General features: G+C 58.6%; 2 protein-coding genes across 6 annotated transcripts; both read left to right on the forward strand.

Moving 5' to 3' along the window:
• Window positions 1-685: 685 nt before the first annotated feature.
• On the forward strand, window positions 686-24,682 carry Ing5 (inhibitor of growth family member 5). Of its 2 annotated transcripts, none has more exons than XM_042699673.1 (8): window positions 686-788; window positions 2,283-2,354; window positions 7,182-7,348; window positions 10,987-11,098; window positions 11,237-11,330; window positions 17,925-18,060; window positions 18,161-18,222; window positions 22,158-24,682. In XM_042699673.1, the coding sequence occupies exons 1-8, from the start codon at window positions 752-754 to the stop codon at window positions 22,198-22,200; spliced, it is 723 nt and encodes a 240-aa protein (XP_042555607.1). In that variant the 5' UTR covers window positions 686-751; the 3' UTR covers window positions 22,201-24,682. The 2 variants fall into 2 exon arrangements, with proteins under 2 accessions (XP_042555607.1, XP_042555608.1); XM_042699674.1 differs by lacking the exon at window positions 686-788 and adding an exon at window positions 1,203-1,368.
• A 3,803-nt stretch (window positions 24,683-28,485) lies between these two features.
• D2hgdh (D-2-hydroxyglutarate dehydrogenase) lies at window positions 28,486-43,199 on the forward strand. 4 transcript variants are annotated; one of them, XM_042699665.1, is made up of 9 exons: window positions 28,546-28,783; window positions 32,117-32,174; window positions 33,784-33,923; window positions 34,650-34,843; window positions 35,851-36,019; window positions 37,021-37,164; window positions 38,322-38,464; window positions 41,490-41,655; window positions 42,337-43,199. In XM_042699665.1, the coding sequence occupies exons 3-9, from the start codon at window positions 33,836-33,838 to the stop codon at window positions 42,594-42,596; spliced, it is 1,164 nt and encodes a 387-aa protein (XP_042555599.1). In that variant the 5' UTR covers window positions 28,546-28,783; window positions 32,117-32,174; window positions 33,784-33,835; the 3' UTR covers window positions 42,597-43,199. The 4 variants fall into 4 exon arrangements, with proteins under 4 accessions (XP_042555603.1, XP_042555601.1, XP_042555599.1 ...); XM_042699666.1 differs by having other exon boundaries at window positions 28,560-28,775; window positions 32,109-32,174; XM_042699667.1 differs by lacking the exon at window positions 41,490-41,655 and having other exon boundaries at window positions 28,493-28,783; window positions 42,337-42,458.
• Window positions 43,200-67,387: the final 24,188 nt, after the last annotated feature.

Below are 67,387 nucleotides of genomic sequence, written 5' to 3' on the forward strand. Positions count from 1 at the left end.
CCCATCCTCGGCTCCCTGGGCCGCCGGGAGCCCGGAGCGAGGCGGGCGCAGGGTCCGGCCCGCGGTGGGGTGCGGGGCCCGGGGCGGGGCGGGCGCGGGGCCCGGGGCCGGGGTGGGGCGGGCGCGGGGTGGGGCGGGCGCGGGGCGGGACGAGGCGGGCGCGGGGCCCGGGGCGAGGCGGGCGCGGCGCGGCGCGGGGCGCGGCGGGCGCGGCGCGGGGCCCGGGGCGGGCGCGGGGCGCGGCGGGCGCGGGGCCCGGGGCGGGACGCGGCGGGCGCGGGACGAGGCGGGCGCGGGGCCCCCGCTGGCCGGCAGAGGCGGCGTGCCGACGCGGGGATCGGGCTGCGCCGCCCCCGGGAGAGCACCCGGCGGCCGCGGGCCAGGGCGGCGGCGGCTCCCGGCCACAGGCGGGGGAGCGCGGCGGGGCCGCACCGGGAGTCGCGCTCCCGGCCCAGGGTGAGCCCACGCCCGCCGAGGTGGCACGCGGGCGCGGACGGGGCCTCCACAGGGCCGCGCCGGGGGGATCCTCGCGCCGGCCCGCTCCCGCCCCGGCGCCGAGTCCGCGCTCTCACGCCCGGCAACGCCTCTCGCGGCGAGCCGGCCGGAAGTGTGGGGGCGGGGCCAGACTCGCCCCGCCCCCGCGACGTCCAATCGGCGCGCGCGGCTCATGAATAGTGAGCGCGCGGCGCCACCCCGCCCCCGTCCCGCGGCACCGCCGCCCGCGCAGACCCTGAGCGCTGCCGCGGTGAAGATGGCGACCGCTATGTACTTGGAGCACTACCTGGACAGTAAGCGCCCTGCACGCGCCGCCGCCCGTGCGGGCCTGCCCGCCGCAGACCCCGCGCGCCACGGCCCGCGCGCGAGCCCGGGGGCGTGGGTGGGGACGGGGGTTAGGACGGCCGGCGAGCCGGGCGGGCGGGCGGGCGGGGCCGGGCCGCGGGACGGCGGGCGGGCGGGCGGGCGCGTGGCGCGGGGTCCTCCGCCGCGGCCGCGCCAATTCCGAGTGCGTCACCGGGGGGTGGTGCTCCGGGCGCGGGGCGTGGCCCGCCCGGCCCCGCCCGCCGAGGCCCCGCCCCTGGCCCCGCCCCTGCCGCGGCCGCGCCGCCGGGGAGCGGGGTCTGGGGCGCGGCGGGGCCGCTGCGGCCTCGGCGTCCAGGCTGGGAGGCCCCTCCGCAGGAGGCCAGGCGCCGGCGGCCGGCGCGGAGGCCGCTGACCGGCTCTGGGTGGCCGGTGGACCCCGCCGTGCAGCGGGACAGCCGGGGCTTCCGGGACAGCGCGGTGCGGCGAGCCTGGCGCGGGCCGGAGCGCACTTCCCGCGAGCCTCCCCGTGGAGGGCTTGAAAGTCACAGAAGAAAGTTCCAGAATGCCGTAGGTTCCCCGGTGTCCCGCGTGGGGAGGCCGCGCCAGGGTCCGAGTGACATCCGGTGGGGGCCTGAGGACCGCGGGGCCGGGGCCGAGGCCCCTCCGGGAGGTGTCCAGAAAGCAGCGCCTGGAGGGTCAGCCTGGCGCACGGAAGCTGGGCGGTGCCCAGCCCCGCGTTCCAGCCCGGGCGCACACAGCCTGCACGCTGCGGGGAGCCGCCCAGCCCCGCGTTCCAGCCCGGGCGCACACAGCCTGCACGCTGCGGGGAGCGGAGGGCCCCCGCCCGGCGGCGGGAGGGCGGAGGGCGGCTCCGAGGCCGCCTCCCAGGGCCTGCGGGGCTGCGGGGCGGCGGGAGGGCGGAGGGCGGCTCCGAGGCCGCCTCCCAGGTCCTGCGGGGCTGCGGGGAGCGGGAGGGCGGAGGGCGGCTCCGAGGCCGCCTCCCAGGGCCTGCGGGGCTGCGGGGAGCGGGAGGGCGGAGGGCGGCTCCGAGGTGATGGTGGCCCCGGTTGGGTGGGCCTGTGGCTCTGTCGGTGGTGTGGAGGGAACTGGTTTACCCTTGGGTCACGCTTCCGTGCCTGTGGCCTGCAGCGCCCCGGGCTCGAGAATTCGGGGCAAAGGCAGAGATTCTGGCAGACTCGAGCCTTGGAGCTCGCAGTTCGTTGAGAGAAGCCATCCAGCCCTGGCTGTCTCCCCTCCCTCGGCTAGCAGCTGTTTCCTGCATTCCAGACTAACTTTGCTTGCTTCTAGAGGCTTCTGAAGCTTGTGAGCTTCTGTCAACACTGTGCTGCATCCTAAAAAGAAGTCAGTTCTTTTACTCCCCAAACCCAGAGATAGAAGACAAATTGGGCTGGCTGCTAAGACTTGTGGGTAAGGCTTGGGAGGCCCACCCGTCTTCCTGAGAGCTTTCATACCCCTTCCAGGCATTGAGAACCTGCCCTGCGAACTTCAGAGGAACTTCCAGTTGATGCGTGAGCTAGACCAGAGGACAGAAGGTGGGTCCGTCCAGAGCTGACCAGGGAGATGCAGGGTGGCAGAGAGCCGTAGCCCAGCTCAGGGCATGGTACAGTGTCCTCCAAGGAGTGCTGGTGTTTTTGTTCATAGTAGTTATTATTTGTTTTTTGAGATAGGCTGTCTCTTGTAGCCCAGGTTGGCCCAGAACTCTAGATCCCCCTTCCCCAGCCTCCTGAGTAGGAATGGGAAGAATGGAACACTGGCACTTTTCTTTTTCTGGCACCTGGATTTGAGCACTGGGCTTACTTGCCCATAGCTAGTGCTCTGCCACTTGAGCCACACGTCTAGCCCTGCTTTTTTAAGAGAGAGTTTCTCAGACTTTTCTGCTGGGTGCCTTTGAACCATGACCCTCCTGTGCAGTTAGGGGTATGAATGTGAGTCACTGGCAAGCAATGCTTCTGTGTGTGTGTGTGCGTGTGCGTGTGTGTGTGTGTGCAGACACCGGGGCTAGAACTATATTCTTTAGCTTTTTATTTACTTACTTTGTGTTGGTCCGAGGGCTTGGACTCAGGGTTTGGGCACTGTCCCTGAGCTTTTTTGTTCAAGACTAGCGCTCTGCCACTTGACTCACAGCTTCGCCTCTGGCTTTTGGGTGGTTAATTGGAGATGAGAGTCTCACTGACTTTCCTCCTAGGGCTGGTTTCGAACTTCAAGCCTCAGGTCTCAGCATCCTGAGTAGCTAGGATTACAGGCGTGAGCCCTGGTGTCCTGTGTTCTTTTAGCTTTTTTTGTTCACTTGCTTGGCTGGCTTGGGTGACATGCTACCGTTTGAGCCACAGCTCTACTTCTGGCTTTTTGCTGTATAATTGTAAATAAAAGATTCATGGAGCCAGGTGCTGGTGGCTCACACCTGTAACCCTAGCTTTTCAGGAGACTGAGATCTGAGGGTCGCCGTTCAAAGACAGCCTGGGCAGGAAAAAGTCCAGGAGACTCTTTATTTCCAATTAACCACTAGAAATCCAGAAGTGGCGCTGTGGCTCAAGTGGTAGAGCGCTTGCCTTGAGCTGAAGAGCTGAGGGACAGTGCCCAGGCTTAGAGTTCAAGCCCCACAACAACAACAACATAAAAAAGACTCATGGAGGGGTTGGGAAGGTGGCTCAGTGGTAGAGTGCTGGCCTAGCACGCATGAAGCACTGGCCTTGATTCCTCAGTACCGCATAGACAGAAAAAGCCAGAAGTGGCCCTGTGGCTCAAATGATACAATGCTAGCATTGAGCAAAAAACAAGCTCAGGGACAGTGCCCAGGCCCTGAGTTCAAGCTCCAGGACTGGGCAGAAAAAGAAAAGGACTTTCCTGTCCAAGCTGGGTTTGATCTGAGATTCTCAGAGCTCAGCCTGCTGAGTAGGTTTACATGCATGAGTCACTGGTACCCAGCTTAGCACTGGTACTTGTTAAAGTCAGGTGTAAGCTGGGTGCCAGTGGCTCCATGCCTGTAATCCTATCTACTCAGCCTGGGCAGGAAAGTCTGTGAGACTCTTATCTATCTCCAGTAAACCACCAGAAAACCGAAGGTAGTGCAGTGGCTCAAGTGGTAAAGGGACAGCACCCAGGCCCAGAGTTGAAGCCCCATGGCCAGGAAAAAAAAAAGATTATTTTTGTTCCCTTAGTATTTAATTCTTGTTCCTAAACCACATATTCTTTTTTTTTTGTCAGTCTTGGGGCCTGAACTCTGGGCCTGGGCACTGTCCCTCAGCTCTTCAGCTCAAGGCTGGTGCTCTACCACTTGAGCCACAGCGCCACTTTGGCTTTTTCTGCTTATGTGGTGCTGAGGAATGGAACCCAGGGCCTCAGGCATGTGAGGTGAGCACTCTACCACTGAGCCACCTTCCCAGCCCCTAAACCACATGTTCTTGTTGTCCTTTCTCATTTCCAGTAAGTTTCAGACTTGGTTTAGTTCATTGCAGTTGAAGAACTCCTCTGCACGCCCTTCCATCTGTGGCAGTCTTGTCGTTAGCAGATAGTTAAAACTGCTACCCAGTTGTGTGTTTACCTGACACTTTCTGAATAACTAGGTTTCTTGGAGTTGCTGCTTTATCTGACCTCCAGGATCCAGCAGATCTGCAGCTCCCTTTCCCAGGCTCTTCTTGCCTGGCTCCAGCCTTCTGTGTATTTGTTGCCCTGAAGTTCTTCCAGGATTTCCTTACCCCACTTTTTTTTTTTTTTTTTTGTCTTTTGTGCCATTACTGAAACTTGAACTCAGGGCCTTGAGCTCTCGCTCACCTTTCATGTTCTAGAGCCATACCTCCACTTCACTCTTTAGGATATTAATTGGAGATAAGAGTCTCATAGATGTGTCTGTCTGGGTTGGCTTTGAGCTGTGGTGCTCAGCTAGGATTATAGGCATAAGCTGCTTTATCCTCTTTTGGGTGTGTGTGTGTGTGTGTGTGTGTGTGTGTGTGTGTGTGTGTGTGTGTGTGTGTGTGTGTGTGTGTGTGTGTGTGTGTGTGTGTGTGTGTGTGTGTGTGTGTGTGTGTGTGTGTGTGTGTGTGTGTGTGTGTGTGTGTACCAGTTCTCCAGTCCTAGGGCTTGAACCTCAAGGTCTAGGTTCTGTTCCTGAGCTTTTGTGCTCAAAGCTACCATTCTACCCCTTCAGCCACAGCTCCGCTTGCAGCTTTTTTTGATGGTTACTTTTTTCACAGGCTTTGCTGCCTGGACACGCTTCAAACTATAATCCTCATGTCTCAGCCTCCTGAGTAGTGAAGGATTACAGGCATGAGCCACCAGTTCCTGTCCTGGCTAATTTTGTTTGTTGTTCTTGTTGACAGTCCTGGGGCTTGAACTCTGTGCCTGGGCTCTGTCCCTGAGCTTTCTTTTTCTAAAGGCAAGCACTCTACCACTTGAGCTACAGTGGAACTGAAGAATTGAACTCAGGCCTTCATGAATGCCAGGCAAAGACTACCACCAAGCCATATTCTCAGCCCCCGGCTAATATTTAAAATGAGATTTTATTGTTGTTATTAGATGTTGTGTAGAGGAGTTACATTTCAGAATTGAGGGAATGTGTGCATTTTTTTTCTGGGCAGTGTCGCCCCTTGCTTGGCTTTCCAGTTTTGGTTGTTGTTTTTCTGTGGTGGCTCTGGGGCTTGAACTCAAGGCCTCACCGCTCGCTGCTGGCACGCTACCACTTGAGTCCTACCTCTAGTTTCACCTTTTTGCGGTTAACTGGAAATAAGAGTCTGGAGGATTTGCCTGCTTCTGTTGGCTTTAAACTTTGATCCTTAGACCTCAACCTCTTGAATAGCTAGGATTATAGGTATGAACCACCAGGATTTGACTTGGCTTACCTTTTATAAAAGTTTTTTTGTGTGCCAGGCCTAGGGCTTGACTCAGAGTCTGGGCTCTGTCGCTGAGCTTTTTTTTTTTTTTGGTCGGTTGTGGGGCTTGAACTCAGGGCCTGGATATTGTCCCTGAGCTCTTCAGCTCAAGGCTAGTGCTCTACCCCTTGAGCCAAATCACCACTTCCTGTCCTTGAGCTCTTTTGCTCAGTACTAGGGCTCTATCACTTGAGCCATAGCTCCAGTTCTGGCATTTTGGTTGTTAGTTAGAGTTAAGCGTCTCGTGGACTTTCCTGTCTGGCCTTGATTCTCAGATCTTGCCTCCTGAATAGCTCCGATTACAGGCCTGAGTCCCCAGCCAGTGTGTCTGTTAACATACTCCTCAGGCACACAGCTCACATTGCGGCTGACACACTCACCCTTACGCTAGTTGTCTTCCCTGTGTGACACTTGGCTATTTGATCCTTTATATATGTGATTTCTTGTTCTTTCCTATTATGAAACTCTTGATGTGTTCTCTTTATTTCCAGTTTTAAGTTTCATGGTAACATGCTGTGGTGTGGGAGAATGCTTTATATATTGGGCCTTTGCCAGATTGGAAACTCTGTTGTTTGTAGTTTGTTGGTGCAGTGTCTTGGGAAAGGGGAAACCTGTGAAATAAGGCATCCATTCAGAAACCAGCATCCAGCATTTACAGATGGGTTAGCAGATGCCTTTAAGTGAAACTTCTGTTCCACCTATCAGATGGAGATATTGTGTCCTGTGCCTGGAGGCCCATGAGTCCTTTCTAGTCCCTCATGTCCTTGCTGCTCTTTGGTGGCAAATCCCCACCTACAACTGTACTTGTCCCTCCTCAACAAGAAGCTGAGTTGGGTCTGTCTCTGATGGTGTTAATCTGAGCATGCAGCATGCTTTCCCGGGCTTGTGTTTTCATCCATTGTCACCTTTTATGGGATTGCACACATGGATGTGTGTGTGGCTGAATGTATCTGTGCTCTTATTGTGGATTAGATGTGTAGTTGTCTCCTGGTACCTGAGAGCCTATGTCTTTGGGGCACATGACCAAGGGTGGTGTGCCAGATCCTAGGCAAGATGATCATACAGCGAATCATCCAAGAGGGCAGTGAGCACTTGCTAACAACTCCAGTGGGACCTGCTCTGGGAAAGCTACCAGGCATAAGGCACACTCCACCGCTTGGCTGGTGTTGGTCCACCTTTTTTTTTCTTGCCAGTCCTGGGGCTTGAAATCGGCCTGGGCACTATCTCTAAGCTTGTTTTGCTCAAGGCTCACACTCTACCACTTGAGCCACAGTGCCACTTCCAGTTTAGTGGTACTGAGGTACTGAGGAATGTGGTACTGTGAAATTGAACCCAGGGCTTCATGCACGCTAGCCAAGCACTCTACCACTGAGCCACAGTCCCAGCCCATGGTCCACCTTTTGTTCAGCACTTAGGTGATGTCAGATTTGCTGTCAGTCTGGTGATATGCAGTGCACCTTGGTACAGGGCTAGTTTCTCACCCATTTCCACCAGATAAGAAAGCAGAGATTGACATCTTGGCTGCAGAGTACATCTCCACAGTGAAGACCCTTTCTTCTGATCAGCGAGTAGAGCACCTGCAGAAGATTCAGAGTGCATACAACAAGTGCAAAGAGTACAGTGATGACAAGGTTCAGCTGGCCATGCAGACCTACGAGATGGTGAGGAGGGGCCGGGAGGTCAGGGGGTCCTGTCTGAGATGGTGGGGTCAGGGAGCAGGGGGTCCTGTCTGAGATGGTGAGGAGGGGTCAGGGGTCCTGTCTGAGATGGTGAGGAGGGGTCAGGGGTCCTGTCTGAGATGGTGAGGAGGGGTCAGGGATTCTGTCTGAGATGGTGAGGAGGGGTCAGGGGTCCTGTCTGAGATGGAGGGGTCAGGGGTCCTGTCTGAGATGGTGAGGAGGGGTCAGGGATTCTGTCTGAGATGGTGAGGAGGGGTCAGGGATTCTGTCTGAGATGGTGAGGAGGGGTCAGGGATTCTGTCTGAGATGGTGAGGAGGGGTCAGGGATTCTGTCTGAGATGGTGAGGAGGGGTCATGGGTTCTGTCTGAGATGGAGGGGTCAGGGGTCCTGTCTGAGATGGTGAGGAGGGGTCAGGGGTCCTGTCTGAGATGGAGGGGTCAGGGGTCCTGTCTGAGATGGAGGGGTCAGGGGTCCTGTCTGAGATGGTGAGGAGGGGTCAGGGGTCCTGTCTGAGATGGTGAGGAGGGGTCAGGGGTCCTGTCTGAGATGGTGAGGAGGGGTCAGGGGTCCTGTCTGAGATGGTGAGGAGGGGTCAGGGGTCCTGTCTGAGATGGTGAGGAGGGGTCAGGGATTCTGTCTGAGATGGTGAGGAGGGGTCAGGGGTCCTGTCTGAGATGGAGGGGTCAGGGGTCCTGTCTGAGATGGAGGGGTCAGGGGTCCTGTCTGAGATGGTGAGGAGGGGTCAGGGGTCCTGTCTGAGATGGTGAGGAGGGGTCAGGGGTCCTGTCTGAGATGGTGAGGAGGGGTCAGGGGTCCTGTCTGAGATGGTGAGGAGGGGTCAGGGGTCCTGTCTGAGATGGTGAGGAGGGGTCGGGGTCCTGTCTGAGATGGTGAGGAGGGGTCAGGGGTCCTGTCTGAGATGGTGAGGAGGGGTCAGGGGTCCTGTCTGAGATGGTGAGGAGGGGTCAGGGGTCCTGTCTGAGATGGTGAGGAGGGGTCAGGGGTCCTGTCTGAGATGGTGAGGGGGGGTCAGGGATTCTGTCTGAGATGGTGATGGGGGGTCAGGGGTCCTGTCTGAGATGGAGGGGTCAGGGGTTCTGTCTGAGATGGTGAGGAGGGGTCAGGGGTCCTGTCTGAGATGGAGGGGTCAGGGATTCTGTCTGAGATGGTGAGGAGGGGTCAGGGGTCCTGTCTGAGATGGAGGGGTCAGGGGTCCTGTCTGAGATGGAGGGGTCAGGGGTCCTGTCTGAGATGGTGAGGAGGGGTCAGGGGTCCTGTCTGAGATGGTGAGGAGGGGTCAGGGATTCTGTCTGAGATGGTGAGGAGGGGTCAGGGATTCTGTCTGAGATGGAGGGGTCAGGGATTCTGTCTGAGATGGTGAGGAGGGGTCAGGGGTCCTGTCTGAGATGGAGGGGTCAGGGGTCCTGTCTGAGATGGTGAGGAGGGGTCAGGGATTCTGTCTGAGATGGTGAGGAGGGGTCAGGGGTCCTGTCTGAGATGGTGAGGAGGGGTCAGGGGTCCTGTCTGAGATGGTGAGGAGGGGTCAGGGGTTCTGTCTGAGATGGTGAGGAGGGGTCAGGGATTCTGTCTGAGATGGTGAGGAGGGGTCAGGGGTCCTGTCTGAGATGGTGAGGAGGGGTCAGGGGTCCTGTCTGAGATGGAGGGGTCAGGGGTCCTGTCTGAGATGGTGAGGAGGGGTCAGGGGTCCTGTCTGAGATGGAGGGGTCAGGGGTCCTGTCTGAGATGGTGAGGAGGGGTCATGGGTTCTGTCTGAGATGGTGAGGAGGGGTCAGGGGTCCTGTCTGAGATGGTGAGGAGGGGTCAGGGGTCCTGTCTGAGATGGAGGGGTCAGGGGTCCTGTCTGAGATGGTGAGGAGGGGTCAGGGGTCCTGTCTGAGATGGTGAGGAGGGGTCAGGGGTCCTGTCTGAGATGGTGAGGAGGGGTCAGGGGTCCTGTCTGAGATGGTGAGGAGGGGTCAGGGGTCCTGTCTGAGATGGAGGGGTCATGGGTTCTGTCTGAGATGGTGAGGAGGGGTCAGGGGTTCTGTCTGAGATGGTGAGGAGGGGTCAGGGGTTCTGTCTGAGATGGTGAGGAGGGGTCAGGGGTCCTGTCTGAGATGGTGAGGAGGGGTCAGGGGTCCTGTCTGAGATGGTGAGGAGGGGTCAGGGGTCCTGTCTGAGATGGTGAGGAGGGGTCAGGGGTCCTGTCTGAGATGGTGAGGAGGGGTCAGGGGTCCTGTCTGAGATGGTGAGGAGGGGTCAGGGGTCCTGTCTGAGATGGTGAGGAGGGGTCAGGGATTCTGTCTGAGATGGTGAGGAGGGGTCAGGGGTTCTGTCTGAGATGGTGAGGAGGGGTCAGGGGTTCTGTCTGAGATGGAGGGGTCAGGGGTCCTGTCTGAGATGGTGAGGGGGGTGGGGTAGGGTGCTCATCTGAGATGGTAGGGGCAGGCTCCAGGGAAAGCTTCCCAGCAGGGAAAAGCCACAGCACCTGGGAGCTGTCATATGAGACTCACATAGTTTTGTTTCTGGGCCTTTTTGTTTATTGGTAGGGGAGCTATTGCAAGTTTTGGGTTTTTTGTTTGTTTGTTTGGTTTTCTTTTGGCTAGTCCTGGTGCTTGCACTCGATGACTGGGCACTGTCCCTGAGCGTCTTTTGCTGAAGGCTAGCACTCTACCACTTGAGCCACAACACCACTTCTGGCTTTCTGTGTATGTGGTACTGAGGACTTGAACCCAGGTCTTCATGCATACTAGGCAAGCACTGTACCACTAAGCTACATTCCCAGCCCATTTTTTGTTTTTAATTTAGTGCTAGGATTAAACCCAGGGTCTCAAACTTGCTGGGCAAGCACTCTACCATTGAGCTCCCAGCTCTTGCAATTTTTTTGGGTGGGGGTCTGGTCGTGGGGCCTGAATTCTGGGCCTGGGCGCTGTCCCTCAGCTCTTAAGCTCAAGGCTAGTGCTCTATCACTTGAGCCACAGTGCCACTTCGGGCTTTTTTGTTTTTGCTTATGTGTGCTGAGGAATCGAACCCAGGGTCTCATGAATGCAAGGCAAGCGCTCTACCACTGAGCCACCTTCCCAGCCCCCAGCTCTTGCATTTATTTAGTTATTTATTTACAGTACTGGGACTGGACTCAGGGTTTTATGTTGGCTAACCTGGTGCTTTTCCAGATTTTGTGAATTAAATGATTAACTGGGACTTGGATTCAGGCCTCACACTCTTGTTTGACGTTTCTACTCAAAGCTGCAATGTGCCACTCGAGTCACATCTATGTCTATTGCTTTTATTTTAAGCTTTGGTGGTACTGTGATTATTGAACTCAGCCTTGCACTTGCTAAGCATGCGCTCTTCTCCTTGGACCACACCCTTTCTTTTGGCTAGTCTTGTGATTTGGCCTTGGGCTGGCCTGGACTATGATCCTACTGTCCATATCTGTGTACCCAAAATTATAGACCATTACACTTGTCTTACTGGTTGATATGGAGTCTTGCTAATAACTGTTGCCTATGCTTAATTTGACCAAGATTCTCGTTGATATTTGCCTCCTGAGTAGCTGGGGTTTACAGACATGTGCCCCCAGACATGGCCCCGATTTTTAAGAAAGGTCCTTTTGCAGGTGGACAAACACATCCGAAGGCTTGATGCTGACCTGGCACGCTTCGAGGCCGACCTGAAGGACAAGATGGACGGCAGCGACTTGGAAAGCGCTGGAGGACGAGGACTGAAAAGCAAGTCTGCTGGTGTTCTCTTTGTTTTATTACTCTGGGACTTGGAAGAATTTTGTCGAAAAGTGGTAGGCACTTAATGAGTCTTGTCCTGCTTCATTCATTCCTGGGAAAATAATGTGGGACTTTATTGTTTTTCAGAAGGTCGGAGTCAGAAAGAAAAAAGAAGTTCCCGCGGTCGAGGCCGGAGGACGTCAGAAGAAGACACCCCAAAGAAAAAGAAGCACAAGGGCGGGTAAGGCGCTCTCTGCATTTATGGAGGACGCAGTGTCCTGTTCTCCAGGAAGAGAACCCCAGGGAACAGCCTCCCGTTCAGGGACTTCTGGCTCTGATGACTCTGCAGGTGCTGAGCAGAGTTCTGCTCACAGTGACCCTTGAGCAGCACCGGGGCTGCCAGCATGCCTGAACCCCTGGTTCACACAGCATGCCTGAACCCCTTGGCACACAGCAGTGACTCGGTCTTAGCCCTTGTGTGCTGCACTCAGTAACCAGAGAATACTGAGTGCGTGCTGATGGTGCCATGTCAGCTCTTCCTAAGGAGGCTGACTATGGCTGACTTGGTATCTATTCCTTGTCTTAGTTTGCGTGCGTGCGTGCGTGTGTGTGTGTGTGTGTGTGTGTGTGTGTTGTTGTTGTTTTGGTTTTGGTGCTAAGCTTGAACCCAGGGCCTAGCACTGTCATGTAGCTTTTGTCTCAAAGCTGGCACTCTGCCCCTTGAGCCACATCTCCCCTTCCGGCTTGTTGCTGGTTAATTGGAATTGAGAGTATTTTAGGTTTGTCTGCTCAGATCTCAGCCTCCTGAGGAGCTAGGATTATAGGCACGAGTCAGTCTTTGGTGCTCAACTGTTCATCGTCTTAGAAATATATTTGTAGCATGTATTCAGACTACATTACATCTGTTGTATATACATGTCATTTATCTTTTTTTGTGTGTGCTGGTCTTGGGGCTTGAACTTGGCCTGGGCACTAACCCTGAGCTTTTTAAAAAGCTCAAGGCTAGTGCTCTACCACTTGAACTATACCTCTACTTCCAGCTTTTTGGTGGTTCATTGAAGATAAGAGTTTTGGGGACTTTCCTGCCCAAGCTGGCTTTGAGCCTTAATCCTCAGATCTCAGCTCCTGAGTAGTTCGGATTACAGGCCTGAGCCTCTGGTGTTCAGCAGTGTTCTTTGTCTGGAACTTCAGGTTATTGTCTTGCTGGCCCCCTCCTTCACAGGTCCTGTGCTGCTTTGTGAGGTGAAAATGGTTCTAGCAGTTCTGGGAGAGGTCCAAATAGTCTTATTGACAAAAGGAGGGAGAAATCCTGATGTTTATTTATTTTTGGTCAGTCCTGGGGCTTGAACTCAGGGCCTGGGCACTCTCCCTGAGCTTCTTTTGCTTAAGGCTAGCACTCTATCACTTGACCACTTGAGCCACACCACTTCTAGCCTTTTCTGCTGATGTGGTACTGAGGAATCGAACCCAGGGCTTCATTCATGCTAGGCAAGCGCTCTACCACTAAGCCACATTCCTAGCCCTAATTTTTTTTTTAATGATGGACTCCAGGGCCTTGCATATGTTAAGTGTGTACTGTACTACTGATCTTAAAAAAGATTTTGGCTGGGTGCCGATGGCTTGAGCCTATAATCCTAGCAGCTTGAAGCCAACCCAAGCAGAAAGGTCCCATTAGACTCTTAATCTCCAACTAAACATTCCCCCCACTCCCCTCCCACCCCCCAACCCCCCGCCACGCACATGACCAGCCCTTCTGTAGTGGGTGTTCTGCCCACGTGTGCTTTCCCAGGTGCGTTTCCTAGACCTTTTTAGTCTTGCGAGTTTTAACCTTTGTTTTTCCACACCTCACCATTCTATTCCTTCCTCTTTCCTTTCAAGATGGATTTTGCTGTGTTGCAGCCTCAAATACCTGAGTTTGTGCATGCTGCTCTACCTAACTTTTATATTTAATTGTTTTTGTTTAGTTTTTATGGTGCTGGGCATTGAACCTGGGGCTTTAGGGAAGGCTATGTAATCTTTGCCACTTTTCTGTTTGAGGACCCAGATGAGATGGCTTGAGTTTCTGGAGGGAGCTGTGCCCATGAAGCAGAGCTATGGTGCGCTTCTTCACAGAGTCTTGTGCCCCCTGCTTCCTTCCTATTCTATTCAGAATCCCACTTTTGCATCTGCACAGCTCTCCTTCTCTGCTCAGTGGAATTCCAGTGTGATTTTGGGAGTGTGCGGTTTCACATGTGCCTGCAAAGCTGAGCGCATACTTCATCACAGACTACACGGCCTGATGATGATGCTATAGGCTGGGGATGCCTGTTTGTGCTGTGGTCTGTGCTTCAGGCTGTGGATAGGGGAGCAGGTTGGGGGGGGTGGTCATGGCGTAGCTGGGGTTTCTAGTTTTAGAACACCCATTACATTCCTTTCCTCTTTTTTTTTTTTTTAATAGCTTTTGGTTATTTTTTTGCAAATTACCCACATTTGTGAGCATTTCATTTATGTTTCTCAAACATTTATGGTAGCTCTTTAAAGTGCTCTTCTGCAAATCTAACATCTAATATCAGTGTCTACCTATGTAGACCAGTTCCTTGTTTTTGATTTTTTTCTCTTGATTTGAGTCCTCTTTTCCTGCTTGTTTCAGGTCTTAGGGTTTTTATTTTTGTGTTGGTACCAGTCTTGGAGCTTGAACTCAGGGTCTTGACACTCAAGGCTGGACCTCTACCACTTGAGCCACAGCTTCACTTTTGGATTATTTTATGTATTTTTTTTTTTTTGCAGTTAATTAGAGATAAGAATCTCCTGGACTTTCCAGCCTGGGTTGTCTTCAAACTGTGATCCTCGGCTCTCAGCCTGCTGAGTAGCCAGGATTACAGGTGTGAGCCACTGGTGCCTGGCAGTCTTCTGTCCCATGTTAGCTATAGAAGGTGTGCGTACTGAACTTCTGTTTTTCCTCAGGGTGCAGTTCTCTTCTCTAGTCCAGGCAGACTGAACTGGTGGTGGGTGGCACCGGCAGGAGACCCGACAGTGTCACATGGGGCCTCCTGGCTGTGGGCCGACAGCACAGGGAGCCTCAGACTTGCCCTCCCCGAGGCTGCCTGCCTTACTCCCACTGCTTCCCAGGTCTCCAGCGGCCTGGCCCAGCAGTGCAAATGGTCTCTGTCTCCCAGAGTCTGTGAAGACCTGGCCACAGACTGGTTTGGAGGTAGCTTTGGAGGGCCTCCAGCTCCACCAGGCCGGGAGCCAAGCAGATTTCCTTCTTGGCTGCAGGGCACAAGGCACTCACCGTGTTGCCCCAGTGCTTCTGAGGTTTGCTGAGCAGGCTGGGAAGGTGGCTCAGTGGTGGAGTGCATGAAGCCCTGGGTTCCGATCCTCCATATCACATACACAGAAAAAGCTAAAAGTGGCGCTGTGGCTCAAGTGGTAGAGTGCTAGCTTTGAGTAAAAGGACACTGCCCCGGCCCTGAGTTCAAGCCCCAGGACTGTTTAAAAAGAAAAAGAAAAAAGTTTGCTGAGCTGTGCTATCCTGATTCAGCACACCGAATCTCTGCTTCCTCCTGCCCAGAATCCAAAGGCTATCATGGCCTCCGGGGCTTGTGGCCTCCTTGCACATTTCTTCCTCAGAGCATGTGTGGCTCTGGGATCCCATTTGCCAGCCTCCAGATGGTGGGAGACCCAGGCTGCCTCTCAGACATACAGCTTGGCATTGGCAGTGTGGCCCCTCTCCCAGTGTGAATTGAGGTCTTCCGCCTGGTGTTCACAGCAGCCTACTAGTGGGCGATGGTGGCGTGGTCCCTGGTTCAGGCCTGTGCTAAGCTGATGTCAGCAGCCGCGGTGGGGCTGGTCCATGGTGAGGGTACCTGCTGTGGGCTGGCTGCGTCCAGTGTTTATGTGTGGGTCGCTCTCTTCTCCCTGGCTCTCAGTGGCAGCAACGTTCCTGTTATTTTATAGACCTCCAGGCAGGCCACTGCAGTGCACTCTTCTGGGCACCCTTCAGAGAAGGCATCAGGAAAGACAGCCAAACGGTGACAAACCCCACTCTTACCAGGACTTAGTGGGGCCCGCCCATCATTGGCCTGGTGTTCTGCCCATGTTCTCTAGAGCTCTGTGTACAGGGGAGTTCATCGGCTGGCATAGGTGGTGCTGCAGTCTGCAGGGTCTGTTCCCAGGGCATCTCGCAGGATGCTCAGCCAGCACCTGGCCCAGGCTGTCCCCAGGCCTCTCGGGTGTTGTTTCCTGTGAGACCCCGTGAGCCGAGGCTGTCCCCAGACCTCTCGGGTGTTGTTTCCTGTGAGACCCCGTGAGCCGAGGCTGTCCCCAGGCCTCTCGGGTGCTGTTTCCTGTGTGTGAGACCCTGTGAGCCGAGGCTGTCCCCAGGCCTCTCGGGTGTTTCCTGTGTGTGAGACCCTGTGAGCCGAGGCTGTCCCCAGGCCTCTCGGGTGTTTCCTGTGTGTGAGACCCTGTGAGCCGAGGCTGTCCCCAGGCCTCTCGGGTGTTTCCCGTGTGTGAGACCCCGTGAGCCGAGGCTGTCCCCAGGCCTCTCGGGTGTTGTTTCCTGTGAGACCCCGTGAGCCGAGGCTGTCCCCAGGCCTCTCGGGTGCTGTTTCCTGTGTGTGAGACCCTGTGAGCCGAGGCTGTCCCCAGGCCTCTCGGGTGTTTCCTGTGTGTGAGACCCCGTGAGCCGAGGCTGTCCCCAGGCCTCTCGGGTGTTTCCCGTCTGTGAGACCCCGTGAGCCGAGGCTGTCCCCAGGCCTCTCGGGTGTTTCCTGTCTGTGAGACCCCGTGAGCCGAGGCTGTCCCCAGGCCTCTCGGGTGTTTCCCGTCTGTGAGACCCCGTGAGCCGAGGCTGTCCCCAGGCCTCTCGGGTGTTTCCCGTCTGTGAGACCCTGTGAGGAGAGCCTGTCCCCAGGCCTCTGAGCTGCTGTTTCTTGACTGAGACTCTGCAGCTGAGGTTGCTGCCCATAAGGTAGGACCTAGATGTAGGAATGAAGGAGGCCACCAGGAGCTTTGGGAATTAAGAAGTGGCACTGTGGCTCAAGCAAGGGGTAGAGCTGAAGAGCTCAGGGACAGCACCCAGGCCCAGAGTTCATGCCCCATAACTGACCAAAAAAAAAGGAAAAGAAGAGAGAAAAAAGAGGAGCTTTGGGAATTAGACCTGGGTCCTCTTTCTGGTTCAGTCTGTCTTTGGGACAAGGGCCAGTGAATTGGCAGGCAAATTCTAAGAGCTTGGATCGCCTAGCCCTGTCTGAGGAATAGGTGCTGCCCAGGGGTCTCCGGCTGGGGGGCCCCTCAGCCTGTTTTGCTGTCGTCTCCTGTGTGCACCCCCCTTCTGGCTGACGCCCTTGAATCCCGGAATTCTGAGCACGGGTCGCCAGGCAGCACATGGCAGGGAGGAAGCACACCACAGGGTGTTGGAGGGCCTGCCTCCTGGGAGGTTCCAAGACCATGGAGCTAGGAGGCCTTCCACAGCGGGAGCAGACAGAGGCCCACCCGGAGGACCCTGAGGACTTGCTTGATGAGGGCAGTGTTAGCACTCAGGTTTCAAATGTGGTACAGACACGGGGTAGAGAGCTGGTGACCTGCAGGGGTCCTGGTGTGCCCTGGGCCTGAATGGATATGTACATTACACACACATGCAACTGAACAGCCTGGGAGCATTTGGAAAAGAATGCAGAGGAGAGAGTGGCTCACCTCCGTCTTCTTCCCCGGGCCGCTCCTGTGCCTGGCCTTCTCTGCTGTAGCCTCATCGGAACTTACCGTATGGTTTGGCAATGTGTATTTGTGGGTTTGCGGGTGGGGTGAGGACTGGACTGTCTAGACCTCCCTACAGCTCGCACACATACCTGAGAACACAGGCAAAGAGGAAGCTGCCCATGGGCAAAGCCCTTGCAGCTCCAGAGTGTGGTATGTGACTGGGTACGGGGAAAGCAGGCAGGAGGGAGCCTGAGCAGGTAAGCTTGCCACAGACAGCTGCTAGAAAGTTAGACGGCAGCTGTGAGGATCGTTGGTGGTGGCTCCTGAGGTAGGTGAGTAGCGGGTGGGTCGATAGCATCCTGGGAGTGAGGGCCCACAGGAAGCGAGAGGAGCTGCCTGGGTGTGGTATTGGGAAGGTGCCTGTGCAGATGCAAAGTGGTCTGGGCACAGGACATGCTGGCCTTGTGGCAAGGACTGTCTGCTCAGGCTCAGGTACAGGTGGCAATGCCCCGACCCCTGGTCAGCCTGTGGGTGGACACAGGCAAGTTTTTCCTCAAATGCCAGTTGGTATGCTAGCCAAGGAGGGCTAGTGCAGAGGGGAAGGGCCTGGGGCCACCGACAGCACCATGGCCTGGAGGCTCCTTTGCCCTGCACCGGCACTGGCAGGGCCATGCCACAGCCTCTGGGCGCTGTGTCCTTGACTCCCTTGTGACTTGGCGAGTGGGGGCCGTAGCCTCCCCCTCTGGTGCGCCGTTCACCCCCACTGTCCCAGCTTTTACGGTCGGTGATGATCCGAGGGAACTGTCTTAACCATTTGCTCACGTTCTTACACATTTTTTTCCTGTTTTCAAGAGTGTTGTGCAGTCAGAGGGGTTTTGTGACTTTTGTTGTGAAAGTGCATCTCAGAAACAAACACTGGAAATTTCTTCAGGCTCAAGTGTCAATCAGGAGATGCCAATCAGGAGATGGCAGTCAGTTGGTTCACCTGGACTAGTCCACAGAACCTGTTTAGATTTCCTGCTTGGAGCCTTATTTGTCTTCAGACATAGCAAAAGGGAGCCTTGGGCCCACACACACAGGAGGCCCTGGGCTCGTGCCTGGTCCGTCATGCCTGCCTCTCGTCACCCTGTGTTCAGCATGCCCTTCCCACCCTCAGGTCTGAGTTCACCGACACCGTCCTGTCTGTGCACCCCTCTGACGTCCTGGACATGCCCGTGGACCCAAACGAACCTACGTACTGCCTGTGCCACCAGGTGTCCTACGGGGAGATGATTGGCTGTGACAACCCAGATGTGAGTGTCTGGGTCTCGGGACAGATGTTGCGGGGTGGGAGTGGGGTGTAGCTCCCTGTCTTCAGCATGCAGAGTGACTGAGGCTCTCTTCTTTTTTCAGTGTCCAATTGAGTGGTTTCACTTTGCCTGTGTGGACCTCACCACGAAGCCCAAAGGAAAGTGGTCAGTATGTGGGTACCTGTTTTGCTTGTGTCCTTGCTCTTAAGGGCGTGGAGCTGGGTTGGCTTCCCCTGCAGCCTTGGGTGAGCCTGTCTAGCCTGGAGCTGGGCTGGCTTCCCCCTGCAGCCTGTCTGCCTCTCACCTCTGCTGTGTAGTCCCACTATTGCTGCAGTTCCCGTCCTAGCTAGTAGGGGTGGGGCAAACTTATAGGGACATCTGCCACCCAGCTCCCCTAGAGACATGTTGTTAAATTTTTGTGTTTATACTACTGTTCCCTAAAGAAGGGCTGTTCTGGCTTCTTTTAGTGGAAGTGCTGGGCATGGAATTCTGCCAGGGCATCGTGTCCTCTAGGCAGGTGCTCTACTGCTAAGACATATCCCATCCTCTTGAACTCTGGGCCTGGCGCTGTCTCTGAGCTCTTCAGCTCAAGGCAAGTGCTTTACCACTTGAGCTACAGCACCACTTCCGGTTTTCTGGTGGTTTATTGGAGATAAAAGTCTCACGGACTTTCCTGCCTGGGCTGGCTTTGAACGGCGATCCTCAGATCTCAGCCTCCTAAGTAGCTAGGATTACAGGCATGAGCCACCGGCGCCCGGCTATTAAATAAAATCTTGGTTTTGTTGATTTGCACTAAAAGTGGATGCATGTTCTTAAACTGAAAGAGCAGGAATCCTACCCTCTTTATATAGTGACACACAGAGCCAGTCTTGTAAAGTCTGCTTGCTGTGCAGACAGACAGAAATTTCTGCAGGACAGTCTGTGGTCAGTGAGGGTGAGTTTTCCTTTGGTATTGGTGCAAGGCTCACAGAGGGAAAGGAGGGCTCCCAGGGCACCTGCCGATGTGTATGCCCACCGATGAGTATGGTGAACGCCAGGATGCACCCTGGTGCTCTGCCTCATGCATGGTCGGGACAGATGGCAGGGCTCCCAGGGCACCCACCGATGTGTGTGCCCACCGATGTGTATAGTGAGCGCCAGGATGCACCCTGGCGCTCTGCCTATGGCAGGGCTGTGGGAGGGTCTGTCAGCAGCCACCTTCCCATAGGGCCCTGCTTCTGATGGGTGACAGCTCTGAGCTGAGGAAAGGGACACAGAGGAAAGAGCAGACCTGTATGCCGGGGCCAGGGCACAAGGCAGGGAGAGCGGATTCTGAGTTTGATTTGAACAAAGTGGTCCGTCGTGGTGCTTGAACTCTGGGCCTGAGCGCTGTCCCTCAGCTCTTCAGCTGAAGGCTAGCACTCTACCACTTGAGCCACAGCGCCACTTCTGTTTTCTGAGTGGTTTATTGGAGATGAGTCTCATGGGCTTTCCTGCTTGGGCTGGCTTTGAACCACCATCCTCAGATCTCAGCCTCCTGAGTAGCTAGGATGACATGCATGAGCCACTGGTGCCCGGTTACAAAATAAGTTTTTTACAGGACTTCCAGGTAGGAAAGTCTTAACAGCAGTAGGAAGGTGGGTCTGACTGTGAGAGCCTATAAGCCTGTCAGTGGCACAGTGTTGGATGTAGCACTAGGCAGAGCAGCTGGCTAGACAGAGTGGAGGGCTACTGTGCGTGTGTTGGCTAAGCAGTGAGATCTGGATCTGCTGACTGACACAGTGCTGTGTAGTTCAGGCCTGCTAGCTGACAGGTGCTGTAGTGCGGGCCTGCTGGCTGACAGGTGCTGTAGTGTGGACTTGGTGGCTGACAGGTGCTGTAGTGCAGGCCTGCTGGCTGACAGGTGCTGTAGTGCGGGCCTGCTGGCTGACAGGTGCTGTAGTGTGGACTTGGTGGCTGACAGGTGCTGTAGTGTGGGCCTGCTGGCTGACAGGTGCTGTAGTGCGGGCCTGCTAGCTGACAGGTGCTGTAGTGCGGGCCTGCTGGCTGACAGGTGCTGTAGTGCGGGCCTGCTGGCTGACAGGTGCTGTAGTGTGGACTTGGTGGCTGACAGGTGCTGTAGTGCAGGCCTGCTGGCTGACAGGTGCTGTAGTGCGGGCCTGCTGGCTGACAGGTGCTGTAGTGTGGACTTGGTGGCTGACAGGTGCTGTAGTGTGGGCCTGCTGGCTGACAGGTGCTGTAGTGTGGACTTGGTGGCTGACAGGTGCTGTAGTGTGGACTTGCTGGCTGACAGGTGCTGTAGTGCGGGCCTGCTGGCTGACAGGTGCTGTAGTGCGGGCCTGCTGGCTGACAGGTGCTGTAGTGCGGGCCTGCTGGCTGACAGGTGCTGTAGTGTGGGTCTGCTGGCTGACAGGTGCTGTGGTGTGGACTTGGTGGCTGACAGGTGCTGTGGTGTGGGCCTGCTGGCTGACAGGTGCTGTAGTGTGGGCCTGCTGGCTGACAGGTGCTGTAGTGTGGGCCTGCTGGCTGACAGGTGCTGTAGTGTGGACTTGGTGGCTGACAGGTGCTGTAGTGTGGACTTGCTGGCTGACAGGTGCTGTAGTGCGGGCCTGCTGGCTGACAGGTGCTGTAGTGCGGGCCTGCTGGCTGACAGGTGCTGTAGTGTGGACTTGGTGGCTGACAGGTGCTGTAGTGCGGACCTGCTGGCTGACAGGTGCTGTAGTGTGGGCCTGCTGGCTGACAGGTGCTGTAGTGTGGGCCTGCTGGCTGACAGGTGCTGTAGTGTGGGCCTGCTGGCTGACAGGTGCTGTAGTGTGGGCCTGCTGGCTGACAGGTGCTGTAGTGCGGGCCTGCTGGCTGACAGGTGCTGTAGTGTGGACTTGGTGGCTGACAGGTGCTGTAGTGTGGACTTGCTGGCTGACAGGTGCTGTAGTGTGGGCCTGCTGGCTGACAGGTGCTGTAGTGCGGGCCTGCTGGCTGACAGGTGCTGTAGTGTGGGCCTGCTGGCTGACAGGTGCTGTAGTGTGGACTTGGTGGCTGACAGGTGCTGTGGTGTGGGCCTGCTGGCTGACAGGTGCTGTAGTGTGGGCCTGCTGGCTGACAGGTGCTGTAGTGTGGGCCTGCTGGCTGACAGGTGCTGTAGTGTGGACTTGGTGGCTGACAGGTGCTGTAGTGTGGACTTGGTGGCTGACAGGTGCTGTAGTGTGGACTTGCTGGCTGACAGGTGCTGTAGTGTGGGTCTGCTGGCTGACAGGTGCTGTAGTGCGGGCCTGCTGGCTGACAGGTGCTGTAGTGTGGGCCTGCTGGCTGATAGGTGCTGTAGTGCGGGCCTGCTGGCTGACACGTGCTGTAGTGCGGACTTGGTGGCTGACAGGTGCTGTAGTGCGGGCCTGCTGGCTGACAGGTGCTGTAGTGTGGGCCTGCTGGCTGACAGGTGCTGTAGTGTGGACTTGCTGGCTGACAGGTGCTGTAGTGTGGACTTGCTGGCTGACAGGTGCTGTAGTGTGGGCCTGCTGGCTGACAGGTGCTGTAGTGCGGACTTGGTGGCTGACAGATGCTGTAGTGTGGGCTGTTGCTCCTGCATAGGTACTGGGGGGTTCTTGCTCCAAGCAAGGGTGTACAGAGGAGTATGAAGTTAGTTGTCATGTGCAAGTGAGTACCTCCTGCACACAGAGCCAACTCTACCCTCCTGTGTGTTGTGAGTAGCTGGTGTAGTTCAGGTGTGCCCGCCGCCTGTGCCATTGTCATGCTTCCCGAGAGCTGGGCTTGTGCAGCTCCTGAACCCGATGCTGAGTTCGGGACCTGACAAGCCTACTTACTTGTTTGGCCCTCAGCATGCCCATCCCCCTAGACACCTTCACCATCTAGCTACAGCCCTGTGCTGCAACCCTGTAACCAGCTTTATGCATTCCATCATGAGGCTGTCTGGTGGGCCTCTATGACATCCAAGCACAGACAGATTCTTGTGGCAGCCTTCCCCGGAGGGAAGACCGCGTGGGCTGTGGAGTAGCTGTCTTCATCCTTGTCTTGGGATGGGGGGGGGGGGGGGGGGGGCGTGGTGTCTTGGCTGCTGCAGAAGTGACACAAAGGGCCGATCCCTGTGCCTGCCTTTCTCATCACAGGTTCTGCCCAAGGTGTGTTCAGGAAAAGAGGAAGAAGAAGTAAGGAAGAGACTGCCCAGGTTGAAGAGCAAATTAATATATTCCTTCCTTCATGTTGCAATATTTTCTTTAATTTTAAAACTACCTTATTTCAACTGATACTTCATAACTAATGGCCAGTTATGATTCTGGATATTTTCTAAAACAAGAAACCACCACACCCTGTTTTCACAGATGAGCAGTCTCAGAAGTATTTGCCACAGCGATTATGTACAGACCCCCTATCTCTGGCCGTGGCTGCCTTCAGGCCAGCCTGGGACCATGGGTGGGTGTTTGTGAACTCAGGCTGCCAGGCAGAGTATGTGGTGGAGACATGTTAACCCGGCACACTGCCTCTGTTTTGTGACCAGAATCAGCCTGAGTGTGCACAGCACCAGGAAGACTTTCTGCCGCTCTGTGAGCAGTGATGCCCCAGAGCTTTGCTCTCATCTTGACTCTGGTGGCATGGATTCTTAGACAGGACACCTCTGATGTGTCTGGAAGGGCAGGGCTCCTGCCTTGAGGTGTGCTGCCTTTTAACATGGACTTCCCCGTCTCCTGGAGATTCACCTTCCAGAGGAAACGGCTCTCCATCAGCCTCAGCTGTTAGTTACCACAGTCAGCACTGCCAAGCACGCCTAACCACCGGGCTGAAGTCCGTTTCTCTGGGAATTCCTTACACTTCTACTGTGAAGATGAAATTATTGTAATAGCATGAAGGTCGTAGGTCTGTGTGTCTATGAAGTGAGTCTGTCTACTACGAACTCTGTTTATGTTGCATACCACTAGACCAGCAGCTTATAGCCAAGGGGAATACAATTATGTGACTTGATTTGTGAACTCATGTGCCCAGTATTTCTGGAATGAAGGTAGATAGATATACTTGTTTATTCTGCATTCACCAAATCAATGTTGAACAGTCCTTTTGGTAATAGTTGGAGAAAATACACTTTGCCTGTTGAGATACATTTGTGGCAGTACCTCGTGAGGGGCCTTTGCAGACCCTGCCCTCCTCTAGTGTGCATTGCAAGCCTGGACCATCCTTACACAGGAAAAGAGCTGGGGTGTGGGATTCCCATCCTGAGGAGGGAAGGCTTCCTCTGTGTGCGGAGGGCCCTTTCCATCTGGTGGTCACACTTCTAGTATGCTCCCCTTCCACCTTACAGCTCTTCACTGATAGCCAGAGAGCCCCACAGGTCAGCTCGTGTTTGTGAGGATGAGGACATCAGGGACGCTTTGCCAGTGGCACGGGCACCGTGATTCTCCAGGTCTGTTCCTGGGTGGTCGGTCAGGGCTGACAGCCAGCCAGGCGGCCTGTGCTTGTGTCTGCTGTGTGCGTTGGTTAGCGGTGCTGACCCTTCCACAGTGGCCCATGGGCAGCCAGGGCCATCTGTTGCAGTAGCTCATCCATGTTGAGTCCTCCGGGCTTCCCTTAGATGGGCAGATGCTTTCCTGTAGCTCAGAAAGGAAAGGGCCCTGAGGTCAGGGCTGGAGGACCCATCTCATTCTTAGCCATGCATGAAACTGAGATACTTTTTTAAATTCATAAGACCATTTTGTTGACACATATTTCAAGATTAGGGAAAATCAGTGTGAGAACAGGATTTCTCTTTTTTCCTGGTGCTGAGGTCAGACCCATGAGATCTTGTACATGCTTCATTTTTTTTTTTTAAACAGGTGTCCCTTTGTAGTACAGGCTGGCCTCAAAATTCCCATCCTCCTAGCTCAGCCTCCTGAGTGCATGCCCAGCTACTTTGTCATTTTTATAAGCACAGGAAGTTTCTGACCAGACACTGCCTTAGGAACGGAGTCAGTCAGCTTCCTCCTGGGTGTCTCTACCCTGTCATCACTGGGTTGACATGCTATTCATGGGTGGAGGTGTTGGAAGGCTGGTTAAATTTTTGTCTTCAGCTTCCCGAGGCCCAGCCATATTCCCTGAGCCAGGCAAGAGGCTTCTCCATCTCCTACGTGGTGGCGGAACCTCCTCCTGCCACTGTGGATGGACACTGCGGATTGGCTTTTACTTTTGTCAGTTACAATAATGTCCAAACAATATGCGCACACTTGAAAACAGGTTTGGGGATTCAGTAGTAGAGAACTTACCTAGTCATCACCAAAACAACAGAAAACAGGATAAGAAAACATGGATGTCATTTGGTACCTGATAGGACCCCTGTCCTGATTGTCACTACCTTCTGCAAGCAGGAGGCACTTGGGAGAATGGCCACCGTTTGAAAAGGATGTGGCACTGCAGGGACATGGGCGTATGCCACCGGGCCTTTGGCTCACTCCTGGGTCTGACCACCTGTGTTTATGAGGCGTCCAGGCTTAGTGGTGGGGCAGATCCTCCCCGGGGGAGGTGTGCAGCCACCTGCATCTTGTGGACTGAGGGGATTTGAGCCGAACCCTTCATGTCCCATCACTGGCAGCTGCCTTTCCTGTGCCAGGGGTATGCATCGCTTAGCTTGAGGTTCACCAAAGTGCAGAAGTGTCTTTTTCCCTAGAGGGGGGAAAAAAATCAAGTAATTTCCCTTATTTTCAGTATCACATTATCAGTCAGCAGCGAAGGGATTCTTGCAGTTGTCTTGTGGGAAAAACAGTATGATGTATTAAATAAAAAGCTAAACTGAGGGCTGGGAAGGTGGCTCAGTGGTAGAGTGCTTGTCTTGCATGCATGAGGCCCTGGGTTCGATTCCTCAGCACCACACAAGCAAAAAGAAAAAAGCCGGAAGTGGTGCTGTGGCTCAAGTGGTAGAGTGCTAGCCTTGAGCTGAAGAGCTGAGGGACAGCGCCCAGGCCCAGAGTTCAGGCCCCATGACCAGACCCAAAAAAAAAAAAAAAAAAAAGCTAAACTGAGCCTCCAGATCTGTGAATGTGCTAGTGGTTTGTGGCCTAGATCAAACAGTGAGCTGTAGCCGGGCAGTCCTGTCCATCCTGCAGGCTGGGGCCTCTGTGGGCCTGGCAGGTGCATGTAAAACAGCATGAACCAGCCCCCAGCTTGCTGTCTTCCATGCTGGCAGGAAGGCTTGTGGGCAGCGGCAGCCCACCCAGCACCCAGTGCTCCGCCTCCTCACCTGCCCCCGGAACTCTACAGGACCTGCTTTGAGCAATAACTGTCCAGAGAACAGCTTCCTCCTGTGACTGGGGAGCCAAGAGAGCCCTTGCAACACTAAGGGCTTGGAGGCTAGGTCTCATGGTTTGAAATAATGAGGGATGTTTATTTCGTTTTTTAGACTTTTAGCCAGCAGTGAGTTCATTTCCTGTGCTGAGAGTTTAAGGCAGGGGAAGATTAAGAAGCATGTTTTCCCCCGAGCGTCTGGGAAGCGTCTCCTCGATCCGTTGGTGGTTTCTTTCACCACACTCCATCCAAAGGGATGATGCAGCTTTAACGTGAATGTCACATCCTAATTTCAAGGGATTAGTCCCTATGTTCCCTTTGTACAGAAGAGATGTTATTGTAAATCTTTTTATTAAATAATGTAAAGTTGTATATCTGTATTTTTGGATCATGTTATAGATTATGGATATATTGTTTAATAAAGTATTTTTGGAAACAAAAACTTGGAAGTGAATCATTTTGGGAAATAGGTATAGCATTTTGGTGCCGTGCCAGAGGTAACTTTGTCTCCTGTCAACTCTGAACGTATGCTGTGAGCCGGAGTTGGGTGGGCCCTCCTGGCCTGGAACCCTGGGCCTCACGCTGGTGGGTGCTAGGTCCCCCCTGAGCCGTACGTAGCATCACAAATTGGTCAAGGAGGCCGTGTACAAGCACGGGGTCGTCCTGGGCTGCTTCATAGCGCTTGCTTGCTGGACTCAGGAGTGTCAGGACCCCTTGGGAACTGTTCTGGGTGGACTACTGCCACCAAAGCCCTGGACCCGGGGCCTAGCAGCATTGACTTCACAGTGGAGGCGGGAAGCCCAAGGAGGAGGTCCCTGCAGATCCCCGCAGCCGTGGGTTCTGGTGAGGGCTTTGCCTTGCCCGTGGGTGGTGACCAGCTGGGGACCACTCTGCGAATCACTGTTTCCGGCCTGGGCCTGGGCGCCGTCCCCCAGCTCTTCAGCTCAAGGCCAGCGCTCTACCACCGAGCCACAGCGCCACCTCCGGCTCTGCGTCTGGGGTGCTGAGGACTCGAACCGGGGCCTCGTGCACGCGAGGCGAGCGCTCTGCCGCCGAGCCGCCTTCCCAGGCCGCGCGGGCCCGCGGGTCAGGGACGGCCCGGAGCCCCCGCCATCTCCCACCAGGACGGTGCCCAGGCGCCCTCCTCGGCGGGGGCCGCGGGGCCAGAGGACGCGTGCGGCCTGGGCGGCCCTCCGCGGTGCGGGGGGCGCGGGCGTTCACGTCCGCGGCGCGGGGGGCGCGGGGCGTTCGCGTCCGCGGTGCGGGGGCGCGGGGCGTTCGCGTCCGCGGTGCGGGGGCGCGGGGCGTTCGCGTCCGCGGTGCGGGGGCGCGGGGCGTTCGCGTCCGCGGTGCGGGGGCGCGGGCGTTCGCGTCCGCGGTGCGGGGGGCGCGGGGCGTTCGCGTCCGCGGTGCGGGGGCGCGGGCGTTCACGTCCGCCGCGCGGGGGCGCGGGCGTTCACGTCCGCGGTGCGGGGGGCGCGGGGGCGCGGGGGGCGCGGACGTTCACGTCCGCGGTGCGGGGGCGCGGGGCGTTCACGTCCGCGGTGCGGGGGGCGCGGGGGCGCGGGCGTTCACGTCCGCGGTGCGGGGGGCGCGGGCGTTCACGTCCGCGGTGCGGGGGGCGCGGGAGCGCGGGCGTTCACGTCCGCGGTGCGGGGGGTGCGGGAGCGCGGGGCGTTCACGTCCGCGGTGCGGGGGCGCGGGCGTTCACGTCCGCGGTGCGGGGGCGCGGGGAGCGCGGGCGTTCACGTCCGCGGTGCGGGGGGTGCGGGGCGTTCACGTCCGCGGTGCGGGGGGGCGCGGGAGCGCGGGCGTTCACGTCCGCGGTGCGGGGGCGCGGGCGTTCACGTCCGCGGCGCGGGGGGTGCGGGGGCGCGGGTGTTCACGTCCGCGGCGCGGGGGGCGCGGGGCGTTCACGTCCGCGGCGCGGGGGGCGCGGGGCGTTCACGTCCGCGGCGCGGGGGGCGCGGGGCGTTCACGTCCGCGGCGCGGGGGGGCGCGGGCGTTCACGTCCGCGGCGCGGGGGGCGCGGGGGCGTTCACGTCCGCGGTGCGGGGGGTGCGGGGGGCGCGGGGGCGCGGGGCGTTCACGTCCGCGGTGCGGGGGGCGCGGGGGCGCGGGGCGTTCACGTCCGCGGTGCACGCAGCGCCCGCTCCACGCCCCGCGGAACGCCCGCTCCACGCCCCGCGGAACGCTGCGGTCTTCCCCGCTGGAGCCGCGCCGGTGCGGGGCTCGGTGCGGGGCTCGGAGCGGGACGGGACGCCGGGCACGCCGCGCCGAGGTACGGAGCCGAGCGCGGGCGAGCCCGGGAGCGCCGGCCCGGGCCGAGGCGTCCAGGACCAGTCACAGAGCCGGCTCCGCCCGGCCCGCAGGGAAGTGCGCCGCGGGGCGGGACTCACAACCAGCGAGAGACCCGGGGTCCGAGACCCCCGCGGGCTGGGCGGGGGGACGGCTGGGACGGGTCTCCGGGTTAGGACCGGGCCGCAGGGGCGCTGACGCCCTCTTCCTCCAGCCCGGGTCTGAGGCAGCGGACGGGATCGGGCCGGGGGGCGGGCGCAGGGCGGGGCCGAGGGAGGGGCGGGGCCGTGCGCGGGGCGGGGCCGGGACCGAGGGTGGAGGCGGGGCGGGCCGAGGGAGGGGCGGGGCCGAGGGAGGGGCCGGGCGAAGGGCGGGGCCGAGGGAGGGGCGGGGCGGGGCCGGGACCGAGGGTGGAGGCGGGGCGGGCCGAGGGAGGGGCGGGGCCGTGCGCAGGGCGGGGCCGAGGGAGGGGCCGTGCGCGGGGCGGGGCCGAGGGAGGGGCGGGGCCGGCGCCTGCGCGCCTGCGCCTCTTCAGCCTCGGTTTTCTGGGCTGCGGTGGAGGGCCTGCGGTGTCTCTGCGCCGCGGACCGACCTGCGTGCACGTGAGCGCTCGGGCCGGGCCGGGGGCTGGGCTGCGGTTTGGCGGGGCGGAGGAGTCGGGTGCGTCGGCCGGTGTCCGAGCGCGGGCGTGTGCGTGCGGTCGGGGTCGCGTGCGCCCCAGGGCTGAGCCGCCTCACGTGACCGCTCGGCGGACACCCGCCGCGGGCCTGGGCGGCGGCGCGCGGTCACGTGACCGCTGCTGGCGGTCGTTTCTTTTCGCGCCTGCGCGTGGGTCTCGCGGACTCGGGGTGAGGTGCGGGGCCGCGGAGGCGGGACCGAGCCCCAGCCGGCGTCACCCTGCGTTTCAGGCCCCGCGCCATGGTGCTCCGCCCGCTGCCCGCGCGGCTCCTGGCGGCGTGGCCGGGCTGGAGGACGGCCTGCGCCCGCGGAGCCTCCCGGGGACCGACGGGGCCGGGTCGTCCGCGGGCGGGGCCCCGGCCCACCCCGCAGCGCTACCCCGTGGAGCGGCTGCCCTTCTCCACCGTGTCTGCGGACGACCTGGCCGCCTTCGAGCGCACCGTGCCCGGGAGGGTGGTCACCGACCCGGGCGCCCTGGAGGCAGCCAACGTGGACTGGCTGAAGACGGTCCGGGGTGAGTGAGGGGCGCAGGGGGGGGGCCCTGCCCTGGAGGCCAGGCCTCGGGGTGTGACGGGGGGGGGGGCTGCCCTGGAGGCCAGGCCTCGGGGTGTGACGGGGGGGGGCTGCCCTGGAGGCCAGGCCTCGGGGTGTGACGTGGGGGGGCTGCCCTGGAGGCCAGGCCTCGGGGTGTGACGTGGGGGGGGCTGCCCTGGAGGCCAGGCCTCGGGGTGTGACGTGGGGGGGCTGCCCTGGAGGCCAGGCCTCGGGGTGTGACGGGGGGGGGGGGGGGCACTGCCCTGGAGGCCAGGCCTCGGGGTGTGACGGGGGGGGGGGTCTGCCCTGGAGGCCAGGCCTCGGGGTGTGACGGGGGGGGGGGGGCTGCCCTGGACGCCAGGCCTCGGGGTGTGACGGGGGGGGGGCTGCCCTGGAGGCCAGGCCTCGGGGGTGTGACGTGGGGGGGGGCTGCCCTGGAGGCCAGGCCTCGGGGTGTGACGTGGGGGGGCTGCCCTGGAGGCCAGGCCTCGGGGTGTGACGGGGGGGGGGGGTCTGCCCTGGAGGCCAGGCCTCGGGGTGTGACGGGGGGGGGGGGGGGGGGGGGAGCCCTGCCCTGGAGGCCAGGCCTCGGGGTGTGACGGGGGGGGGGTCTGCCCTGGAGGCCAGGCCTCGGGGTGTGACGGGGGGGGGGGGCTGCCCTGGAGGCCAGGCTTCGGGGTGTGACGGGGGGGGGGGGCTGCCCTGGAGGCCAGGCCTCGGGGTGTGACGGGGGGGGGGGGGGGGGCCTGCCCTGGAGGCCAGGCCTCGGGGTGTGACGGGGGGGGGGGGGGGGGGCCTGCCCTGGAGGCCAGGCCTCGGGGTGTGACGGGGGGGGGGGGGGGGGGGGGAGGGGGCTGCCCTGCCCTGCCCTCGAGGCCAGGCCTCCTGGTGTGACCAGGTTCTGAGAGCAAGAACAGGACCTAGTGGTGGTGCCTGCCATGGTTGGCTTCGGACACAGTTTCTCCGAAGACTGCGGCCTGGGGCTTAACGCCGAAATTGTGGCGTCAAACCTGAACTCCGGCAGGCTTACCTCACTCCAGAGCCCTAGGGAAGGGCTCTTCCTGCTGCTCTGAACTTCTCCTGGGCTTCTCGCAGTATCATTCCAGCCTCTACCAGTCCTGGGCTTGAACTCGGGGCCCGGGTGCTGTCCCTGAGCTCAAGACTAGCGCTCTGCTACTTGAGCCACAGCACCACTTCTTTCTTGCTTTTCCTGTGTATGTGGTACTGAGGAATCGAACCCAGGGCTTCATGCATGCGAGGCAAGCACTCTACTATTAAGCCACATTCTTGGCCCCTGCCTCAGTCTTCACGTGATCTCCTCTTCCTGTTCTTCTTGTGAGTCTTTAGAGACATTTGTCATTGGATTTAGGGCCCACCTAGAGCCGGATGAGCTCAACTCAAAAATCATTTACTTTTTTTTGCAAGGGGAGTCTTTGGCCCTGGGGAGTTTGTAGAACTGTGGGCTTTGTGCTTGCTCAGCTTGCTTGTTTGCCTGACACTCATCCACTTGCCTGGGACTCCAGTCCTGCTTTTTTTTTGGTCAGCTGTGGGACTCAAACTCTGGGCCCAGGTGCTGTCCCTCAGCTCTTCAGCTCAAGGCTAGCGCTCTACCATTTGAGCCACAGCACCACTTCTGTTTTTCTGGTGATCTGTTGGAGATAAGTGTTTCATGGACTTTCCTGTCCCAGCTGGCTTTGAACCATGATCCTCAGATCTCAGCCTCCTGAGTAGCTAGGATTACAGGCGTGAGCCACCAGCGCCCCGGCTAAATTTTTTTATTGTAAAGAGACTATAAAGAGGTTTACAGTTACATGAGTAAGGTAATGAGTACACTTCCTATTGAGCATTGTTACCCCCTCCATTGTTTTCTCCCTACCATCCCTCCCCTCCCTACCTTCCCTGAGCACAAACACATTTTAACCTTCACAAGGCGCATTGTCATTACCATAGTCTAAAAAGCTTATGAGCTCTACAGACTTTGACACTACAACTATCTTTTCCAAATTGGGTGATATGGATATTTCCTTCCTTGTGCTCAGTGTAAGCTGTTCCCCTCTCTCATTCCTCCACTCCCATCGCTGCCCTCGAGTTGCTTACTCACATTCATCAGTGTCCAATGCAGCCGATGGGCCCCTCTGTTGTATTTTTTAGCCCGCTTCCCTGATTCTGTGCCCTCCTCCTAGCGTCCCTCAGATGAGACACGACCGTTTATGTGTATAACGCATCTTGATCACAGCCATCCTCCCGTCACTCTCCATTGCCACTCATCCTTTCCCCTGTCCATTTCCTCCTGTTTCCTAATCCCACTCTCCCATATGTACATTATTATTCCCCCACTCTTCCTATTTGTCTATCCTCTTGGAGATGGAGTCTTAAGAGACTTTCCTGCCTCAAACCTCGATTCTCCACATCTCCGCCTCCTGAGTAGCTGGGATTACAGGTGTGAGCTACTGACTCAGCCTTTCTGTAAAGACCTTTTTTCTGTGTCAGGCCACTCCCATTAGTTCCTAAGGCTAAAAACCCCATGTCTCTTTTGGGCTCCACATAGCCCACTAGGTGAGATAACAGGGCTGCTGGGCAGCCTGCCTCACTGCACAGCAGCTTGTAGAAGCGAAGTCCTGCTGATCATTGGGCTGCCTCCTGCACACGCAGCCTCACAGCCTTGGAGTCCTCAGGGAAGTAGAGCAGGCCGGAAGAAACCTGACTGTCCTGGACAGGCCTGAGAGTGTGAGTGCTGCCAGGGACTTTGAGGGGCTGCTACCCACGTCTGCACAGCAGATCAAGAAGCGTCCACGAACTTGCCCTGATGAGTAGACATAAACAATCACTGGGAGCCATAGGAAGAAAACCCTTACTGAGAAGCCAGCAAAGGTGTAGGTGAATTGATAGACTCAGAAGGCCCCATTTTCTATTGGATTATTGTGCTAAGTGGTTCACACAGGGTGATCAACACAATCGGAAGATGATATTTGAGGAGCACCAGGATTCTTAGGCAGTCTTAAAGGAAACATGACTGTAGGGAGAAGCTAGCACACATCCTGTGTCACATTCCTTTCTAACAGAGCAAATGAACAGAGGAACCCACTTTACCAACTATTGCTTCTGGACCCAGGGGTCAGACAGCTCCTCCTCAGCATGGCACCTGAAGGTCTTTAATATCTTGCTCTTGTACTTGTCTGTGTAGGTCTGAGGGCTGTGCTGTTGAGTCGCCTCCAGAGGGAACATGTTGGAGAGAACATTCTTCATTTGGAAGGGCTGGGAGGAAGGAATGTCTGTCCTTGGAGCTGACTGAATTAGCTCTTCTTTGTCACAGGCTGTAGCAAGGTACTACTGCGTCCCCAGACCTCAGAGGAGGTGTCCTGCATTCTCAGGTAATGAGTAGTGTACAGCTGAGCAGTGCTGGAGGTCTGCACCCAGCCCTTCAGCCCTTGTTGGTGCTTGGGGCCTAGCTATGCAGCCTCTGCTAGAGCATCCTGCAGCTCGCCGTGTCATGGTTGACTTGATGCCTGGTAGATTCCTCCACCCCCACCACCCCCACCCCCACCCCCACCCCCCGCCCCCACCAGCTGGAGGATTTCTTTCTCCAGATCTCTACCTGTTATAGTCCTTTACGATTTGTACACACCTTTGCTGGGAAGAGACCTTCTCTGTGATCCTGAGGCACAGTTCAAGGACAGGTGGGCCAGGAACTCAGCTTGCTGCAATGAGATTTTTTTTGGGTCTGGTTGTGGGGCCTGAACTCTGGGCCTGGGCGCTGTCCCTCAGCTCTTCAGCGCAAGGCTAGCGCTTTACCACTTGAGCCACAGCGCCACTTCCGGCTTTTTTCTTTTCGGTTATGTGGTGCTGAGGAATTGAACCCAGGGCCTCATGCATGCAAGGCAAGCGCTCTACCACTGAGCCACCTTCCCAACCCGCTGCAATGAGATTTAAGGGAACAGGTGGAGCAGGGTGCTGGTGGCTCAAGCCTGTAATCTTAGCTACTCAGGAGGCTGAGATCTGAGATTGTGGTTCGAAGCAATCATGGGCAGGAAAGTCCCTGAGACTCTTATTTGTAATAAACTATTCAAAAAAAGTTGAAAATGCAGCTGTGGCTGTACTAATGGTAGAGCACTAGCTTTGAGCAAAAGCAACTCAAGGACAGCACCTAGGTCCTGAGTTCAAGCCCCCAAGACTTGCACACACAAAAAGATCAAGGGCAGTGGGAGGTGGGGGTTGTGTTCTGACTTTCCTGAGCACTGTGGGGTCTTTCCAGGCCCCATTTAGGACTTTGTTTCTTTCTTCCTTCCTTCCTTCGTTCCTTCCTTCCTTCTTTCTTTTTCTCTTTCTTTCTTTCCTTTTTTGCCAGTCCTAGGGCTTGAACTCAGGTTCTGGGTGCTGTCCCTGAGCTTCTTTTTGCTCAAGGCTAGCACTGTACCACTTGAGCCACAGCGCCACTTCCAGCTTTTTTCTGTGTATGTGGTACTGAAGAATCAATCCCAGGGCTTCGTGCATGCTAGGCAAGCACTCTACCACTGACGCACATTCCCAGGTCCGTCCCCCTTGGGACACTTTGCCCTTAAAGGTGAGATTTTTGAGGACATTACAGTCAAGCTGCATGTATCATCTGGGGACAGTCAGCCTCCATCTCCTTGTGCATAGCTTTAGAGTGGATTCTGCCTTACTCAGAATCCTCACAGCATGGTTGAGAGGAACCCCTAATGAGGCTTCAGGCAGGAGATGGCCTGGCTGGGCTGGGTAGTAGAAAGGTCTAGAAACAGGATTGGCTTTGGGGGCAGGTATAGCTCTTGGGGATGGTGGGGGTGAGGGTCCTGACCGGGTGACCCTGCTGCAGCCCTTAGGGGTGAGGGTCCTGACGGGGTGACCCTCCTGTAGCCCTTGGGGATGGTGAGGATGAGGGTCCTGCCCGGGTGACCCTCCTGCACCCTTGGGGATGGTGGGGGTGAGGGGGTCCTGACTGATGTCCCTCCTGTACTTGTCTAGGCACTGCTACAAGAGGAACCTGGCTGTGAACCCACAGGGAGGGAACACGGGCATGGTTGGGGGCAGTGTCCCCGTCTTTGATGAAATCATCTTGTCCACGGCCCTCATGAACCAGGTCATCAGCTTTGATGAGGTGTCTGGTAAGCCTGTGCTGCTGGTTTGGTCCGAGCTGTTGGGGTTGTCCTGCCTTGGCTACTGTGATTGTGCACAGACAAGCAAGTGTATGCTGGCATATGTGCATGGGAGAGAACCAGCAGCTGAGCTTGGTCAGACAGCGTGCCACATCCAGGCCCTCTGAGTGTGTCACCTCGGCGTGGCTTGGATGGTTTGGCCTTGTCATTCTGACCCCTTGGCACTCCAGCTTTTGGCGGTGGCAGTGCTTCCTGTGACATGCATGGCACCCCATGGCTCAGCACAGCAGTGTGTCTGCAGCCTCTGGGGCTGCCCTTCTCCAGCAAACACGGGCGTTTGAGTGGTATGTGCTCTGTGGTGGGGCTCCTGAACTGCAGGGTGCCAGGCCGCACCCTCCCTCACTGCACACCAGCGTCCAGACATTACCGGGTGCCCCTGGGGCAGAGGTGCTGCAGCCCAGGATCACCGTCCTGTCCTGGTCCTGTGTGTACGTGTACACATGGACGTTTTTCCTTTATTTTTTTCTTTCCAATTTTTCTTATTTTCCACTGTTAACGAAAAAGGTAACTTTGGGTCTGAATGCCTTTGCTTGGAAGGGTAATGGTGGGAAGGGCTCTTCCTCTTTTCTGGCCCTGAGGTAGAAGTTTCTTCTGGCTGGTTTACATCTAGAGGGTGGCCTGGTGTGGGTCCCTCGGCAGTGGCTGTGAGCCATGGTTGTTTGGTTTGCTCTGCAGGAATTTTGGTCTGCCAGGCGGGTTGTGTGCTGGAGAAGCTGAGCCAGTTTGTACAGGAGCGCAACTTCATTATGCCGCTGGACCTGGGAGCCAAGGGCAGCTGCCACATTGGGGGGAATGTGGCGACTAATGCAGGTGGCCTACGGTTCTTGAGATACGGCTCGTTGCGTGGGACCGTCCTGGGCCTGGAAGTGGTGAGTGGGGACCTAGCATGCTGCAGCGCCCACTGTTCAGGTGTCCTGGCTCCAGGCGCAGGCCCTCGGCAGTGGTGCCAGTACTTACGGCCATCTTGGTGGGTTGATTCCAGGCCCTAGAGACATGTGGTTGTACCTGACCCTGTGCCCTGGGATGCCCTTCCTATATGGCACATCCACTGCTTCCTGGTCCATGTGAGGAGCCACTAGGGACACTAATTATACAGCCACATTCTGCCTGGGCCAGAGCAAGAAGGAAGGTCAGCCCAGGCCAACTTGGTATGGACTCACCTTGTCACCACCTTCCCTTCCAAGACCCTTGTAGGCCGGGTGCCGGTGGCTCACGCCTGTCATCCTAGCTACTCAGGAGGCTGAGCTCTGTGGATCATGGTTCAAAGCCAGCCTGGGTAGGAAACTCCATGAGACTCTTACCTTGAGTAAACCACCAGAAAACCGGAAGTGGTACTGTGGCTCAAGCGGTAGAGCGCTCGCCTTGAGCTGAAGAGCTGAGGGATAGCGTCCAGGCCCAGAGTTCAAGCCCCACGACCAACAACAGCAACAACAAAAAGACTCTTGTAATTCATTTCCTGATAAACTAACCAACCATGAATGTCATGTCTCACAGTTCTAAAGTGCCAGATCTTTTGTCTTATTTACCTAGGTGGACAGAGCAAATAGCCATGTTTTACCCACTAACTTATAGTTACCCACTAGCTATGTCCGCCAGTTATTCTAGGCACACACTGCGACCTCATATTCCAGAGCTGTTTCTGGCAAGCCTCTACTCCAGTGCCTGCCAGCCAGGCCTATGCAGGCCTTCGTACAGTGGGTCCCAATAGGGGAGGCCTCAGTGCAGTTTAATGGTGTTCTGACTGCTTCCCCTGCGGTGACCCCCGTTGCTCAGCTGTAGCTTCTAGTGGGATGGCTGGAGAAAGGAGACAAGGGAGGGTAGGAGCTAGAGAGATCGCTGGACACCTGGCTGCCGCTGAAGGCCTTCTCTCCATTAGGTACTTGCTGATGGCACCATCCTAAACTGCCTGACCTCACTGCGGAAGGACAACACAGGCTATGACTTGAAACAGCTGTTCATCGGGTCAGAGGGCACCCTGGGAATCATCACGGCTGTGTCCATCCTCTGTCCACCCCGGCCGAAGGCGGTGAATGTGGCTTTCCTTGGTACGCTCCCTCAGCCTACTTCCAGGCTGGTCAGTAGGGGATGTGGTAGCTGCTCCGAACACCGCCGCTACTGCTGGTTCCCTGGCAGAGCTGTTGGTATGAGGGTGGGAACAGAAGGAGTGTTTCTCCGGGCTTCTTTGAGCTCACAATCCAGGGACCTACCTAGGGTTTGGCCTCTCCTGGTCTGGAATCAAGTGATTTCCTGTCTCTGTCAGAACACACTTTCCTCTCCTGTCTGTCCTCCACGGCTCTGTGCTCTGGTTTAAGTGGTGTATAATGTAGGTTCTGAGGGAAGCAGTGTATCCTGGCATAGGTCCCAGTGTGCTGATGTGTCAATCACCGTGTCCTATCTTCAGTGGGAGAGATGACTCCTGGTCTCAGTTTCTAGCTCAGACACCCATGCCAGGGTCCTGTTGCCAGCCACTCTGAGAACTAGTGAAGGGTAGAGAAGGTAGATTATAAGCCTCTTGTTTTGTTCAGGGTCCATCTCCTTTCCCTGCTCTCAGATTGTGTGGGTATTGCCTCTTCAGCCAACCAGTTCAGAAATTACACAGACCACAGTCCTTAGGTGACCAATTCAGTTTGTGCCTGTCCTCTTGGGAGACACAGTAAACTTGGGCCACTGACTCACCTGTTTTTGTCATGTGTCTTGGTTCTGTCTTCAAAGTCTGTCATCATCATTCTTGTTATGGGCTGCTTTTTTTTTTTCTTCTTGTGCAGTACTAGGGCTTGAACTCAGTGCCTGGGTGCTGGTCCCTGAAGGTTTATTTTTTCTTTTGCTCAAGACTAGAGCTCAACCACTTGAGCTACAGCTCCACTTTTGGCTTTTAGTACTTAATGGGCGAATGAACTTTCCTGCTGGCTTTAAATCACAATCCCCAGATCTCAACCTCTTGAGTTAGAATTACAGGTGTGAGCCACAGGCACCTGGCTTTATGGGCTCCTTTTTAATTGTGAGGGGACTCTGGGTCCCTCTGTCCATTCACTGTGACCCGCTGCAGGCTGTCCGGGCTTTGCTGAGGTTCTTCAGACCTTCACCACCTGCAAGGGAATGCTGGGGGAGATCCTGTCTGCGTTTGAGTTCATGGATGCAGAGTGCATGCAGTTGGTGGGACAGCACCTCCACCTGGCCAACCCAGTGCAAGGTACTGGTCCCTGTGCCGCAGGACAACACCCTCCCTGCCCCTTCCATGCTGTGGGGTCCTGGGTGCCAGCTCCCTGGGGCAGCACTCCGTGACCACTGGGCAGTACCAGTAGGAAAGCTGTTCTTAACACCGCTGTCTCCTTGGTGGGAGAATGAGCTTTAATAAACTTACTTTATTATTATAGAGTGATGTACAGAGGGATTACAGTGATGTCAGGTAATGAGTACATTTCCTTTCCTACAGTGTCTCTGTCTCCTCTCTCCGTCCCTCCCTCCCGCCTCCACCCACCAGTTGTATAGTTCACTTTCATCAGTGAAGATCCACTGCTGCACTTTTCACCCTCTTTCCCTTGACTTAATGTAGCGTTAAGGAGTAGAGAGCACAATCAGTTGATTTCAATAAACAGAAAAGGAAACTCACAATAACCTTGAAAATGCAAATTTAAAATGTTCCTAAATAAGTAATATATATTTGAATTAAAGAAAAACAAGCAACTTTTGCCAGGCGCTGGTGGTTTAGTCTTGTAATCTTAGCTACTCAGAAAGCTGAGATCTGAGGATCGCAGTTCAAAGCCAGCCTGAGCAGGAAAGTCTGTGAGGCTCTTATCTCTAATTAACCACCAGAAAACTGGAAGTGGTTCTGTGGCTCAGAGTGGTGGAGCCCTAACTTTGAGCTCAGGGACAGTACCCAGGTCCCAAGTTCAAGCCCATGACCAACAAAAAAAAAAAAAGCTTAAATAGTAGATTCTTAGTTAAGTGTAGGTCATTCTTAGGTAAATGAGGCCATCCTAGAGCACCCTAAGTGGCCTCCCCCCAGGCCTGGGGGCTGGTGAGTAGACAGACCAGTGGCTGAGGGCTCAGAGTTGCCCCATTTTGGCAGCCCCATTCCACTGAGGGTCACTGGGAGGCCTGCAGCTAGGCCCAGAGTGAGGCTGAGCGTGAGTGGAGTAGGGCTTTGTGGAGTCTCCTTTGGATTTGTTTGTTTTCCAGGGAGTGTATTTTCTCTTAGAATAACATGCTTATATTCAATCCATCTAAAATCGAGCCTACCCAAAGAGCTGCCGGAGCTTCACCGGCATCAGCGCAGCCTCTACCACGTGACTAGAGAGTTCTGACTCGGCTGGGCTGGTGCTGACTGCATCTTCTGCTCCCTTACAGATAGTCCGTTCTACATCTTAGTTGAGACCTCGGGCTCCAATGCAGGACATGATGCTGAGAAGCTGGGCAGCTTCCTGGAACAGGCGCTGGGCTCTGGCCTGGTAACTGATGGCACCATGGCCACTGACCATAGGAAAGTCCAGGTGCTGTTGACGGCCCTCCCTCCCTTCTGACTTCCCTCCCTCCTCTCAGCTGGAAGGCATAGCCTGGCCAGCAAAGTCAGGGTATGTGTGTGGCCAAGATGTCACTGGGCCTGGAGAGAAAACCTCTTTCAAATGAAAAGTGCTGCTTTTCACTAATGTTTAAAAACCTTCCCCTCTGCCCTGACCGGCAAGCTGCAGAGTGAGTCCAGCCCCAGGGACTTGCCCTGTAGCCAGCGTTCTGGTGCACCCCAGTCTTGTTTGAATGTAGGGGCAGAAGGAAGTGTGAGGGCTGTGGGCAGGGAGCCTGTGAGTCCAGTGTGCCCCAGCACAGAAGACATCCTGAGGAAAGAAGAGCTCCTATTACCAGGAAATGACGTGGGCTCTTGTGGGGAGGAGGACGAGAGGTAGCCCTGTGGCCACCCAACACTGGTAGGGTGGTAGGAGCTGGGGTCAGCTTCGCTGGGCCCTGGGCGGTAAGGAAGTTTTCCTTTCCCTGGCTTGCCCCTGTGTCCCTCTTCAGAGAAAGGCGTAAGACCAGAAGGGCGCCTGCAGGTGATAGTGGCCTGGCCAGGGCTGCCCGTGGTGGAAAGGGGTCTGTGTTTTAGAGACTGAACTTAGCTGTTCTGAGAAGGGGAGGAGAGGAGGGTGCAGTGTGAAACACATCAGCCTTTGGCTTTTTTTTTTTTTTTTTAATTTTAACAAATATTTTCTTCTTTTTTGTGTGTCTGTTGTGGGGCCTGAACTCTGGGCCTGGGTGCTGTCCATCAGCATTTCAGCGATAGCTTAATTTCAGAGTTTGTGGTGACAGATACACTCCAGCTCGGGCCTTCTGGTCTGCAGGGTGGTGCTGCCTCTAGGGGTGTTGATTTTCCACTGTGGTCTGTGTACTCTGAGCCGCTCTCTCCTCCCTGGCTCCCATGTCCACAGACGGTGTGTCAACAGAGCATGTTGTAGCACTGAGCGGTTCTCAGCCCAGGACTAACACACAAAGGCTCCCTTCCTGGTCTAGGCGTGCCCGCATGCCACACCATGTGCTTCCTCAGAGTCCTCCCCACTTGGCCTCCAGGGGAAGAGATGGGCAGACGGCGCGACGCATGCAGTCCTGCTGGAGTGCCTGTGTTCTGATGCATCTGGTGGCCAGGACAGACTGGGGGCTGGTAGATGTGCCATGTTGGGTGGGATGCTCTACAAGCCAGAAGCATCCACAACTGTTCCCAGTCTGTCTCTTTTTCTTAGGTCCTTGTCCCCCCAGTCCCTCCGCGTCCCGGTCCAGTCTGGACTCCTGGCTCTCACGAGTCGGTGCAGGAGCGGCCTGCTGGCCTCAGCTGGCTCTCCACCAGGTCGCACGAGGCTTACGGTGTTGAGGCCTTATGGCCCCATTGCTCTTGGCTAGGTTCCTCCGGTGCTTATTCTAGGAAGGGCACCAGAGGGTCTGGAGCCCCTGGCACCCTGCTCCACACGCGTGCTGGCGCTGGGCCTGCCCAGGGTGAAAACACCCTTTCTCAGGTCTGCAGTTCAGCAAGTCAGATGTGGTCATGCATGACACCAAGGTGAGTGACTTGGCTGGCTTCTCTTACTGCCTGAAGCCTTGGGGAGGTGCTGTGTTGTCTTGCTTCCTGGTTCTTTGTAGAATTCTTTCCTCCAGAATGTGTTGACTCTGATGCGGCGTGCTGCCTGCCTTCCTCCCATGTCCGCTTAGTCGCCAACACATGCTGTATGTCTTCCTGCCCTGTAAGGACCAGGCACCCCACTGGCTGGACTGCAGACACTGCCCACGTGCTCAGAGGGCAGTGAGCCCCGAGGAGTGTGCCGGGGAGGGTGCAGCACAAATCGGGGCTGTGGAGAGGGTGGGAGACGTCTCCAAGAGGCTTTTGATCAGCACCCCAATGAGGCAGGCGCATGCATAGTCCAGAATGTTCCAGAGGTGGAGGACTGAAGCAGAGTGTTGGGGACAGGTGGAAAGCAGAATGGGCATGAGGCTGTGGTGGGAGAGCCTTGGGCAGTAGTGTCTGGGCACCTCCAGGGCGAGGCTTGTCTGCGTCAGAGGTTGGCTGGTGGGAGTTGTGGTGGTTGTGTGTGGCGTGGTTGTAATGATTTGGGTCCTGCTAGATACTCTGGTTATGAGGGCCACAGTGTATTCTTTAGATTCAGCATGGTGTGGGTTATGCTTTTCTTTTAGCTTTTAGATATCTCATTTGGTAGATTCCTGAGATTACGGGGTTTTTTCAGGGCCGCACAGGGATTGACGTCAGGTTGTATTGCTGGTGGGAGGGCTGTGTGGTATTGATGAGTGGGGTTCTGTTCCTCCTCGCGCCTCAGGTTCTAAGAGCAAGTGAGAACCAGGCAGGCCCTGGAGTGGCCATTTGGGTGAATTAACTACTTCCCCTTACCCCTCCTGCCGACCTATTCTTTTTTGGTCAGTTCTGGGGCTTGAACTCTGGGCCTGAGCACTGTTTCTGAGTTTTTGTGCTCAAGGCTAACACTGTGCTACTTGAGCCACAGCTCCACTTACTATTTTTATAATTTAGTGTAGATGAGAGTCTCATGGACTTTCCTGCCTGGCCTGGCTTTGAACCACGATCCTCAGATCTTAGTCTCCTGAGTGGCTAGGATTACAAGCGTGCACCACTGGCACCCAGCTGGTCCGCCTACTTTCCTTCCCCACTCCGGCACTCAGTGCTCCTTGGGTGCTTCTTCCAGGCCTTCCAGACACCCAGGACTCTGCATTTCCAGTCCCTCTATCTGCCCACTCGTCCATGTCTTACCTGTCTGACCCGGACAGGGCCAGGGGCCCTTGTCCTTGTCATGCAGCAGCCCAGCTACCCACCTGCACCGCGAGACCTGATCTGTATCTGCTCTGTGTCCCGCTGAGTTCCCCGCACGGAGGCTACCCTGGAGCAAGCCTGTGGTGTAGTTCTGGTCCCGTGTCCATGCTGAGACAAGCTACAGGCTCCAGGAAAGCCCAGATCAAGTAGCACGGTGGTAGTGATGATTGCATGGGGTGCTGTCTCCTCTCGCACCCTAGGCACTGTGGGCCCTGCGGGAGAGGATCACAGAGGCGCTGAGCCACGATGGCTACGTGTACAAGTATGATATCTCCCTCCCCGTGGAGCACTTCTACGACCTTGTGATGGATTTGCGTGCCCGCCTTGGCCTGCAGGCCAAGCATGTGGTGGGCTACGGGCACTTGGGTAAGCAGTGTGACTGCCACCACCCCTTTGCAGAATGTAGACGGGCTCTGTCCAGTGACAGCGGGGGCCCGGCCTTCGGGGCAGCCCAGTCTTTGTGTTACTGTTGCGTGCGTTGGCAAAGCCTGCTGCTGCGTACTAATGGCATAGCAGCTGGCCCAGGTTGTGGGAGGATCTGGCCCCAGGAGGCCAGATCACTCCTCCCAGCTCTCTGCCCAGCCACCTCTGAGGAATGCAGAGTGGCAGAGCTGGTTCCACACCATTTGGTGGCACTCCCAGGAGGGAAAAGTGCATCCTCTGACTTCCGGGCACCTTGGGTGCTGGGGTGCGTGGGTCTGTGGAACATGGAGCTCCTGCTCCTGGTCCCAGAGCGCTGGGGCTCACCTGCCTAAACTGCGTGCAGTTGAAGGTGTGCGAGGCCTGGTTGGTGGAGGCGTTGCATGTGCTGTTACGATGGGCCTCCCTGGTGTGGAGAGATGTGCTGGGGAATCAAACCCAGGGCCTCGTGCATGCGAGGCAAGCACTCTGCCACTAAGCCACCTTCCCAGCCCCTGTTACCTTTTTCTAATTTTAGAAATTAAGCAATAAGCTTATTTTCTGTCTCTTCTCTAATATATGTATTGAAATTCCTCCCACAAGCCGGGCATCGCGTGTCTGTAGCCCTCACACACGCCCTGTCTCTAGGGGATGGCAACCTGCACCTGAACGTGACTGCGGAGGCCTTCAGCAAGGCACTGCTGGAGGCCCTGGAGCCCTATGTGTATGTCTGGACGGCGGAGCAGCGGGGCAGCGTTAGTGCTGAGCACGGCCTGGGCTTCAAGAAGAGGGATGTCCTTGGCTACAGCAAGCCTCCCAAAGCTGTGCAGCTAATGAGGCAGCTCAAGACCCTGCTGGACCCCAAGGGCATCCTGAACCCCTATAAGACTCTACCCGCCCAGGCCTGACCACCCCGTGCCCTGGGCTGGGCTGGAGGCCTTCCAGTGGATGGTGCCAGCTGCGGCCATGGCGACTGTCCCTCACCAAGGGGCTCGGCTGGGACTCCTTGGCTTCTTGCTGGCTGTTCCTGAGCAGACCCCCTGCCTGACACCGTGGGTCAGGCCCCCCCACTGTGGTCACCCTGGGGACCGGCATTGTTTGCCAGGTTGTGAATTCACCCTGAGGTGGCTTCTGAAGCCCCGGAGTGCTGGATTTGAGTGGAACTCGGCCATCAGATGGAGTCCTCAGCGTGGTGGCCCTGGTCTGTCAGCCGGACTGCCATTTGCCCCTGTGCTGGCAGGATGGAGGGCAATGGTTTGGCTGTGGTTGTCGGATCAGCTTGGCCCTTTTGGATCTGCTCCTCCGGGGAGCTCCCGGTGCTATGGTGAGCCACCACCCAAACCTGTGAGCCCCGGGCCGCCCCCCTCCCCCCGGGACACTGCCCCGCCCGCCTGGGCTGAGGGGCTTGAGGTGGCTCAAGCCTTGACCTGTGCTCCGGCATGCCGGCAGGTCGGGCACACGCGCCCTCTCTCTGGCTACCACAACGGTTCAGTAAATGTGAATAATCACAACTTTTTCTTCATCTCTGTTAACTAGGAATCAACCTTACAACGTGCGAGCGTGTCAGGACCTCCCTTCCACATCCATGGGTTGCTGTCCCTGTCCCTGTCCGTGGGGCTGGACTCTGGCTGGCCAAGGAAGCCAGCTGGAGGAAGGGCGGTAGCAGAGTGGTGCTGGAGGCCCTTGGCTCCCGGCTGCTGGGCTGAGACAGATTTGGGTCCTTCCTGTCCCCCAGGGGTGTCCAGGCCCTGGGGTCCCCTCACCAGAGGCTCTGGTGGGGATGGCTGTGGCCCCCCAGCACGGGACAGTTGTGGGGTGCAGAGGAGGTGGGCCGCTCCAGCCCACCAAGCAGAGGGACCAGCAAGCTCCAGCGGCCCTCCTGCCCCACCGCCCCAGAGCTGGCTTAGTCCTCCGTGGCGCACCCCAGCCGGGTGTGGTGCACCCACGGGACAGGCTGGCACAGGGCTCTGGCAGTGTCTGTCCTTCAAGGTCAGTGAATGGCCTCAACCTCCGGTTTGTGGGTGGCTTTTCCCTACCCATCTCTGGCTGTGCACAAAACCTGCTATTCTTGGCAGAATTTGAGTTCCCTGCAGGCCAGAGAGTGGGTGGCTAACCGAGGGTTTCCATCCGCAGAATCCACTTCAGCCGCTCCAGGTGAGGCCCTGACGCCAAGGTTCTGTCATTGGAGTCTCCCCGGAGGGGCTCACCAGCCCCGGCCATAAGCACTGAATCTGTTGTAGATCCTGCAAGTGCCGTGAAGGGCGGGCTCCTGAGGCCTCAGGCCTCCTGAGCCCCTGCCTGGAGTGTCCTGACCCCGCTTCTCGGGTGGTAGGTGCCTGCCACCAGGTGGTGAACCCTGCTTTTCCTGGGTTTGTGGACCCTGGCACAGGGGCTCCCAGTGGCCTGGTGAGTTGGTCCCAGGAGGTTTTGGAGGAGAAAGAGGCTGTAGCTGCCAAGCGCAGTGGCCTGGCCCCAGGAGTTACACCAACTGGGGCCAAGAAGGAGGCAGGAAGCGTGCTCAGCACCTCCTGCTACTGCTGACCTTGCCTTCCTCTTTTGGCTGCAGGGTGTTAGTTCCTGAAGCGCACAGTGGCCTGACAGACCCCATCCATGTCAGACACCACAGACCCCATCCGTGTCACACACACCACAGACCCCATCCGTGTCACACACCACAGACCCCATCCGTGTCACACACACCACAGACCCCATCCGTGTCACACGCCACAGACCCCATCTGTGTCACACACACCACAGACCCCATCCGTGTCACACCACAGACCCCATCCGTGTCACACCACAGACCCCATCCGTGTCACACCACAGACCCCATCCGTGTCACACACACCACAGACCCCATCCGTGTCACACCACAGACCCCATCCGTGTCACACACACCACAGACCCCATCTGTGTCATACACACCACAGACCCCATCCGTGTCACACACCACAGACCCCATCCGTGTCACACACACCACAGACCCCATCCGTGTCACACACACCACAGACCCCATCCGTGTCACACCACAGACCCCATCCGTGTCACACACACCACAGACCCCATCCGTGTCACACCACAGACCCCATCCGTGTCACACACCACAGACCCCATCCGTGTCACACCACAGACCCCATCCGTGTCATACACACCACAGACCCCATCCGTGTCACACACCACAGACCCCATCCGTGTCACACCACACCACAGACCCCATCCGTGTCACACCACACCACAGACCCCATCCGTGTCACACACCACAGACCCCATCCGTGTCACACACACCACAGACCCCATCCGTGTCACACCACAGACCCCATCCGTGTCACACCACAGACCCCATCCGTGTCACACACACCACAGACCCCATCCGTGTCACACACCACAGACCCCATCCGTGTCACACCACACCACAGACCCCATCCGTGTCACACCACAGACCCCATCCGTGTCACACCACAGACCCCATCCGTGTCACACACACCACAGACCCCATCCGTGTCACACACCACAGACCCCATCCGTGTCACACCACAGACCCCATCCATGTCATACCACAGACCCCATCCGTGTCACACACCACAGACCCCATCCGTGTCACACACCACAGACCCCATCCGTGTCACACCACACCACAGACCCCATCCGTGTCACACCACACCACAGACCCCATCCGTGTCACACACCACAGACCCCATCCGTGTCACACACACCACAGACCCCATCCGTGTCACACCACAGACCCCATCCGTGTCACACCACAGACCCCATCCGTGTCACACCACAGACCCCATCCGTGTCACACCACAGACCCCATCCGTGTCACACACCACAGACCCCATCCGTGTCACACCACACCACAGACCCCATCCGTGTCACACCACACCACAGACCCCATCCGTGTCACACACCACAGACCCCATCCGTGTCACACACACCACAGACCCCATCCGTGTCACACCACAGACCCCATCCGTGTCACACCACACCACAGACCCCATCCGTGTCACACCACAGACCCCATCCGTGTCACACGCCACAGACCCCATCCGTGTCACACGCCACAGACCCCATCCGTGTCATACACACCACAGACCCCATCCGTGTCACACCACACCACAGACCCCATCCGTGTCACACCACACCACAGACCCCATCCGTGTCACACCACAGACCCCATCCGTGTCACACCACACCACAGACCCCATCCGTGTCACACCACACCACAGACCCCATCCGTGTCACACCACAGACCCCATCCGTGTCACACACCACAGACCCCATCCGTGTCACACGCCACAGACCCCATCCGTGTCACACACCACAGACCCCATCCGTGTCACACACACCACACACCCCATCCGTGTCACACACCACAGACCCCATCCGTGTCACACCACAGACCCCATCCGTGTCACACACCACAGACCCCATCCGTGTCACACACACCACAGACCCCATCCGTGTCACACACCACAGACCCCATCCGTGTCACACCACAGACCCCATCCGTGTCACACCACAGACCCCATCCGTGTCACACACCACAGACCCCATCCGTGTCACACACACCACAGACCCCATCCGTGTCACACACACCACAGACCCCATCCGTGTCACACACACCACAGACCCCATCCGTGTCACACACACCACAGACCCCATCCGTGTCACACACACCACAGACCCCATCCGTGTCACACACACCACAGACCCCATCCGTGTCACACACACCACAGACCCCATCCGTGTCACACACACCACAGACCCCATCCGTGTCACACACCACAGACCCCATCCGTGTCACACCACAGACCCCATCCGTGTCACACACCACAGACCCCATCCGTGTCACACGCCACAGACCCCATCCGTGTCACACGCCACAGACCCCATCCGTGTCACACGCCACAGACCCCATCCGTGTCACACGCCACAGACCCCATCCGTGTCACACACACCACAGACCCCATCCGTGTCACACACCACAGACCCCATCCGTGTCACACACACCACAGACCCCATCCGTGTCACACACCACAGACCCCATCCGTGTCACACCACAGACCCCATCCGTGTCACACACCACAGACCCCATCCGTGTCACACACCACAGACCCCATCCGTGTCACACCACAGACCCCATCCGTGTCACCCCACAGACCCCATCCGTGTCACACACCACAGACCCCATCCGTGTCACACACACCAGACCCCATCCGTGTCACACCACAGACCCCATCCGTGTCACCCCACAGACCCCATCCGTGTCACACACACCACAGACCCCATCCGTGTCACACACACCAGACCCCATCCGTGTCACACACACCAATCCATGTCACACACACCACAGGCCTCCAGAACACCCGTCATCAGTTGCTTTGCACAGAAGGTTGCATAAGTGACAAAGTCAGCAAAGCCCCTGTGGGGGGCTAGAAATGTGGGGCTTCCGCCGTGGCTCCCCAGGGGCCCGCAGAGGCACTGTTGTGTGTGGAGTAGAAGTGTATAAGGGCACCTCCGGGCCTCAGTGCTGGGCAGAGCCGAGGCTTCCTGGGGAAGAGAGGGGTCTGTGGCCCTTGACCTCAGCCGTGGGGAAGCCTGAGAGGTAGTAGGGGCAGCCTTCTCTCTGACCGCCCGACACATGGCTGGGGTGGGATGGGTGGCCCCGCCCAGGTGTCCTCTACTGCAGGCAATGTCCTGGAAACGAGCATGTGTGCTGCCTTGGGGTAGTCAGAACCCAGGGTATCGAATGGCCGAAGACACAGAGACCCCAGGTTAAAGCTGGGCTCCCTGGGCCCAGCAGACATGCTTGTGGTCCTTCCCTGTGCTGGCCACTGCTCTGCACCCCTGGGTGCGTGTGAACTGGAGGTGGTGAGACTACCCTGGGAAGGCCCTAGGCATCGATCTGGTAAGATGCCTTTGTTGGCTCTGCCATTCCTGCCGGTGACCCCTAGTGGAGAACTCCAGGGCTGCACCTCTGGTCTTGGAGGTCTGGCAGGACCCGGAGGCTGCTTGCACTGAGGTAGCCCCACAGCCTCACACCACAGATCTGATCCACTTTTGTTTTATGTTTTGTTTTTGTCGGGCACTGGGCATTGTCTGTCAGCTCTTCAGCTCTAGGCTAGTGCCTGGGTGCTGTCCCTCAGCTCTTCAGCTCAAGGCGAGTGCTCTACCACTTGAGTCACAGAACCACTTCCAGTTTTCTGGTGGTTTTATTTAGAGATAAGAGTCTTCGGGCTGGGAAGGTGGCTCAGTGGTAGAGCGCTTGTCTTGTGTGCATGAGGCCCTGGTTTGATTCCTCAGTACCACATAAGCAGAAAAAGCTGGAGGTGGCGCTGTGGCTCAAGTGGTAGAGCGCTCGCCTTGAGCTGAAGAGCTGAGGGACAGCGCCCAGGCCCAGAGTTCAAGTCCCACGACCGACAAAAAAAAAAAAGTCTCATGGACTTTCCTGCCCGGGCTGGCTTTGAACCGCAATCCTCAGATCTGAGCCTCCTGAGTAGCTGGGATGACAGGTGTGAGCCACCGGCGCCCAGCTGTGCCCCACTTCTTGAGGCCCATCCCTTCTGGAGACACACTTACTAGGAAGTTTGTAGAACACCTGATAGGGCAGTGTGGCAAGAACTTCCTGGGCATGTGTAGACATGATCTGGATGAGGACTGAAAGTGGCCTGGACCGGGAGGGATCACTTGTTGTGGGTGTCTGGGCAGGGCTGTGGTCAGCTCCCTGGCTCATGACTTACCGCATCTGCAGGACTGAGTGGCTCTTCCCTGCAGTATGCAAAGAACATCTGTGGGATGGAGGCCCAGGGTGTGAACTGATATCCGCTTGTCTTGTGGGCAGAGTGTACTCTAGCCAGAGTGTTCACCTGGATACTGCAGCCAGAGCCATCTTCTGCGGGTCCAGGGGCCATAGGGTTCTTGAGGCAATTGGAGCAGAAGGGCGTGGAGTGGCCGGATGTATTCAGGGTGTCCGGTGGGAGAGCAAAACCTATTCAACATGGATGGGAGGATTTGTCCCCCAAAGCAGAGACCTGGGGCCGTCGCCGCCCATTGCCCAGGATGTGGTCTTGGGGTCTCTGCATGCTGGCAGACAGGCCGTCGTGGGGCTCTGCTGCCTCCCATGGAGCTCTGGGCTCGCCAGGAGCGAGGTCGAGGGCATCACCAAATAAGCCTGCCTGTTGTGCGTCCAGCGGTCCAGGCCGTGGCCGGCCAGCCCCCGTGCGGAGTGGGGCAGCCTTTCTTTTGTACCAGATCTGGAGCCTTTTGTTGGTTCTGCTTTGATGACTGCTGTCGGGGAGGAGCAGGCCTGCTGCTAGCTAGCTAGGCGTGCCAACAGAGAAGCCAACGTGGGCTTGGCTGCGGCCCGGCTGCTCCGGCCCCGTGGCTGTGAGCTCATGGTCCAGAACACGCCCTCAGTGTGCGGGCAGAGCTGAGGCGGGCAGGTGGAGCCATCCCGCACATAAACGAGCCTGTGGGCCAGCAGGGCCCGCCCCGCCCGCCCGGCCCATGTTGTCTCTGAGGAAGACGTGTCCGCCCTGGGACGTCCCTTGGCATTCTGACTCCATTTCCCTGGGTTCGGTTGCAGCCCCTGGGCCCTCTGTCCAATGTGGCGGTAGTCCCAGATCCACTGTCCTTTGGGGGTGCTGGGCAGGGCCCCGCAGGTCACAGGGACCTGCTCCCCTCCTGGACTGGATGGGGTGTATGCTGCGTGGCTCTGTCCGCCTGCCCCGCTGATGTGAAGAAGCTGGACCCTGCTGTTGCTCAGGCCCTGTAAGTGGCTGGAGCCTGTGGCCTGGTAGAGGAGCTGTCTTCGTGCCCTCAGCCTGTATGTCTCGGACAAACTGCAGCCCACGGGTCCACCCCTGATACCACGGATTGGCTGAGGCACACGAGGTCTAATCTGCTCTGTCTCTGGACTCAGCTTGTGTGGCCTGGGCCGGAGGAGCAGGACAGAGCTTCACCTGTGGTTTCCTCAGGCCGTGGTGGAATGTGGCATGTAGGGGTGCGTCGGCGGAGAGCAGCCAGCCCCGCCAGCACCTCTGCCCACCGCTTGGCTGCCGTTAATGCCATGGAGCTTCTACACCGACCTCTACATTCAGAACAGGCTCTGGGAGCTGCAGAGGTCACGCCTGTCATCCTAGTCAGGAGGCTGAGATCTGAGGATCACGGTTCAAAGCCAGTCCCGGCAAGCACATCGAGAGGCTCTTATCTCCAATAAAACCATTAGAAAACCAGAAGTGGCGCTGTGGCTCAAGCGGTAGAGCGCTCGCCTTGAGCTGAAGAGCGCAGGGACAGCACCCAGGCCCAGAGTTCAAGCCCCACGACTGACAAAAGGAAAGAAACTTAAGTGTGATGCTGGCCTGGTGGGCAACGCCGCTGGGAGCATGTCACCGCTATGAAGCACAGGGTCTCCGGTCGCCAGTTGCCAGTGTCCACGCTGCTCTCTGGAGGTAGAAGGGCTCGCACCTCGAAGCACGCCGCACATCCCCCTACTTTAGGTCACTGGCCAAGCCACTGCGTGAACCTGTTGGCACACGAACCTGCAGATCACTGACCAGAGCGGGTCAGTGTGACCCTGTGGATGTGCTGAGTGGGCGTGGGAGGCCAGCATGTCACTCTGAGATGAACCTCCATGAGTTAGTGCAGGCTTGCATGCTCCAGGCCACAGGGCTGCCTGCTCCAGGCCACAGGGCTGCGGGCATGCTCCAGGCCACAGGGCTGCCTGCTCCAGGCCATAGGGCTGCCTGCATGCTCCAGGCCACAGGGCTGCCGGCATACTCCAGGCCACAGGGCTGCATGCTCCAGGCCATAGGGCTGCCTGCATGCTCCAGGCCATAGGCCTGCATGCTCCAGGCCATAGGCCTGCATGCTCCAGGCCACAGGGCTGCCTGCTCCAGGCCACAGGGTTGCCGGCATGCTCCAGGCCACAGGGCTGCCTGCTCCAGGCCACAGGGCTGCCTGCTCCAGGCCATAGGGCTGCCTGCATGCTCCAGGCCACAGGGCTGCCGGCATACTCCAGGCCACAGGGCTGCCGGCATACTCCAGGCCACAGGGCTGCATACTCCAGGCCACAGGGCTGCGGGCATACTCCAGGCCACAGGGCAGCGGGCATACACCAGGCCATAGGGCTGCCGGCATACACCAGGCCACAGGCCTGCATGCTCCAGACCACAGGGCTGCATGCTCCAGGCCACAGGGCAGCGGGCATACTCCAGGCCACAGGGCTGCCGACATACCCCAGGCCACAGGGCTGCGGGCACCGGCAAGGGCCACTGTCCACTCTGGCTCTGTGAGGCATCTGCCTTTTCTTGATTTGTGGAATATTGTCATGCAAACTTACCTCTCAGGTCAAAGGTGGCAAACACTGTGATTTGATGTTCATCTCAGAATTACATTTATTTCCTTGGGAAAGAAACGTGTGCAGTAAAATCTACAGGTAAATGTGTATACTTCTTGCTTCCGTGTCCTCTCTCAAAAGTCCTCTCGGCTGGGCACGGGTGGCTCACGCCTGTAACCCTAGCTGCTCCAGCAAACCTGTGATGCTCAGCTGCCTTCCATGGGAGGACTTTCCTACCATTTGGCCTGGGGGACGGTGGTGGGCGGACAGTCAGCGCTCACCACTCCGGCTCCTCACCCTGACCTGGAACCTGTGGCCTGGCGCCTCCCAGCCCCCAGGCACCCACCGTCCTGATGTCCAGACTCCTGGGGACCCCTGGTGCTGGTGCTGGGGGTCACAGCAGCTCCGGTTCCGGCCCCGCCCCCACCCTCTCAGACAGCCTGGACACATGGTAAGAGGGGGCTAGAGAGTCCGAAGTCGACTCTTCACTGAGTGGGCTGGGGCGGGCGGAGAGACCCAGCCCCTCAGCTACTGGGGACCTGCTGACATGGGACCTTGTAGCCCAGTGGGATTGCGTGCACCCAAGTAGATCCGTGACCTAGGAGGTGATCCGGGAAGCTCTAGGGCACAAGTTCTTGGTTGTGTGTATCACATCCTGTGTCCTCCGTGTGGTCTGACTGTGTGTGGTGGGAACACCCCGTGTCCTCCGTGTGGTCTGACTGTGCGCAGTGGGAACACCCCGTGTCCTCTGTGTGGTCTGACTGTGTGTGGTGGGAACACCCCGTGTCCTCTGTGTGGTCTGACTGTGTGTGGTGGGAACAGCCCGTGTCCTCTGTGTGGTCTGACTGTGTGTGGTGGGAACACCCCGTGTCCTCTGTGTGGTCTGACTGTGCGCAGTGGGGACAGCCCGTGTCCTCTGTGTGGTCTGACTGTGTGTGGTGGGAACACCGCGTGTCCTCTGTGAGGTCTGACTGTGCGCAGTGGGAACAGCCCGTGTCCTCTGTGTGGTCTGACTTTAAAGTGTCTTGCGGACTTTCCTCTACCACTGCTCACATTGGAGGCCCTGATGAAGGGCAATGAACTCTGACCTCAAGGGTGGGTGTGGTGGAAGAGCCGGTCAGTGTGTCCCCCTCCCGGGGCGGCCTCCCCGAGCCTCTCCCTGCCCCGTCCTCTCCAGGAGGTGTGGCTTTCTGTCTGTCCTGGAATCTGAGAGACCCAACACCCTAGTGACTGAAGATTTTCCCAGGTTTACTCTGAATTTCCTCTGCCTGCCCCTCCCGGCACCACCTGGGGGAATGGCCCTGTTTCTGTCTTGCTTTCTGTTCCTCTGCCTAGAAACAAAGTGTGGAAGCTGCTGGTGAGCCTCAGCCCCAGGCCTGGGCGGGGCTTGGCGGCCTTCCTTGCTGACACTTTGAGGTTGACTCCGGGGCTGGTCTGGTGGGAAGATAATCACTCCCAGAACCACCAGCAAGGAAGCTAACTCAGCCTCCTGGGGCGTGTCTGGGACAGGTGGTGGCACTTACCTGTCCAGGAACACCCATCCTCCACAGTATAGCCTCTCCAGGCTCAGGATCCATGTACTTGTACGCATGCGTGTGCATGTGTGTGTATTCTGTATGTGTGTATGCGCGTGCACACACATGCACTCTGAAAATCAGGGTCTCCTGTCACACCCTGCAGGTCTGCCTGGCTTCTCAGCCCTCCCAGCCCACATCAGGGCTCCAGACATAAAAAGTTCTGGAGGTGGGAGCCAGGGGTGGGTCTATGGAGCTGGCTTTCTCTTGGTCCCTAGGAAGGAGGTTGGGTGGGGATAGGAAGCAAGTCTCTGTGTCTTCCTTTCGGGACACAGAGCGTTGCGCAGTGCCCCACTCCAGACGCGTGTCCCAGCGCTGGAGCCGCACCAGGGGTGTGAGGTCCGTCCATGACCCCCGCCCTCCTCTCTCCTCCGATGCCCAGGCGCCGGGGACCATCTATCCATGGTCTGCCCTCTCTCTGGCCTGTCCGTCCCTTCTCGCCTCTAGCCACTCCCAGCTCAGAGCCAAGTCGGGTGGAGCCGGGTCCCTGGGCAGGGCTTGGCCCTGCATTGTGAGAGGGGTGAGGTCTGATCTCTGTGGGCCAGAGGCCTTGGGTTGTCTCCGCATGGGCGGGCGGGCTGCGAGAACTCAACTAGCCCTTCGTGCCCACAGGTCCTTCTGGGCTGTCCTCCTCCTCCTGGTGCTCCTGCTGGTGGGCTTCCTCCACACGGACATCAAGCTGCTCACTCTGTAAGTCCTTCATTGGGTGCCCTGTCCTAGATGGCCGCCTATAGTCCTCAGGACTAGGACTCCACCCCTGACTTTGGGCACCAGCCCCTGTCAGGAAAGGAGGGCCCATCCCAGCTGCCCAGCTCTTGGAGAGCAGGGACCCTCCCTGCGGGAAGCTATGAGCATCCTTGGCCCCACTGCCCACCAGGCTTCTGGAGAGGCTCCGGGCAGGCCTGGTCCAGACACGGAGGACTCCAGACAGAGCTGGTGTTGTTTGGGTGCCAAAAAGTAGGGTAGAGCAAGGGAGCTAGAAGGCCACTTCCTGGATCCTCCCAACAGACGTGGCCTGGCCCCTGGTGGGGCTGGGCATGAAGTCGGACCCGGGCTCCCCTCCGGAGGCCTGCTGGCAGCAGGCAGCGTCTGCGCCTCATCTGGGGTGAGCAGCCCCAGCTGTACTGCTGCGAGGAGGACATGGCTTCCTTCCTCCTCCCCCTCTGGCTGGGTCTCTACAGGAGGGACCTTGGCGCTTCCTGAGTGAGTGGCTGCCGAGCCGCCGGCCCGTCCCCACCATCGGCCCAGCCTCCTGCGCTTCCATTCCCTTCCTAGTCACTCCAGTGGCCTGCAACCCTTTGCAGGGGCAGGGAGGACACCCGTGCCCCAGGGCCCCGGGAGCCCAGCATCCACCCACCCCAGCCCTGGGTCAGGCTCCAGGAGGTGAGCGAGCCCTCACCGCGGTGGGGCAGGGCCGCCCCCGGTCCTGGGAGCCAGTGGGCAGGGGCCTGAGGAGGAGGCCAGGCTGTGGCAATCCGAGGAGCGGAGGAGGCTCTGCTGTGAGGGAAAGCTGTGTCGGGCCCATCAGCTCCCCAGGGGCCACAGGCCAGGGCGTCTCCAGAGCCGGGCGTGGTGGCTGGGCTGTGGTGTGGGCTGGCTGGTTGGGGACACAGGGCCAGGGTGAGCAGAGCACATTGATGGAGGTGGTATGGGGGCTCCAGGTTGGGGAGGCTATGGAAGATGTGGTGCTCCCCGCTGACCTGACCTGGGCCGGTGTGGTGCTCCCCGCTGACCTGACCTGGGCCGGTGTGGTGCTCCCCGCTGACCTGACCTGGGCCGGTGTGGTGCTCCCCGCTGACCTGACCTGACCTGGGCAGGTGTGGTGCTCCCCGCTGACCTGACCCGGGCAGGTGTGGTGCTCCCCGCTGACCTGACCTGGGCAGGTGTGGTGCTCCTCGCTGACCTGACCTGGGCAGGTGTGGTGCTCCCCGCTGACCTGACCCGGGCCGGTGTGGTGCTCCCCGCTGACCTGACCCGGGCAGGTGTGGTGCTCCCCGCTGACCTGACCCGGGCAGGTGTGGTGCTCCCCGCTGACCTGACCTGGGCAGGTGTGGTGCTCCCCGCTGACCTGACCTGGGCCGGTGTGGTGCTCCTCGCTGACCTGACCTGGGCCGGTGTGGTGCTGCCCGCTGACCTGTCCTGACCCGGGCAGGTGTGGTGCTCCCCGCTGACCTGACCTGGACAGGTGTGGTGCTCCCCGCTGACCTGACCTGACCTGGGCAGGTGTGGTGCTCCCCGCTGACCTGACCTGGGCAGGTGTGGTGCTCCCCGCTGACCTGACCTGACCTGGGCAGGTGTGGTGCTCCCCGCTGACCTGACCTGACCTGGGCAGGTGTGGTGCTCCCCGCTGACCTGACCTGGGCCGGTGTGGTGCTGCCCGCTGACCTGACCTGGCCCGGGCAGGTGTGGTGCTCCCCGCTGACCTGACCTGACCTGGGCAGGTGTGGTGCTCCCCGCTGACCTGACCTGGGCCGGTGTGGTGCTCCCCGCTGACCTGACCTGACCCGGGCAGGTGTGGTGCTCCCCGCTGACCTGACCTGGGCAGGTGTGGTGCTCCCCGCTGACCTGACCTGGGCCGGTGTGGTGCTCCTCGCTGACCTGACCTGACCCGGGCCGGTGTGGTGCTCCCCGCTGACCTGACCTGGGCCGGTGTGGTGCTCCCCGCTGACCTGACCTGACCTGGGCAGGTGTGGTGCTCCCCGCTGACCTGACCTGACCTGGGCAGGTGTGGTGCTGCCCGCTGACCTGACCTGACCTGGGCAGGTGTGGTGCTCCCCGCTGACCTGACCTGGGCCGGTGTGGTGCTCCCCGCTGACCTGACCTGACCTGGGCAGGTGTGGTGCTCCCCGCTGACCTGACCTGGGCAGGTGTGGTGCTGCCCGCTGACCTGACCTGGGCAGGTGTGGTGCTCCCCACTGACCTGACCTGGGCCGGTGTGGTGCTGCCCGCTGACCTGACCTGACCTGGGCAGGTGTGGTGCTCCCCGCTGACCTGACCTGACCCGGGCAGGTGTGGTGCTCCCCGCTGACCTGACCTGACCTGGGCCGGTGTGGTGCTCCCCGCTGACCTGACCTGACCCGGGCAGGTGTGGTGCTCCCCGCTGACCTGACCTGACCCGGGCAGGTGTGGTGCTGCCCGCTGACCTGACCTGACCCGGGCAGGTGTGGTGCTGCCCGCTGACCTGACCCGGGCAGGTGTGGTGCTGCCCGCTGACCTGACCTGACCCGGGCAGGTGTGGTGCTCCCCGCTGACCTGACCTGGGCAGGTGTGGTGCTCTCCGCTGACCTGACCTGACCTGGGCAGGTGTGGTGCTCCCCGCTGACCTGACCTGACCTGGGCAGGTGTGGTGCTGCCCGCTGACCTGACCCGGGCCGGTGTGGTGCTCCCCGCTGACCTGACCCGGGCCGGTGTGGTGCTCCCCGCTGACCTGACCCGGGCCGGTGTGGTGCTCCCCGCTGACCTGACCCGGGCAGGTGTGGTGCTGCCCGCTGACCTGGCCCGGGCCGGTGTGGTGCTGCCCGCTGACCTGGCCCGGGCCGGTGTGGTGCTGCCCGCTGACCTGGCCCGGGCCAGTGTGGTGCTCCCCGCTGGCCTGACCTGGGCAGGTGTGGTGCTCCCCGCTGACCTGACCTGACCTGGGCAGGTGTGGTGCTTCCCGCTGACCTGACCTGGGCAGGTGTGGTGCTCCCCGCTGACCTGACCTGACCTGGGCAGGTGTGGTGCTCCCCGCTGACCTGACCTGGGCAGGTGTGGTGCTCCCCGATGACCTGACCTGACCTGGGCAGGTGTGGTGCTCCCCGCTGACCTGACCTGACCTGGGCCGGTGTGGTGCTCCCCGCTGACCTGACCTGACCTGGGCAGGTGTGGTGCTCCCCGCTGACCTGACCTGACCTGGGCCGGTGTGGTGCTCCCCGCTGACCTGACCTGGGCAGGTGTGGTGCTCCCCGCTGACCTGACCTGACCTGGGCCGGTGTGGTGCTCCCCGCTGACCTGACCTGACCTGGGCAGGTGTGGTGCTCCCCGCTGACCTGACCTGACCTGGGCAGGTGTGGTGCTCCCCGCTGACCTGACCCGGGCAGGTGCGGTGCTGCCCGCTGACCTGGCCCGGGCCGGTGTGGTGCTCCCCGCTGACCTGGCCCGGGCTGGTGTGGTGCTCCCCGCTGACCTGACCTGGGCAGGTGTGGTGCTCCCCGCTGACCTGACCTGACCCGGGCAGGTGTGGTGCTCCCCGCTGACCTGACCTGGGCAGGTGTGGTGCTGCCCGCTGACCTGGCCCGGGCCGGTGTGGTGCTCCCCGCTGACCTGACCTGGGCCGGTGTGGTGCTCCCCGCTGACCTGACTTGGGCAGGTGTGGTGCTCCCCGCTGACCTGACCTGACCTGGGCAGGTGTGGTGCTCCCCGCTGACCTGACCTGACCTGGGCCGGTGTGGTGCTCCCCGCTAGCCCTGACCTGGGCAGGTGTGGTGCTCCCCGCTGACCTGACCTGGCGTAGCACGCGCCTTCCCCTCTCCACGGCTTGGCGCGCTCCCTTCCGGGCTGTACCAGGCCCACGTAGTAAAGGCGATAAATACTCAATTTCCAGCCCCCCTGACCTTGGGACGGCACTTCCCTGCAGCAGCCACCACCCTGGAAGGCAACAGGAGCCCCCTGGAGTGACCCTCAGGTCTGGGCAGCTGTAGGGCCCTTATCTACTGTTTGGACAGAGCCATCCATCCTAGCCTGCCACGATGAAGCCCCTGGCCCGCACGTCCACACCAGGTCCCCGCCTCCTAGCCCCTTCTAGCTCTCCTGGCCTCAGTAGGTGATATAGGTCACCTCAGACAATAGCCGGTGCTGCTTCTCACTTCTCCCTTGTGAGCCTGGGTCTGGCGGGTTGGGTTCCTTTCCCAGCAGGAAACCTCTTTGTTCCTTCATCCCTGACACCCCCGAGGCCTGGAAGGCCGATGGACCCATCCCCACAAGCCTCCTGTCCTGCGCTCTCTTCTACTCTAACCCACTGGCCTTCTTCATCTACGAGGGGTAAGCAGACGTGAGATTCGGCCTTCTTCATCTACGAGGGGTAAGTGGACGTGAGATTCCTACAAAGACAGTTTTCCTTTTTATTTAGTCTTGCAGTGCCACCTTTCCTTGAAAATTGCAGAAAGCGCTGGGACCGGGCTGCTGTGAGGCTCTGACCAAAGGCCCAGGGCCTGAGGTTCTGGACCCAGGGGTTGGGTGATGACCCTTCTGTTGTGCTCTGTTGGTTTAATCTCCCTAAGACTGGGACATTCTGGGGACACCTGCACTGTTTCGCCTTAGATTACATCACCCATGGGAAACCCTCAGTCTAAGAGCCCGTCGGACCCCACTTTGGGATGATGCTGGCCAGTGTGCTCTCTCCTGGTCTGGTTCCTGGCCTCAAGCACCGTGCCTTAGATATTTGTGCAACCAAGCATAACCTAATTATGACCTAGGGAGCCAATCCAAATGGCCACTTAAGGGCATCCTTGATCCCATCATCATTCGGGATTTATACAAATATTGTGAGCACTTGGGAAAGTAGAACCAGCTACCGTATATTTGAGCTTTCCTCTGTCTCCATTCTCATCCAGAACTCTCTTTCCTGTTCACCATCGCAAGTTAGGCTACCAACTAGAAGGCTTAGAAACCCTTATGACCTCTGCCTCGATCCTGCCGACTAGTACCCTCCCCCGTACCCTCCGAGTCCTTCCCCACTAATCAACCTCACCCCATTCCACCCTTCCTGCAGGCAAAGTCTAACTCTAACACTCACTAAGAAAGATGACTTTTATAAGAAAGCCTTGTTTGCCTTAAAAAATAATGCCGGGCGCTGGTGGCTCACGCCTGTAATCCTAGCTACTTGGGAAGCTGAGATCTGAGGATTGCAGTTCAAAGTAGCCAGGGCAGAAAAGTCCCTGTGAGATTCTGATCTCCAATTAACCACTCAAAAACTGGAAGTGGTGCTGTGGCTCAAGTGGTAGAGCACTAGCCTTGAGCAAAAGGGCTCAGGGACAGTTCCCAGACCGAGTTCAAGCCCCACAACCAACAACAAAAAAAAAGTGTTTCCCAAGGCTGGGCCTCACACATGCCAGGCAATTGGTCTGCCATAGAGCCAAACACCCAACCTTGTATCTTTAATTTTTAGTGAAGACACAGAAGGAAGCAATCTGCAATATGTCAACAATTTATGAAAAAATTTTGCATTTCTAGAAATGTGGTTTTCTCTTGTACATTTTTATTAATGCACAATAGGATATATTAATTACCATATACACACCTATCTTCCTATAGAATTTAAGAAGCCCAACTTACTTGAATTATAGTTAGCAATTGATGTCTCTGTAGTTTCGCCGTTGTATAAGTGTCTGTGACTTAACTAAATTTACATGAAGTTTATTTATAAACATTTATCCCATTTCCTTTCACATAACTCACATTATGAAAGCTGGGACGCCAGGCACAGTCATCATTTCAAGAGATTTCTTGGTTAGAGAAAAATCATAAAAGTTTAGTCACCATGCCTGGGACACAGGAGGCAGGGGACACTGTCTGGTGTCTCCATTGTAGATCTGTTGTTAGATCAAAATGACTTTAACACCTGTCCAAGGTAAGAGTAGCCCGGCCCTGCCACCAGCACAAGGCCCTGGCCTTGCCCTGCCCTGTCCTCCAGCCCGGCCCTGGAGCCCTCACTTCATGCCCTGTCCCTGTTCGCTCCTTTTTGCTGGGCATTTTGGGTGAGTACTCAGTGTCTCCTCAGCTTCAGAATGAGGGGTGAGAGGTGAAGGCCAGGACCCCTGCCACCAGGGACCCTACACCGATGCCTGGGGGAAGTCTCCTGGCCACACGGCAGGCTGACGCTGAGCCAGGGTGAGGTACAAACACGGAGCCCTTGCAGCCCCTCCCTCGGGCGTAGGGCCAGGGGCCCAGCCAGTCATCTGGAAGGCCCTTCCCGGCCTCCACGTCTCTCTGCTGGGAAGCATGAATGGACAGCAGGTGTGCTGGACACAGCTTCCTGCCTTCCCACCCCAGCTGGCCACGGGAAGTAGGCTGTGCTGGGGCGTCCTGCACTGCCCTCGGGCTGCATGGAGGCGCAGGGCTGGCCTCAGCAGGGATGCCCCAGTGCGGGGCGGCCCTGGCCCCTCCGCCCTCTGCTGGTCTCAGGCGCCACTGTCTGCCTGCCCTGTCACCAGGCTGAGACGTGGGGAAGATGGCAGGCTCCGAGGACACCCGTGCTGGTGGTCCCCGGCCTTGGGGAGAAGCCAAGGACAGAGAGAATGTCTCATTTGTGCGGCTCAGACGGAGGGCACGTGGCACCAGCACCTGCTCCCTGCAGGGCACAATTGCGCTTTGAGTGAGGGCTGGGGCAGCCAGCACACAGGAGCTGCTCAGAAGCCCCAGAACTAGTGCGGGTGGCGAGCGTAAGGAGCGGCGGCATTCGCTGGGGCTTGTGGAGAACTGCAGGTAGGTAGCTGGAGGTGGGCAGCATGGCCCCTGTGCATCTACAGGCTTGCTCTTACCACACGTGAGTGACTCCCCTGTCCCTGGAGCCTGTGGTCTCATCTGTGAAAGTGCAAAAGGTTCCTGTGCAGGAAGAGGCTTTGGACCTTTGCAGGCATGACACCAGCATCCTGGGGCGGGTGGCTGTGGCCTGGGGCGGGTGGTAGCTCTGGGCTCTAAACACTCAAGTCCCTCCACCAGCTGGTCTGCATTCCTGGGAATCCCACAGAGCTGCCCAGCAGGTCCAGCCGGAGTTGCTGAGGTCCGACAGAGTTCCTGCCTTTGGAGGCTCAGTGGGGAGGTAAATTCCAGATGTCTGGCTACCCGCCTGTGGCTTTCGTTCTTTGGAGAAGTCCCTGCTGGGAAGCAGGAGTGGCAGGAGGGCAGCCTGTGGCCATGGGGAGCCTGTCTCCATAGACTACTGGCCTGATGGATGAAGCTTAGGAAGTGGCTGCAGTACAGGCAGGGGCCTGGCTGGGAGATGCTGGCGCCATGGCAGCTGGCCTCAACCCACCGTGCTCAGTAGAACCTTTCTTGCCCTGAAATGCTGTCCATCCTGTATCCAACGATGCTGCCCACCAGCCCCGGCGGGACCCGCTCTCGTCTTATCCCGAGGCTGCTCTGGTGCTGCTAGCATGCAGCTGCTGAGTTCAGCCCTCTGCTGGGAAGGGGCAGGTGGGCAGAGGGGTCAGAGCCCCTGTTCAGCAATTGGGGGAGGGGGAACTCTGGATCTGGCAGACCTGGGGCTCCAGGGCTCTGCTCCCCATTTTCCTCTGTCCCCATGTGCACCACACATGGACAAAGCTTTCGTCGTTGCCACAGTGAAAACAGGTACCTGAGGCGCAGACGGTAGGAGGAGGCGGCGGTGGGGCCCAGGGTGGGGATGGAGGAGGAGGAGGAGGATGGAGGAGGAGGAGGAGGAGGTGGTGTGGCCCAGGGTGGGGATGGAGGAGGAGGAGGAGGAGGAGGAGGAGGAGGAGGAGGAGGAGGAGGAGGCGGTGTGGCCCAGGGTGGGGATGGAGGAGGAGGAGGAGGAGGAGGAGGAGGAGGAGGAGGAGGAGATGCTGGTGGGGCCCAGGGTGGGGATGGAGGAGGAGGAGGAGGAGGAGGAGGAGGAGGAGGAGGTGGTGTGGCCCAGGGTGGGGATGGAGAAGGAGGAGGAGGATGGAGGAGGAGGAGGAGGAGATGCTGGTGGGGCCCAGGGTGGGGATGGAGGAGGAGGAGGAGGATGGAGGAGGAGGAGGATGGAGGAGGAGGACGATGGAGGAGGAGGAGGAGGCGGTGTGGCCCAGGGTGGGGATGGAGGAGGAGGAGGAGGAGGAGGAGGAGGGAGGAGGAGGAGGAGGAGGATGGAGGAGGAGGCGGTGTGGCCCAGGGTGGGGATGGAGGAGGAGGAGGAGGAGGAGGAGGAGGAGGAGGAGGAGGAGGAGGAGGAGGAGGAGGAGGAGGAGGAGATGCTGGTGGGGCCCAGGGTGGGGATGGAGGAGGAGGAGGAGGATGGAGGAGGAGGAGGATGGAGGAGGAGGAGGATGGAGGAGGAGGAGGATGGAGGAGGAGGAGGAGGAGGCGGTGTGGCCCAGGGTGGGGATGGAGGAGGAGGAGGAGGAGGAGGATGGAGGAGGAGGCGGTGTGGCCCAGGGTGGGGATGGAGGAGGAGGAGGAGGAGGAGGAGGAGGAGGAGGAGGAGGAGGAGGAGGAGGAGATGCTGGTGGGGCCCAGGGTGGGGATGGAGGAGGAGGAGGAGGAGGAGGAGGAGATGCTGGTGGGGCCCAGGGTGGGGATGGAGGAGGAGGAGGAGGAGGAGGAGGAGGAGGAGGAGGAGGAGGAGGAGGAGGAGGAGATGCTGGTGGGGCCCAGGGTGGGGATGGAGGTGGAGGAGGAGGAGGAGGAGGAGGAGGAGGAGGAGGAGGAGGAGGCCATGGGGCCCAGGGTGGGGATGGAGGAGGAGGCGGAGGAGGAGGATGGAGGAGGTGGAGGAGGAGGAGGAGGAGGAGGAGGAGGAGGAGGAGGAGGAGGAGGAGGAGGAGGAGGAGGAGGCGGCCATGGGGCCCAGGGTGGGGATGGAGGAGGAGGAGGAGGAGGAGGAGGATGGAGGAGGTGGAGGAGGAGGAGGAGGAGGAGGAGGAGGAGGAGGAGGAGGAGGAGGAGGATGGAGGAGGAGGATGGAGGAGGAGGCGGTGTGGCACAGGGTGGGGATGGAGGAGGAGGAGGAGGAGGAGGAGGAGGATGGAGGAGGAGGAGGAGGAGGAGGAGGAGGAGGAGGAGGAGGAGGAGGAGGAGGAGGAGGTGGAGGAGGAGGAGGAGGAGGAGGAGGAGGTGGAGGAGGAGGAGGTGGAGGAGGAGGAGGAGGATGGAGGAGGATGGAGGAGGAGGAGGAGGAGGAGGAGGTGGAGGAGGAGGAGGAGGAGGAGGAGGAGGAGGTGTGGCACAGGGTGGGGATGGAGGAGGAGGAGGAGGAGGAGGAGGAGGAGGAGGAGGAGGAGGAGGTGGAGGAGGAGGAGGAGGAGGAGGAGGAGGAGGAGGAGGAGGATGGAGGAGGAGGAGGAGGAGGAGGAGGATGGAGGAGGAGGAGGAGGTGGAGGAGGAGGAGGAGGTGGAGGAGGAGGAGGAGGAGGAGGAGGAGGATGGAGGAGGAGGCGGTGTGGCACAGGGTGGGGATGGAGGAGGAGGAGGAGGAGGAGGAGGAGGAGGAGGAGGAGGAGGAGGATGGAGGAGGAGGAGGAGGAGGAGGAGGATGGAGGAGGAGGAGGAGGAGGAGGAGGTGGAGGAGGAGGAGGAGGAGGAGGAGGAGGAGGATGGAGGAGGAGGAGGAGGAGGTGGAGGAGGAGGAGGAGGAGGAGGAGGAAGAGGATGGAGGAGGAGGAGGAGGTGGAGGAGGAGGAGGAGGAGGAGGAGGAAGAGGAGGCGGAGGCGGAGGAGGCCATGGGGCCCAGGGTGGGGGTGGAGGAGGAGGAGGAGGAGGAGGAGGATGGAGGAGGAGGAGGAGGAGGAGGATGGAGGAGGAGGAGGAGGAGGAGGAAGAGGAGGCGGAGGCGGAGGAGGCCATGGGGCCCAGGGTGGGGATGATGGAGGAGGAGGCCTGTGGCACTGGTGCTCTATTTTAGACTGCCAGGACAGTAGCCAAGAGTTTCTTTGTTTCTTTCTCTTTCTTCCTTTCTTTCCTTCCTTCGTCCTTTCCTTCTTTCCCTTCCTTCCTTCCCTTTCTCCCTCCACCCTCCTTCCCTCTTCTTTCCCTCTCTCCTTTCTTCTTTCTTTCTCCTCTTCATCCCAATTGTTAAAGGCTTTGAAGCACAGGAAGTAGTTCCTGTTGGGATGTTTGGGGGCCATCTCTAGCTCTTGAAGTCTTTTTTGCAGATATCTGGGGCAGATTGGCTGATACATTTAATGTGGAGGAAAAATTGTTTTTCTTGGCAGGACAGATCTCCTTTTGTGAACTTCATGAAAAGGGAAGGGTAGAGGGAGGGGCTGGGAGGGATTAGAAGGCTGAGGCCTGAGGGGGGGTGGCAGGGATGAGGCTCATGGGCGGGGTCCACAGGTAGTGCAGGGGAAGGGTGGACCGAGGGAGGGGGCAGTTTCAGCCAAGAGGATGTTGACCTCAAAACAAGAATGTAGTGATGATCAGGAGTGAAGAAGGAAAAAAGCTAGGGCCTAAGAAACTTCTGACCAGTAGGAAATTGTTTCTCTTGTTTGATATCAGGAATTAAGCCCGATGCCTTTCAATTCTTCATGATGCGGCCAAGGGGAGAGTCAGTGGGAACAGAACTATGGGAGCCACCTCAATAGCAAAGGAAGAAGCTGAGGCTTTTGAAAACTCTGTTCAAGGCATCCCATGAAGGAGCATTCTGTCGTGGAAAGCCCTTTGGTGGGAAGGGGATGTTTTCACTCTGCTGCCAAAGGGGACTCCGAGAGCCAGGAAGGAGAAGGTCATGTCTGCCAGGGCACCACGGGGAGGACCCTGAGCTCTTCAGCCCCTGCGAAGGGGAGGCTCTTACCCGCTCAGAGGAGGGCAAACACAGATGGAAGGGGTGCATACAGGAGACAAAACAGCCAACGGCCTTGGCCGGAGGTCGAGATCGTCAGGTAGCAGAAGGAAGGTTACCAGTCCAATCATTATAAGCCTAGCCCAAAGCTTAGCCTGCTTACATGGCAGCCAGGCTCTGGGAGAGGCCACCCAGGGGTGAAGCCCGCCTCCTGTAGTCCAAGTCCTTCAACCATGCTGAAGGGAAATGCCCCCTACAGCCAGGGTCTCCTTAAAAATTAGGCAGAAAAAGCGACGTCAGGCCGAGATGGAGATGGAGTAAGCAATATTATGTACTTATTTATGTCAGTTGTGGAGCTAGAACTCAGAGCCTGGGCACTGTCCCTGAGCTTTTTTTTGGGGGGGGGGGGGTCGGTCATGGGGCTTGAGCTCTGGGCCTGGGCGCTGTCCCTGAGCTCTTCAGCTCAAGGTGAGCGCTCTACCACTTGAGCCACAGCGCCACTTCTGGTTTTCTGGTGGTTTATTGGAGAGAAGAGTTTCACGGACTTTCCTGCTGGGGCTGGCTTTGAGCCTCAATCCTCAGGTCTCAGCCTCCTGAGTAGCTAAGGATGACAGGCGTGAGCCCTCAGCGCCTGATACTGAGCTCTTTTGCTCAAGACTAGTGCTCTACCACTTTGAGTGACAGCTCTCCTTCCAGTAATTAAGAGATAAGAGTCTCTCTGGGACTTTTCTACCGTGGCTGGCTTCAAACCATAATCCTCAGATCTCAGTCTCCTGAGTAGCTAGGATTACAGGTGTGAGCCACTGGTGCCCAGCAAACACTGTTGTTTTGACTGAGGAGTTTCAAGATCTCCATAGCCCACGTGTCAGGCCGGAGGTATCAGTGCCGGCTGCGGTCTCAGCTCTCATTCAACACTGTTGGTGCATTTGTTCAGGGGCGGGAGGGGGAGGGGAGTCAGCAGCAAGGAAGGCTAAGTGTGGCTGTCGGGAAAGGTGAGCTCTTCCCGTTAAAGTCATTTTCCCTCACATCCTGTGCCTGTCTGGCTGCTCCTGTGGCTCTCTCAGGGAGGAAGCTGGGAAACGCTACCACCCTCAGGGAGCCGGAGGGTCCAGGCAGCTGCAGATTTCCTCTGGGACCCAGATCTCTACTTTCTCTGCGGATGTCCTCAGGGCCGGAGTTCAGCTATCCCTTCTGCAGAGACCCTTGGGGACGCCCTCCCAGCTAGGTCTGCATGGGTTTCTCCTAAGCTTCTGTGTGTAGCGTCACCCCGTGACCTCCCTGTGTGCCAGGCCCGAGTCCTGTGTGACGTCACCCCGTGACCTCCCTGTGTGCCAGGCCCGAGTCCTGTGTGACGTCATGGTTGTGACCTCCCTGTGTGCCAGGCCCGAGTCCTGTGTGTGACGTCACCCCGTGACCTCCCTGTGTGCCAGGCCTGAGTCCTGTGTGATGTCATGGTTGTGACCTCCCTGTGTGCCAGGCCTGAGTCCTGTGTGACGTCACCCCGTGACCTCCCTGTGTGCCAGGCCCGAGTCCTGTGTGGCGTCACCCCGTGACCTCCCTGTGTGCCAGGCCCGAGTCCTGTGTGTGACGTCACCCCGTGACCTCCCTGTGTGCCAGGCCCGAGTCCTGTGTGTGGCGTCACCCCGTGACCTCCCTGTGTGCCAGGCCTGAGTCCTGTGTGATGTCATGGTTGTGACCTCCCTGTGTGCCAGGCCTGAGTCCTGTGTGACGTCACCCCGTGACCTCCCTGTGTGCCAGGCCCGAGTCCTGTGTGGCGTCACCCCGTGACCTCCCTGTGTGCCAGGCCCGAGTCCTGTGTGTGACGTCACCCCGTGACCTCCCTGTGTGCCAGGCCCAAGTCCTGTGTGACGTCATGGTTGTGACCTCCCTGTGTGCCAGGCCCGAGTCCTGTGTGTGACGTCACCCCGTGACCTCCCTGTGTGCCAGGCCCGAGTCCTGTGTGATGTCATGGTTGTGACCTCCCTGTGTGCCAGGCCCGAGTCCTGTGTGACGTCACCCCATGACCTCCCTGTGTTCCAGGCCCGAGTCCTGTGTGTGACGTCACCCCGTGACCTCCCTGTGTGCCAGGCCCGAGTCCTGTGTGACGTCATGGTTGTGACCTCCCTGTGTGCCAGGCCCGAGTCCTGTGTGACGTCACCCGTGACCTCCCTGTGTGCCAGGCCCGAGTCCTGTGTGATGTCACTGCTGTGACCTCCCTGTGTGCCAGGCCCGAGTCCTGTGTGACGTCATGGTTGTGACCTCCCTGTGTGCCAGGCCCGAGTCCTGTGTGACGTCACCCCGTGACCTCCCTGTGTGCCAGGCCTGAGTGGGCTTGCTCCATGTTCTGTGACCTCTTTGTCCCGATTCCTGTTGGGCAGGGCTGGGGTGTCTTGGGCTAGAAGGCTGGCTGGTTTGGAAGGCCTCTGTTTGATCATGTCCTGTGCCTCAGCACTGACACACCCAGTGGGCAGCTCAAAGCTGTGTGGAGGAGGGAGGGCAGGGGTGTGGAAGAGGAGGAGGAGGGAGAGCAGGAGCGTGGAAGGGAGGAGGAGAGAGGGCAGGGGCCATGGAGGGGAAGAGGAGGGAGGGCAGGGGCGTTGAGGAGGGGGAGGAGCAGGAGGAGGGGGGGAGGAGGAGGAGGGGGGCGGGCCGTGGGGAGGGGGAGGAGGAGGAGGAGGCGGGCCGTGGGGAGGGGGAGGAGGAGGGGGCGGGCTGTGGGGAGGAGGAGGAGGAGGGGGCGGGCCGTGGGGAGGGGGAGGAGGGGGGGCGGGCCGTGGGGAGGAGGAGGAGGAGGGGGCGGGCCGTGGGGAGGAGGAGGAGGAGGGGGCGGGCCGTGGGGAGGAGTTGGAGGAGGGGGCGGGCCGTGGGGAGGGGGAGGAGGAGGAGGAGGCGGGCCGTGGGGAGGGGGAGGAGGAGGGGGCGGGCCGTGGGGAGGAGGAGGAGGAGGGGGCGGGCCGTGGGGAGGAGGAGGAGGAGGGGGCGGGCCGTGGGGAGGGGGAGGAGGGGGGGCGGGCCGTGGGGAGGAGGAGGAGGAGGGGGCGGGCCGTGGGGAGGAGGAGTTGGAGGAGGGGGCGGGCCGTGGGGAGGAGTTGGAGGAGGGGGCGGGCCGTGGGGAGGAGTTGGAGGAGGGGGCGGGCCGTGGGGAGGGGGAGTTGGAGGAGGGGCGGGCCGTGGGGAGGGGGAGTTGGAGGAGGGGGCGGGCCGTGGGGAGGAGGAGTTGGAGGAGGGGTCGGGCCGTGGGGAGGAGTTGGAGGAGGGGCGGGCCGTGGGGAGGAGTTGGAGGAGGGGGGGCGGGCCGTGGGGAGGGG

Source organism: Dipodomys spectabilis, unplaced genomic scaffold (assembly GCF_019054845.1).
Source record: "Dipodomys spectabilis isolate Male_0828 unplaced genomic scaffold, ASM1905484v1 ptg000261l, whole genome shotgun sequence".
Classification (NCBI taxonomy): domain Eukaryota; kingdom Metazoa; phylum Chordata; class Mammalia; order Rodentia; family Heteromyidae; genus Dipodomys; species Dipodomys spectabilis.

What these genes read in the sequence shown, in the direction of transcription:
- D2hgdh (XM_042699665.1), top strand. Translation starts at nt 33,836, where the DNA reads ATGGTTGGGGGCAGTGTCCCCGTCTTTGATGAAATCATCTTGTCCACG. An exon ending in GGTGAATGTGGCTTTCCTTG is followed by an intron (nt 36,020 to 37,020) that starts GTACGCTCCCTC and finishes GACCCGCTGCAG; the next exon opens with GCTGTCCGGGCTTTGCTGAG. An exon ending in CCTGGCCAACCCAGTGCAAG is followed by an intron (nt 37,165 to 38,321) that starts GTACTGGTCCCT and finishes GCTCCCTTACAG; the next exon opens with ATAGTCCGTTCTACATCTTA.
- Ing5 (XM_042699673.1), top strand. Translation starts at nt 752, where the DNA reads ATGGCGACCGCTATGTACTTGGAGCACTACCTGGACA. An exon ending in GCTAGACCAGAGGACAGAAG is followed by an intron (nt 2,355 to 7,181) that starts GTGGGTCCGTCC and finishes CATTTCCACCAG; the next exon opens with ATAAGAAAGCAGAGATTGAC. An exon ending in AAAAAGAAGCACAAGGGCGG is followed by an intron (nt 11,331 to 17,924) that starts GTAAGGCGCTCT and finishes TCCCACCCTCAG; the next exon opens with GTCTGAGTTCACCGACACCG.